The sequence below is a fragment of the Sapajus apella genome, unplaced genomic scaffold (assembly GCF_009761245.1).
Source record: "Sapajus apella isolate SASKATOON/1434 unplaced genomic scaffold, GSC_monkey_1.0 scaffold6, whole genome shotgun sequence".
Taxonomy (NCBI): Eukaryota; Metazoa; Chordata; class Mammalia; order Primates; family Cebidae; genus Sapajus; species Sapajus apella.
In genome coordinates this window covers 8,224,828-8,296,916 of record NW_022436946.1, presented here as the reverse complement: position 1 = coordinate 8,296,916, position 72,089 = coordinate 8,224,828, and the positions used below count along the sequence as shown (strand labels likewise).

The 72,089-nt window shown below is 36.4% G+C and overlaps 1 long non-coding RNA gene across 1 annotated transcript; it reads left to right on the top strand.

The window, feature by feature from the left end:
• The first annotated feature begins 24,745 nt into the window (after positions 1–24,745).
• On the top strand, positions 24,746–53,134 carry LOC116549198. Its single transcript, XR_004267745.1, has 4 exons — positions 24,746–24,757; positions 35,072–35,075; positions 42,528–42,534; positions 53,048–53,134. It is a non-coding gene; the product is annotated as an uncharacterized LOC116549198 (long non-coding RNA).
• Positions 53,135–72,089: the final 18,955 nt, after the last annotated feature.

Here is a 72,089-nt window from a genome sequence, read left to right as displayed (position 1 = left end):
ATATTCCTCCAATGAACAGTCAGCTTCTTTGAGATGCAGGATATAATTAGACCAGTGAACCCCAGGATCATGTGCCCATTTCTGCATATCATTAGCTGTACATTGGATATCTTGTCCTTATCAATGTAATTCAATGTGAAATTCCTAAGTGAGTGGAACAAGTGCACTGAGCACTTGCATAGAAGATGGAACTGCAAACCTATGGGTAGAAAAGGGAAGCCCATATTCAGAATTGTGCCAGTTCCAATCAGAATAAATTGCTGCACCTTTCATGGCAAAAGGGGCCCCAGGGAGGAAACTTGTCAGCAAAAGGCTGGTAAATCTCTTCTAGTGAGATGCTGAATCAGCGATTATGTTTTGGGCTTATTTGCGGGCAAGTAAGTATTGAACCGTGTCAGTATCTATATCAGCTATGGTGGATGGGAGCCTGGCATAGACGCCACCTCTTCCACCATACCTGCCATATTCAGACACCCATTATGTCAGCACAGGGTGGCTGATGCAGGAGCTAGGTTAGGGCCACTAGCAGAATCATTCTGTCTACTGTATTATTTAATGCCTCTTCTGAGATGAATACAACCTGGTAGACAATGAGATGTTGTACACTCCATGCCTTGCCAGCAGATCAGTCCACATGCCTCTACTCCTTACCTCCTTGCCTCTGATTTGCCCCTAGACCAAACAACCAAAGCAATCACTTTTACCCATGAGTGTACCCTCAGCTGTCTGCTCTTCTGCCCAAAATTGACAATCAAATTCACCATCTGTAGTGCCTTTGAGTAGGATTTCCTCCTACTGCTTTTAATACTACCCTAGTAGAACCAAAGTGCAACTTCAATTTTTAGCTTGCACACACATAATGAACTGAACCATCTGTGAATCAAACTCTTTTTAAAATTTCCTTCTGTAGTAGTCAGGGTTCCCTAGAGGGACAAGACAAACAGGATAGCTATACATAAAAGAGAGTTTATTAAGGAGTATTGACTCACACTATCACAAGGTGAAGTCCCACAATAGGCCATCTGCAAGCTGAGGAGGAAGGAAGCCAATCTAAGTTCCAAAACCTCAAAAGTAGGGAAGCTGACAGTGTAGCTTTCAGTCTGTGGCAAAGGCCCAAGAGCCCCTGACAAACTACTGGTATAGGTCTAAGAATCCAAAAGCTGAAGAACTTGGAGTCTGATGTTAGAGGACAGGAAGCATGCAGCATGGGAGAAAGATGAAGGCCAGAAGACTCAGCCAATGTAGTCCTTCCCATGTTTCTCTGCCTGTTTTTATCCTAGCCACATTGGCAGCTAAGTAGATGGTGCCCACCCTGACTGAGGGTGGAGCCACCTCTCCTAGTCCATTAGCTCAAATGTTAATCTCCTTTGGCAACACCTTCACAGACAGACCCAGGAACAATACCTTGCATCCTTCAATCCAATCGAGTTGGCACTCAATATTAACCACCACACCTTCCCTATCAACTCATTATAAGGGATCTGCATCCCATGTGATCATAGACATAAACTGAAGGGTGGATGCTTGGGTCACATGGCAATGCAACTTGTTTATTTCTTCCAGCCACAGGTGTGTCTGAACCAAGATTAACAACTTTTATATTACGATAGTTTGCTGCTGGGCCTCTTAATCTTGTGACTTGTTGAAGTTGGCTGAATCCAGATAAGAATGGGCAATTATGGCCTCATGGTCATATCATGAACCGTGGTCAGGCATTCCAATTCTCCACTGAGGCTCAGTAGCATATCAGGTACTCTTTTACAAAAGGTATATAATTTTCCACTAAAACTGACAAAGCCTTGCTTCAGAATCTGAGTAGTCTACATAGGGCTTGCTATGAAACTACTCCTGCATGTTTCCTCAGATACTGCTAATATTTTAGGGTATTCTTTATGTATTATTTATATGAATCAAGTGGTACTGTTACATAAGCCACAGCCTGAGCCTGATGCAAAGCCTTTCTTGCTCTGGGAACAACTGAAAGCTGATGAATTAAAAGGCATTTCATTTCACTTATTGTATGAGCTGGAACTGTATTTCTGGGCATTGATTAAATTGTCTTCATGACCTAGCAGCATGTCAAGCATTGCATTTTCTTTACCATGTGGTAGAGGAAGAGGCAAAAATCTGTCCTGTACCCTAGAAAAGATGTCATGGTATACCAGGACTACTGGATCCTTAAATACTTAACCAAGTCTTCACAGAGTTCAGCTCTCATTCTGTTAAGAATATATTTTTTACCAAGGCCTTCAACCAACTTGACAATTTCTGCTCATCTGATTTTATTTTATTGAGATCATCAATATATTGGTCTGGTACGATGATACCACTGACATCCACCACGATTTTTCTGGTCTTTGTAGAGACAAGATTGATGAACTAAATGGGGATATAATTGGGACCACACTCCTGGATTTTTAGGTATGGAAGGGTGACACTAAACTCTGTCATTCCTCACAAAGATTGAATATGCTTTTGTTTGCTATCTTAGTCAGAGGGGTAACTATTGAGTAAATGAGTTATTCTACTGATATAATTACAAATATTGGTGCCAATCAAGCCCGAAACTTGATACTACTTTGCCCCACATCTAGTGAGTCATGAGATCTTCTAAACTAACTCTGAAAAATTCCAAACCTCTCCCTTTTTCTCAATCATTATTATTATTGTACTGGTTCAGGTCTTTATGTCTTTTTTCTAGGTTATTATGTAAAACTTTTGTTTATATTTAAGCTTTTTCCAATCCAATTTATCTTAAAGCAATATTCTTTTTTCAAAACCTTACCCATTCTCAAAAGATATTGGCTATTTTTAGTCTATAAAAGCCTAGAGATTGTAAATCCCTCCACAGTTCATATCTGTCATTAAGCCTGGATCTGTTCGCGGAAATGCTTCAATCCTGGGGTTATGGCTGGAGATGTTAGCGGTGGCATGTATCTGAGTTACCAGTGGCAAATCCTTACAAGTTTGCAGCAACCACAATTCTTGCCTCCTCTGAAGAAAGAATTTGACTGAGGAACATAAGACTGAAAAAGAGAGCAAGGTAAGTTTTACAGCAGGAGTGAAAGTTTATTAAAATGCTTTAAAGCAACAATGAAAAGAAAGTAAAGTAACTTGTAAGAGGGCCAGTGGGCATTTTGGAGGCCAAGGGTGGGGTTTGACCTTTTGACTTGGGGTTTATATGTCAGCGTACTTACAGGATCTTCTCGTTTGGTTCCTCCCTTGGGGTGGGTTGTCCACACATGCAATGGTCTGCTAGCACTTGAGAGGGGAGCATGCACAGTGTGTTTAGTGGAGTTGTATGCATGCTCACTTGAGGCATTCTTCCCTTACCAGTGGAATGCCCCTGGAAGGTCATGTACCTGTTAAACTCCACCATTTTTCCTTTTAATGCACATGCTTGAGCTCATCTGCTCAACTCCTGAGATCCTACCCAGAAGCTACTGATCACTAGTTTCAGGTATTTTCTTTCTTTCTTTTTCTTTTCTTTTTTCTGGAGTGCAGTGGTACGATCTCCGCTCACTGCAACCACTGTCTCCCTGGTTCAGGTGATTCTCCTGTCTTGGCCAACCAAGAAGTTGGGATTACAGGCATCTGCCACCATGTCCAGCTAATTTTTGTATTTTAGTAGAGATGGGGTTTCACCATGTTGGCCAGGCTGGTCTTGAACTCCTGACCTCAAGTGATCAGCTCACCTTGGTCTCCCATAGTGCTAGGATTACAGGTGTGAGCAACTACACCTAGCCTGTTTCAGGCATTTTCTACCTATGGGGAAACTGCCTTCCCCTGGTGCTGGCTGCAACCAGTTATTATTTTAGAGAGACAGTTAACCACCAGAGCATCACCTGATGGTCACTTGACATTCCTAGTTGAGGGTAGAGGTCGTCTCTTGCCTGACTACCTACTGTAACAGAGATTGTGTATTGTTCTATGGTGAAGAATGACAGCTAAAGGTAAATTTTATCTTTAGACCAATTTCAGCTCAATTCTAAAAAGATATTTTAGGGTAGTAGAACTAGTTTATTCTAAAAGATATTGCTTAATTACATAGAAGAACTTAAGGACACAGAGTGATACTGTGTATGGAATAACGGGAAGGGTTTTTTCTGCTTTCTGACGGAAGTTGAATTAGATTAACTGGAATATCTTTTTGAATTAAGTATCTGTGAAACTTTTGATAAAATCTTTAAAATTCATATTTTCTATTTTAGAGTTTAAGAAAATAATTAGTTATGCTCTTCATAATGCTTCAGTATGAAGTGTTTTCGTTCTCGACACCCTATGCTGGAGTTACTTAATTCAACAGAAAGAAAAGAAAAGAAAGCCTCAGAATTCATAAGAATGCTTTGATGAGTGTGATAACATATTATCTACAGCCTTTGAGCCCTTTGAAGATAAGCTGTTGAATAATGTCACTACATTATTATTATAGTTAGAATATAAATACAGGTTTAGCATCTTGTCAAGATAATACAACTTTCAAAAGAGTACAAAGTCAGAAATTTACATGTGCAATTTTAAAGAATGAAGCAAGATTCAAAAGATGAAATCAAACAAAAGATAACGTATTTTATCATTCTTTTGTACCCTTTTCATAGAAGCAAGTTATAAAAATATACATAAATAGATAAATCAATTTTAAATTTAAGTCTGGCTTCCCATTAATTTATGTGGGAGAGTATTTTCAGCATTCCAAATGAGCTTAATTGAAATAAAATTGTAACTGATTTATATACATTTAGATCAATATCAGCATTTAAACTGAACATTTCCTTAACATTTGTGGTAAAAGAAAAAAAAAATGTCATTATTATTATATCTGAAGTTTTTAGCTAATTAAATATTGTGATTAATATAAAAAAGAAATGATTTTAGTATTTTAGCATTATTGCCTTTAAAGCAATTTTTTCAAAGTGTATGTCGTTTGATGTAAGTCATTTGGGTTATTCCTCAAAACTAAACAATTGCTTAATTACCCCAAGGAACACAATCTACACTACAATTTTAAAACATCAAAATGAGAAATGTAATTAGTCTCTTGAGTATAATTAATCCATCTCCTAAGAATTGAGCCAAATTGTAGTTTAGTGTTCTCTGGAATTCAGAAGCCAATTTTAATTACACAGAAACACTGTGCTTGAAGCTTGTAGACTTGAGCTCTAAAAGTAAGTTAAATCTTTATATTTACTGTGGACATGAAAAAGCACAGGACATATGGAAAGGAAGGCTTTACTTCCAAAATTAGAAATCTACAGCAAAACTTCAGGATTGTTTATTGTTCCTTTATAAGCTAGATATGGTTTAGGGACTACAGAGTGCTTGATAGGCATTTCATAAAGCAGATGTAGCTTATTTCTACTGCACTTTCATTGATAAATATCAAAACATAGTTACTGGATATTAACATAGAGAAAAACACATAAAGATAATTTTTACAATAAAGAAAGGAGAATATTGTTAGCAGCAGAAATGGAGCACTTCATAAAATACGCATCAAATGACCACTTCAACAAAAGATGTGTTCACTGTATTTATGTAATTTAGTAAAGCAATGTTTTTAAGAATTCATAAATTTCTCACTAATTCACACTCTTTTAATAACTTTTAAAGGTTTCTACAGAGTTTTTAACTCGTATTTGTAGTAGCAGTTTAAGAAATGTATCTGTCAAAAGCTAAGGGCTATAGGAAAGTTTAAATTTCCTTTCAATATATTTGTATTCATAAAAGCCTATTTTTTCACCTTGCCTAAATTTAAGCATCGCTTTGCAGTGTTGAGTCTGTGCTAATATATTTTGAATCGTTTGCAATATAACACTTATGTTATAAGCCATGTATCATTACCAAGATGCCTTCTCCAATTTTTCAGGTAAGAAATCATTCTTTGTTTCCTTACATCTATATCATTCAGTAGTGAAAATATACTTAACTTCATTCATTTCTGAACTATTGCCTATATTCCAAATTTTTAAAGAATTTCTAAACAAAGCCTTCTTTTGCTCTTTTGCATACATGACTAATGTATATAAAATTAGAGATACAAATAATGGTGTAAATTTAATTAATATAATAATCCTTTCTAGGAAAATCCCTAGGAATAAACATAATAAAGATGGCAGGAGATGTATCAAAAACAAGCAAACATTTGCTGAGGCATGTAGAGAAAATACAAACAAATGCAAGCCATATTCCTTTCCTGACTGGGAAGATCAAATGCAAACTTTACTTCTCTCTGTGATAATTGGAACATTTTATGTGAAAAATATCATAAAACCAAGTCAAACTGACTTTGTGGATGAGAGTATTCATAAACTCATGTGTATGGAGGTTCAGAAGAAAAGTGAAATTCAAGGTTGGCTTAATTTATTGACTTAATTATGTCTGAAATCTATTTGTTTTTTAAACTTTTCTTTTCTTCCTGGTATGTTTTTAGCTTTATTCTAAATCTAATACTGACTTTTTTCCTGACTGCAAGTCAATTGGCAAAACTCCCCTAAGCTAGAGTATTCCTCTTTCACATGGTGGGGAATTTGGGGGCAGGGCATGGAGAGAGAAGAAGAGAAAAAAAGAGAGGTATCTCTCTTACAAACTTCAAACAAAAATCCTGAAATACATTCAAATTGCCCAACCTTAAATTATGTGGCCAATTCTTAACTAGTCACTACAATGAAGAAAGTGCCAGATGCTGATTAATTTAAGCCAATAAGCAGCTACCTTTGGAATGGAAACCAAATTTCTCGGCCACTATTTGAGAATAATAATAGAAGTGAGGTTGGAAATAAAAATAAAATGCTCTACACAGTTTTCAAATTAGTTATTATTTACTGTACAGGCATTTAAATTAAGTGATTTGGGGAGAACTTGACAAATTTGTTCTAAAATTCATCTAGAAAAGTATTTCTAAATTCAAATGTTTATAAGGCCCAAGTAGTTAAACTAACAAAATCAAGTCAAATGAAAGGGCATTTAGAATACATAAAGACAACAGGTTAACCTGATTTTTTTTTTCCTAACTTGAACACTATAAGAGTAATTATTAGTCTAGGTAAGAGTTACAACACAGACCATCCCATGAAACTCTGAACATATGTGTATATATATAATTATCCTGTCTCTCAAGAGCAGTCGCTCAGCACATGCCAATTGTTGCCATATAAGAAATAGTATCACTGAATTTTCTGATATTTCAGGACGAAAAAAAATCCAATTATTACATGAAATATCATAATTTTTAAATATTGTTTTAATTAAAAATTAGCTGGAAAAATATTTGTTGTTTTCAACTTCTGTTCTAGGAAGTAAATGGATAAAAGCAGCTTTTATTATTTGAAGAAAAAAGGCACAAAAAACTAAGTATATTGCCAAATATTAAAACACACAAAAACTGTAGTAATTAAGGCAGTGTGGTATTGATTTAAGAATGAGATACATTAACAGAAAAGAATACACAAGTCAGAAACAGAGCTAACAATACGTAAGCATTTCATATGGTCATCATACAAAGTCATTTCTCCAGTACATTTTTTTTCTCTCCATTTCCACAGCCACTAACCTGATCTCAGCCACCATCACTTCTCACCTGGATTTTTTTTTTTTCTTTTTTTTTTTTTTTGAGACGGAGTTTCACTCTTGTTACCCAGGCTGGAGTGCAATGGCGCGATCTCGGCTCACCGCAACCTCCGCCTCCTGGGTTCAGGCAATTTTCCTGCCTCAGCCTCCTGAGTAGCTGGGATTACAGGCACGCACCACCATGCCCAGCTAATTTTTTTGTAGTTTTTTTTTTTTTTTAGTAGAGACGGGGTTTCACCGTGTTGACCAGGATGGTCTCGAGCTCTTGACCTCGTGATCCACCCGCCTCGGCCTCCCAAAGGAGGCCTGGGACTACAGGCGTGAGCCACTGCGCCCGGCCTCTTTTTTTTTTTTTTGAACTGGATTTTTAATAAAGTCTCTAAGCTGCACCTTTACCTACTCACATTACTCTTCAATCTATTCTACATACTATGGCTAGGGTTTTGAAAATTGAAAAGCTGAACTTATTATTTCTTTCTTAAAGTACATCAGTAACTTTTCATTGTTGTAGAACACAGACAAAATTTCTTCATGCCTCTTATGAAATTCACACAGTGGCCCTTACCTGCTCTGATACTTTAACTTGCCTATGCTCCAGCTCTCGTCTTTATGTTTATTTTCAAGCCTGCTAAGTTTGAGATCCTTAATATACATATAAATTGGAGGTATTGAATAAATAATGTTACATGCAAGTTGAGGGTTCAAGATTGTCAAAAAAAAAAAAAAAGAAAGACTGCTAACCTAAATGCATAACCGTGAGAAACATCAGTGTTCTTATGTGCTTAAAGCAGTAAAAATGAGTTTACTTAAAGAATATATATAGATGCAGAAGATTAGAACTCAAATATCTAAAGAAAACATGCTCTATAGCACAATGCAATAATACTATTCAGCCTTTTAAAAGAAGGAAATTCTGTTATTTGTGACAATACAGATGGAACTGGAGAGTATTATGCTAAGTGGAATAAGCCAGGTACAGAAAGACAAATACCACATGTTCTCACTTAAAATTGGGAGCTAAGTGGTGAGAACTCATGGACACATAGAGGAGAACAACAGACCTTGAAGCCCCCTTGAGGGGGGAGGTAGGAAGAGGGAGACGCACAGAGCAACTATTGGGTACTAGGCTAAGTACCTGTGTGATGAAATAATCTGTACAACAAACCCTGTGACCCAAGTTTACGTATATAATAAACCTGCACATGTACTCCCCAAACTAAAATAAATGTTTTTTTAAAAAATGGAAGTAGTCTAAATGTCTGTGAACACACACACAAAAAGATTATACTATATTCATGCAATGGAATCCTATATACCAGATAAAGGAAATGAACTAAAGCTACATTTATCACACAGTCAAGGTAATAAACATATCCATCACCTCCAATTTTTCATTGTTGTGTCTCTGTATTTTTTATGGTGTTTTAATATAATAGAACACTCCAGCAATTGTACTCCTGGGTATTTATTTCAACAAAATAAAAATTTATATTCATACGAACACCTGTACATGAATGTTCATAATGGCTTTATTGGTAATAGCCAAAAGTTGAGAACAACCCTAATGTCCTTCAATGGGTGAATGAGTAAATATAAGTAAATATCTATAATATGGACAACTAGTCAGCAATTAAAAAGAAAGAGCTAGTGATATACTCTACTTCTTGCATGTATTTCAAGGGCATTATGCTGAGTGAGAAAGTCAACCATAAAAAGTTATACACTGCATAATTCCACCTATTTGATATTATCAAAAGGACAAAATTATAGTGATGAATCCAGGGTTAGGAATTTTCTTTGTGTTGATAGAATGGTTCTGTGTCCTGATTGTGGTGATGGTTATATGGATCTATCTATATATATACACACACACACACACATATATATATATATATATATATATATATATATTCACACATACACACACACACACACACACACACACATATATACATGACAAAATTTGTAACATGCTACACACTAAAAACAAAATGAAACAAGTATATGTAACAACTGGTGAAATCTGAAGAAGGTCTATTGTTTACTTAACAGTATAATATCAGTGTAAGTGTCCTGCTTTGGATAATATTCTATGCCCAGTAAGATGTTATTGGAGAGAGTTGAGTAGAAGGTACAAGGATAAGCTCTGTATTACGATTGCAATTGGCTGTGAGTCTTAAACTGTTTTGAGATAAAAAGCAAAAATATTAAACTCTTCTGCTTATTGGTCTGATCATGTAAAAAAAGGCCAAATAAGGTATTCAGAAATCATTCTGTTCCTTCTAAGGAAGCCTGAACATCCTTTTACAAAAACACGTTTAAATACTAGCTGCCTCAATAAATAATTCTCAGTGTACTCATGCAGCAGTCTTTACTGACATAAGACTTTTCCAAATTGCCCCTAACAGAAAATTATTATTAGTGTGACTTTGCCTCCTGAAGGAACTTGAACTCACACACACACACTCACAGCAGGAACAGACTTAAGCCTGCTGGGTTTTCAAGCACTGCAATGTAGCAAAGTGAGAGAAAGGCAGGTTGAAGGAAACCGGGAGGATGTAGAAAGAGCCTCATTCTAATACATCACTGTTTTAATTCTCTTCTCCCATTATGGCATATTTGGCCTGTTATAAATGTTAGGGATTTTTGATGATGGTAAATCTATGCAGAGTAAGCTTCATCTGTATTTGAAAATCCCTAATAAAATATATAAACTCCCTGTATATATTTATTAGCATCCGTTTAAAATGCTCAACACCCCTCTTCCATTCATTAGCTGCTTTGTTGTCTTCACAAAAATCATGAGGAGAAAACATTTAATTAGTATTTCACCCTAAATGAATAGAACGGATAAGAAACCAATTAGTCTTTAGATAATAGAAAGCCTAATTAGCCACCAAGTATTCAACAGAAAATCTTCATTGTTTTCCTTTCCATAACTGAGGTAGCATGCGCTGATCAGATCAGAATCTCAGGAGTGCCTAATCTAATCCTTCTCCTGCCACTAATTTATTGCTAAAAGCATAAACAAATCACTTTATTGAGAGATTAATACATTTAGCAAATATACCTGAGGGTAGCTGTGCTTTGAATGTGTGGGATGTGATTTGAGGACACCACAAAACAAGCTTACTCCTACATAGTCTAATACTTGTCACTAATGTGAAGAACTGGATGACAAGAAGCAAACGCTAAAAGCATTCCACGGAACCTGAAGGTGTGTGTGTTTGTGAGCACATGCTCATTATACACTCGGTTGTGAATGTAGTGAGAGTTCAACCAGGGAAGACTCAACTTTATGGGCAGAAACAGAGAACGCGACTTTTTTTTTTTTTTTTTTTTTTTTGAGATGGAGTCTTGCCCTGTCACCCAGGCTGGAGAGCAATGGCGGGATCTCGGCTAACCGCAACCTCTGGCTCCTGGGTTCAAGGGATTCTCCTGCCTCAGCCTCCTGAGTAGCTGGGATTACAGATGCCCGCCACCACACCCAGGTAATTTTGTATTTTTAATAGAGATGTGGTTTCTCCATGTAGTTCAGGCTGGTGTCAAACTCCTGAACTCAGGTGATCTGCCTGCAGCGACCTCTCAAAGTGGTAGGCTTACAGGCATGAGCCACAACGCCTGGCAAAGAACACGACTATTAACTAAGATTTGAACATTCTGAAATTGATAGTTAAAGCATGTGTGTGGGGGGGTAATCTATTTAAATATGTAGAACCTAAGTGTTTAGCTCCATTCATCATCCCTTCTTGCCTTGTTCTAGATGAATTTGACAATTAGTCCATCTTGTAACAGATGATAGATCATTGCTGCTCTGGTGAGCTTCCACATGACAGTGGAAGAAAAAGGAAACTCCTTAGCCCCATGGGCAGGTGAATCTACAAGTGAGAATATTAGTAAGAATAAAGCAATTCTCACTCTCCACAACAAAATACAGTACAGATAGCCTTCAACTTAACGATGATTGAATATAAGAGTTTTCAACTTCATAATGGTGTGAAAGCAATACACATACAGTGGAAACTGTACTTCAAATACCCAAACAACAATTCTGTTTTCCCTTCAATACAGTATTCAATAAATTACATGAGCTAGTCAACACTTTATTATCAAATAGGCTTTGTGTTACACTATTTTGCTCAACTATTGTCCCTGTTGTTCTGAGCACGTTTAAGGCAGGCTAGACTCAGCTATGATGTTTGGTAGTATGGGTATATTAAATGCAGTTTTGACGTATTTTCAACTTTTTGGGATGTGACCCCATCATATCCTGAGGATGGAGAGCAGCCTCCTGAAGCCTCCCAAGTAAGATATATCTAGAATGGAGGGTGACAGGATAGACTCTCCCCTACACACCAAAATGTAAAGAAATAAAATATAAGCAGCATTGAGACCATTAACATTCTTCAGGCATCACATTTGCAATGGTGAGCTGGTTACCAGATTTTTCCTATTTCAGAATTGAGTGTTTTCATAATAGCTTCCATGAGCCTGGCTTGCATTTAGAAGGCAATAAGATTATAATCTTTAAATCCGATATCCAGTGGCTTAACCTCTTTGAGAATCCATTCTTTATTAGCAAAACAGGAATAATAATAGCACCTTGTAGAATTAGTTGTTATGTGTCTACATTTTATGAGGAATAGTATCCCATTATTAGCAGCCAGGTTCTTAAACAGCGCTGAAGTCATCCAGCTGACAGAATAACAGAAAATGCATGAATCCTGTGGTGCCTAAGACATCTATAGAATATTAAATATCTATGTCTGGACTAAACTGGGAGTGTTTGCAAGCACTTGATAGGAGTCCCCAGCTCAAGGCTTTGCAATTCTGTTCCCTCCTGCTACCATAATAGCTTTTATTTCTTCTAAACTTAAATAAAGAGGAATGAAGGAAATCTTTGAGTTTTTTTCTTCAGAGGACAGGTATATGCCACTCTATAGCACACACTAACCACTGACTACAGACTTGCTGTGACTCTATTCCCTACGTAAATATGAGATGTGAGAAGTATGCTCCTCATCTTTCTTCTATGCAGGTTTTTGGTCACAATCACAAATTTCAGAGAATAATGCCATCTGACTCTCCAATTATCAGTTGAATAGACTAGTCATTACTTTTTTTTAAAAGAGCTTTGAGAAAGCAGAATGAAATGCTGAAGGAGGCTGAGAGAAGAATCAAGAGTTCTAAGCCTTGATTTAACTCAATTTCTGATTGAATATAAGCATAGTGAGTATTCAATTCCTAATATTAATATGTAAAATAATATTGATATGTTCCAGAACTTAGGGGTAGTAGTGATCAATAAATAATATTTTATGTGTATATATGTGTGTACATGTGGGTGTGCATATATGCACTCACACTCATACATACATACATACAAATTATCAGTAAAATTAAATATAAATTTCAGTGTTACTTCGGGATAGACACCCAAGGATCAAAAATTGCCAAGTATGTGCCCTATTATGATATTCAAAGTTCTGTGGTTAGTACACAATTTTTCATACTCTAGTTTCATGACATCAAATTTCACAATCTCCCAGTTGTTTTCAGGAGGTAGACAATCTAGAATTTCTTCTATCATGTTCAAAAAATTGTCTCTAAAGTCATGTCACATATAAAAGTCTTTCAACCTATGAGATAATAATGTTTTTAATTTTCTACAGACAAGGTAAGGTTTCAACAATTATTCACCCATTCTTTTTTTTAGTGCTTTAGAGTTTCCTTAGGATTATATCCAAAATCATTCCCTCTTGTCCACAGAAGTTCTTCCCTTCTCAGTTCTTGCAGCGATTCAGTATCAGTGCTATTATTATCATACATTATTAAAAAAAATTAACCTGCAGCATCACATGGACATTTTTGTGGGATTTTTACACATATCTTTCAGGCCAAAGAAGGCTATGAGTATTTTTTTCATTAAATCATATCTCTAGGAAATATTTATGCCTTACCCATATATTCAGAAAACTGCAGAGACATATTCTGAATTCAATTATTAAAAGCATGCAAGTCACCTACACATATATTTACTAAATTATGGATAACACTAATCTATTCCATCCAGAAAACTATGAACTTTTAGCAGTCTCTTAAATGGGATTACTCATAGCCCAAGTTGATTTATTCTGCTGAATATTCTATGTTTTGGTAGCTTAAATTTCAGCATGTTGCCTGTATTTGTCTGTACTCACACTGCTAATAAAGACATACCCCAAGCCTGGGTAATTTATAAGGAAAAAGAGGCTTAATAGACTTACAGTTCCACATGGCTAAGAAGGCCTCACAATCATGACAGAAGCCCAAGGAGGAGCAAAGCCATGTCTTACAAGGCAGCAGGAAACAGAGTGCGTCCAGGGGAACTGACTTTTATAAAACCATCAAATCTTGTGAGACTTATTCACCATCATGAGGACAGCAAGGAAAAGACTTACTCCCATGATTCCATTACCTCACACTGGGTCCCTCCCACTACACATGGGGATTATAGGAGCTACAATTCAAGATGAGATTTGGGTGGGAACACAACCAAACCATATATTGCCATACATGAGAAACTCCTAAAGACAAGTTAACAAAATTACATTATTTTCTTTTTCTCAAATTCTTCTTTTTCTTTCAAAATCACTTATAATTTCCTTTGGGAAAAACAAAAATAATTATTATTTAACATAAATGAAGCAAAATCATACTTTAAAAGCATATTATCAAGAAGAGGGAATAGTTTTTGGACTATGAGCCTTCAATTCATAAATATGTGAATTTGAATCCCAATTTGTTTCATTCCCTAGCTGAATAAATAGGAGCAAATAACTAAACTTTCTTAACCTTAATTTCTTCATCTCTAAAATGGAGATGAAGAGAACATTTTAAAATATGTAAACAAGTCTTGAAATCTTGAAAAATTCTTGTAACACATTATTAGAACATATTAAGGAATTACTTTCACTACTACTGTTGAAACCAACCCAATTGTCTCACAGACAGGGTTTTTGGATAAACATAGAAATTGACCCTTCTGGTTTAAAGGGTCATATTTGTTTTATCTGAGTTTATTCTTCAGGTTAGGACCCCCTAGTCTCTCAAAGATATCAAAGAGCCAAAACTGACCATATCATCACATCCAGACAATGAGATGCCAGTCACTTCACTCACCATGATTCCTTACCCCTCCCAAGTTCCTGTTTTTCTATACATTACTGTATTTCTTCCCTGCTAAACAAGCCCCTAATTTCAGTGAGTCAGACAGATGGAATTGAGACCGTTTTTTCCAGCTCCTCAGCTGCAGCACCCAATTAAAGCCTTCTTCCTTGGTAATAATCGTCTCAGTGATTGTCTTTGCGGGCAGCAAGCAGCTGGATCTAGACCAAACCCCTGGTATTTTGATAAAACTATTGGTATTGATCAGTAATTCTTATTACACTCTGTGATTAGTAAATGTTCCTAATGTTCCTCAGTCAAACTTAATTTTTCACTTGGCAATATATTACAAAGATCATTCCATTTCTTGGGGTAGAGACAGTCATCAATTCCTTTTTTCACCTGCATAGTTTTCATTGCATTATGTAGATTTACTATAGTTATTTCATCTAATCCCTCCTGAAAGGCATTCATGTTATTTCCAATATTCTGTGAATACAAACATTGACACAATGAGAAATTCACACATATTTTAATTAATTTTTGTAACCCTTTTTTGATAACTTCATAGGATTGCTCATTGTCAGTATAAATGTATATATATGATTTTCTTAAATATTCTAAATTTGCTCTCCTCTTGGGTTGATATTGTTGCATTCCTACAAGCATTGTACAAGAGTGACGGGGTCTCCAAAGCCTTACCACAAGGTATGTTGTCAAATGTCTGAAGTTGTATCAATCTGATTGTGGAGAAATCCTATCTGAAGTTTATTTAACTTGCACTTATTTATTTAATTGCCTAATTTCTTATTATGTAGGATGTATGCACCTTTCATTTTATGTCCTGCTCATATTTTCCTGTAAAATACATGTTTCAATATTTTGTCATTTTTCTGTCATGGTATTACATTTTCTGTCTCAATTTTTAGAATCTTTTCATATGTAAGGGCAGTTATAGCTATTGCAAATATTTTTCCTCATTTTCCATTTTATTCTGGTGATGTTTATTTTCATGTTATTATTTTAAACATTTATGTAGTAAAAATTATCCATTTAGAATGCCACAGGATTTTTTTTTTTTTTTTACTTTTAGATTTTGATTCATGGTTAAGAACATCTTTCCTAATAACAGTTAAAAAGAAATTTATCTTTCTGTTATTATTGTTTCACTTGTTACTTTTGTACAACTTCATCTGTTTATTGAGATCCCTGATCTTTTGAAAATTTATTTTAATGTGTGACATGAAGAAATGATCCAGATCCATATTATTTCTTTTTCCAAATTACTTTCACATTAACCAAATATTATTTATTTAAAAGTATTTTGTTCTTTTTGAGAAAGTATCTTTATCATATACTAAATTTACATATGCACTTAATTGCGGAATTTTCTATTCTGTTCTCTTTCTATAGTTTATTTCTGTAAAAATATCACACTGTTTTAATTAGAGAGACTTGTAATATGTTTTAATAAGTTTTACGACTATTTAAAAATACATTTTTAAATAGTCATAAAACAGCTATTTAAAATGTATTTTTAAATAGTCACCTTATTTTTAGGGTTTTTTTTTTGTTTGTTTGTTTGTTTTTTTTTTGAGACAGAGTTTCGCTCTTGTTACCCAGGCTGGAGTGCAATGGCGCGATCTCGGCTCACCGCAACCTCCGCCTCCTGGGTTCAGGCAATTCTCCTGCCTCAGCATCCTGAGTAGCCGGGACTACAGACACGCGCCACCATGCCCAGCTAATTTTTTGTATTTTTAGTAGAGACGGGGTTTCACCATGTTGACCAGGATGGTCTCGATCTCTTGACCTCGTGATCCACCCGCCTCGGCCTCCCAAAGTGCTGGGATTACAGGCGTGAGCCACCGCGCCTGGCCTAGGGTGTTTTTAGGATCATTCTTGCTTATTTACTTTTCCTATATCCTCTTATTTTAAAATCAGCTTGCCTAGATCTAGAAAAAGAAAAAAAAAACTTGTTTATTTAAAATCTTGGATAATCCTGCCATATTTCTTGTAAATTTTATGCCTAGCTATATTATCACATTTTTGATATTGAAACTGTGATTATTTACACATCTAAAATCATTAGCTAATGTTACCATAATTCTTATAATTTTTATGCCTAGGCATGTTATCAGTTTGTTGATACTGTAAATGTGTTCTTTTCCTCCATGATAACTGTGATATGGCTACTTTAACATAAAGTTTATAATTTTATTTATTTATTATTTTGAGACAGAATCTCCCTCTGTCACCCAGGCTGGAGTGCAATGGTGTGATCTCCGCTCACTGCAACCTCCCCCTTCCTGGGTTCAAGCAATTATCTGCCTCAGCCTCCCTATTAGCTGGAATTACAGGCAGCTGTCACCATGCCTTTTTTTTTTTTTTTTTTTTTTTTTGTATTTTTAGTAGAGATGGGGTTTCACCATCTTGGCCAAGCTGGTTTTGAACTCCTGACCTCGTGATCCACCCACCTTGGCCTCCCAAAGTGCTGGAATTACAAGCATAAGCCACCGTGCCCAGCCTGTTTATAATTTTTATATATTAATTCTCCAAATTGACTAAAGTCTCTTATGTTTTCAGTTGTATTTTTTCAGATAAACATAATATCATCTGTAATAATTTTACATTTTCCTTTCATATTCTTATGCCTCTTGTCCAATTACTGTGATTAAACCCCCCATCATAATGCTACAAAGTGGTAATTGTAGGCATATTTTTCTTCCCTGCTCTAACAGGAATACCTGTGGTCACTTCTCCATTATGTAGGATAGCATTCTGGCTGGAGTGTGTCTGTGTGTGTAAAATGCTTTTTTTATATCTATGGGAAGAACTATATAATATTTGCTTTCTAGTTCTGTTTTGTTTTTTTTTTTTTTTAAGATCTATAAACATGTTGAATTATCTTAGAGTCAGTATTAGTCAGGGTTCTCTAGAAAAAAGAATATGAGGCAAAAATTAAAATGCTAGCACTTTACTTGAAAGCTGAAAACCCAAAAGGTGCTAATGGTGTGATGGAAAAAAAAAATGAGGTAAGCGAGACAGGATGCAATGCAATTGGATTTGGTGTATTGCAACATAAGCAACTGCTCCAGAAGTATCAAGAGCAAAAGTATAAACTGCAGGTCCTCTATCAGGTCCATTTACTGGGCACAGGGGATATCTGTGGAAAGCCTGAAAAGAAAACTCTCACCTCTGTGTAGCCCACAGATGGGATCATTTATCCAATCAGTTCCTTCTTTCATCAAGTATCTCACTGGTTAAGGTCTCCCCATTAGGAGGCTTACTATCCCACATTGCAGGTTGTATAATCCATTTCTAAGAGGCTGGTCAGAAGCCAGATCCTGTTCTCTGCAATGGATAATTTTATCCAAGTCTGGATGTGTCAGGATAACTCAGCTTAAACAGGGCTGAGTGTTTTGAGGTTGAGGGACATGCAGGAGCTAGACTTCATTTTAGACTCCATCTAGCTAGAAGGGCTCCATAAGGATGCTGAAAATGTCAGTGGTTATGCATGGGAAGCATTAGAATTCTCAGAATGAACAAGTTGCTGAGGAAATTCTGAGGAAGCACACAAAGTTGGATTCCTGTGTTGCATTAGTCTGTTTTCACAGTGCTATGAAGAGATACCAGAGACTGGGTAATTTAGTAAGAAAAGAGGTTTAATAACACACAGTTCTGCATGTCTGGGAGACCTCAGGAAACATACAATCATGGCAGAAGGTGAAACAGGCATATCTTACATGGCAGCCAGTGAGAGAAGTGAGTGAGAGCAAGAGAAATGCCAGACACTTGTAAAACCATCAGATCTCAGGAGAACTCACTCACTATTATGAGAATAGCATGGGGGAAACTGCTCCCAATATCCAATCACCTCCCCTCAGGTTCCTCTCTTAACACGTGGGGGTTATAATTCAAGATGAGGTTTGGGTGGGGACACAAAGCTAAACTATATCATATGTATAGTTAACTTTTGAACAATACTGTGGTTAGAAGCACCAAGCCATGCCCAACCAAAATTCGTGTGTAATGTTTGACTCCCCAAAATCTTAACTACTAATAGCCTGCATAAAATAGATATAGATATCAGTCTATTTCATTATTTACTACCATAAAATATATACATATCTATTATTAAAGTTAAAATTCATCAACACAATCACATGTACACAATGTGTACACAGCCTTTCTGCAATTAACCAGAAGGTTTACAAATAACATAGTCCAAATATGTGTATATTTTGTACATTATATGTATTATATACAGTATTTTTACACTAAGTTAGAGAAAAAATGTTATTAAGAAAATCATAGGAAGATAAAATATATTTACAGTATTATATTGTATTCACTGATATCATAAGTTTACATCCTCTGCTTACAAGATGAATTAACTCTCCGAAATGGCAGTCAACTGCAGCTACAGACATCAATCTATACCAAGAAATGCAACTCTTTTTTATAATGTTAAGATTTTTCTCTGCTTCTCAGGAGCACTTCCAGCAACATTAGTGGCACCTCCTATATGTCCCATGGTGTTACTCAAGGTTTAAACTATTGCATTAAACATTATGTAAAATACATGAGAAATACAAGAGATCCCTTTTTACTGAGATGTACAATTTACCAAAGAAATAAACCACTCACGCAGAGATGATTAACATCATATAGCATTTTAAGAAGATACTTGCAAACACTTGACCTCACTGCAACAGTAACAGGAGGTGGCTATGACATTATTACAGTAGAATGGTATGTAATACAGGTAATTTTATAGTTATTTAATAATGCATTTTTATATTCATTTACATGTATCTTAAACATGAATGACACCATGTATGGTCTGCAAGTGTACATGCGATTGTGCTGATGAATTTTAACTTTAATAATAGATATGTATATATTTTATGGTAGTAAATAATAAAATAGACTGATATCTATATCCATTTTATGCATTCATGACACAATTTTTTTTCAATATTTTTAGGGTATGTGGTTCATCTGCAAGGTTTTCAAATTGTTGCAAATCTCCAAAAAATTTTTAATATATTTATTGAACAAAATCTGTATATATGTGGAGCCATGAGTTCGAACTCATGTTGTTCAAAGGTCAATTCTAATTTATTTCTTGTTCTTCTCAGCTACATTTGTACACTCCTGTTAATTATATCTGGTTTCTATAGCAAAATATTGTAAACCTAAAATAATAAAAAGGTTCAAAATATGGCTGGGAGTGGTAGCTTATGCCTGTAATTCCAGCACTTTGGGAGGCAGTGCTTTGGGATGGATCACGAGGTCAGGAGTTCGAGACCAGCCTGGCCAAGATGGTGAAACCCTGTCTCTACTAAAAACACAAAAATTAGCTGGGCACATTGGCGAACACCTGTAATCCCAGCTATTCAGGAGATTGAGGTAGGAGAATCGTTTGAACCTGGGAGGCGGAGGTTGCAGTGAGCCAACACCGCACCATTGTACTCTAGCCTGTGCAACAGAGCAAGACTCCATCACAAAGAATAAAAAAACGTTCAAAATATAGTTAAAAGAGTTTATTCAAGTGCAAAACATGAGGGTGGCTCTCTGGGAAATATGGTCACCAAAGAATGCTAACCATTGCTCCTAGTAAAACTGGTTTATATATGCAAAAACAGAGGTGCTGAACAGGATTATGACATTCTCCATTCAAAGGCTAACATACAGATATAAGATTTGATTGGCTTCTATTGAGTACACGCTAAAGAGATTGCTTGACGTACTATTGTAAAGTGGTAACAATGAGAAGGGTCTCTACTTCCAACATAATTTAGTCTAGGCTTGGATGAAGAATAAGGAGTACAGTTAATGTACAACATCTGAACACAAAGGTCAGGAAGCAATGGACATGAACCAGAGAAGATTAACACCCATGTGATATTACTCAGTTTTCAGGGCTTAATTTTTCCCCTTGGCATAATAAATTTGGAAAGTCCTGAAATTTTATTTTCTTTTCACAATATGATAATCTGTTTTATTCCTTCATGAGAATAAACACAAACTCACACCTTCCCTAGAATGAAAGAGACTAGTCCAATCAGTCACAGTGTGTATTTAGGGGAGTGGCCAGCAATGAAATCACTGAACCAAAAGTTTTAATAAAGTAATACGGTATAGCTGCCTTGAATATACTTGCAGCAGAAATCCAACCTTACAGGCAAAAATGAACAGAGGACCACACTACAGTGCTCTGATATCCATGGCTGCATTTGCAACAAAACCAAGCTTCCTACATGCTGACCCTAACCAGTAATTGAACCCCAGAGGAACGGTAAGTAAGGTGCACATATTACTGGGAAACATGGGCCTCTTTTGAGAGACAGCATTAGCTTAAGGGCTCCATGATAGACTTACCAAACATTCTTTAGACTACAAGGCAATCTAGGGGTCTTTCACCAAACTTTCCTCCCTCTCCTTCTCTCAGTGCTAGACTTTTACTAAGTCTGGTGCTTCTGTCAAAGAAAAATGTCACTGGAAATAGTTAAATGGTCAAAGAAGACTTTTTTTTTTCAAGACTACTGCAATGGGAGAGAGAGATTGAATTCAACTCCCCTGAAACAAAAACTGGGAGAGTTATTTAGCCCTTGGGTGAGCTAGTGGAAAAGTGCTGGAGGACATTAGGAAGAGTTTGTTCAATGTGATTAGGCATCTGTATTTGCTAATTGGCCCTTATTATAGTCAGGCTTCTACTCTACCTAGAACAGACACTGGGAGAGATAGAAACACTTTCTTTCTGATGATTATATTTCAAAGAGCTGGTTCCCAGGTATTTGAGAAAGACATTACTGGGTTTCAGAACTGGCAAGAAGCAGGAGATTTACATCACAATAGATAGAGTAAGAAGCTACAATTTTAAGTTTTCCAAAGTAAATTTTTAAGAAAATGGGGGACAGGAACCTGTGTTCAGGAAGAAACATATTTAAAATTTAGTGAAGCTGAGGGGAATATTTAGGTTGTCTTACTCATTTCTTCCAGCCTTCTTTGGTTAATTCCCTATTTTCTCTCACAGAAACATTTCCCCTAAAAAAATCTTTACCTGTTTTGGTGTCTACATCAAAGAAGACCAAGACTAGCACCACTGATACCAGGAGTAGCCCAAGAATGCAAATGGTAATTTGGGGATGGCTCACATCCTTCCCTGACACAGAAGACGATGCCATTCTGGCACAAGTTGATGACTCATTGTTACAGCTTTTGACGGTGTGAAATGGAAAAATGTCCAGGGGCAGGAAATGCTGCAGCAGGTGCAAAAATTCAGGTACTTGGAAAATACAGGGAGAGAAGGAATGCCTAAAAAGACAGCAACATTGGCTGGTTACTACTAAATCGTACTAACACTCTGAGAGGCATGGTGAAATATTGAGTGTTCTTAACAAGCATTTAATAATTACATGTGAGCTTAGGTGGTAGGTAAAAAAAATATATTTCATCCTGTTTTTGGACTTAATTATGGTACATTTTTATCTTGTTGGAATGTATTCAGTTCATGTTCCTATAACTTTTTCCTTATAATATCTATATTTTGAGTTCTCTATCCCAGCTGTACATTAGACTGGTTTTCCTAAACCCTTTGCAGGTGGGTCATTTGTAGGAGGTGAAGATCAGTAATAGCTGTTTTTCCAATTTCATGACTCCATAAATCTCTGCTCTGCCAAAGTTGCTATATTTTCAAAATATGCCACTTGTTTAGGTAATTCCCTGTCTTTCAGAAATAGAATGTCATGAAAACTTTGTCTTTACTCCTAAATTGTCAATGCTTTAAAGGTCTTACATCCCAAAATAGTGCCATCTTAAAAAGAAATTGTATGTATATTCTGCTAGCCTTTAAAACCAAAATCTGCCTTTTAAAGACATATGTCCATTCCACTCAGTGTTGGAACTCTTTTGTTTTAGTCTCTGAGATTCTCAGTTTTTACACTTTTCCCAATCATACTGGTTTTCTAGAATTTTTTTCTTTCTTTTTTATCCAGGTCAAAGTTCTAAAAGATACTTTTAAAGGTACATCTAAAGGGTTAAGTATTTCTGAGGCTCTAACAAGTATAGGCTGTTTCAAAACTGTTTAAATTTTCTCATGGGCCTCTTAATGAACGACTGAAGTCTGGTAGCACTTATTCCACTTACACTGGAATGTAAAAGGGTTTCTCAGAGTTTCCTAGTTTACCACTTAAGTTCTCATTCATCAAGCGGCACTGCTTTTGCTAGTGAGAACTCTCAGTAATTTCTGCATTTCTCTGCTGATAGGACTCTCCACGCTTCTTTGTACCACTATTGTTACATAGCCAATAGTCCTGATGCCAATGGATGCATTGGGTTTTGTTGTTGTTTATTTTTGTTTGTGTCTTTGTAATTTTCTTCTCAGTTTATCTCTATTAATTTGATAGATGGTTTGTAGAGATTCACAAAAATGTATAGTGATTACATATTCTTGACACCAGAATTTCCTTATTTGGAATTGAAGTGATTTAATTCAAAAATATGCTAAAATGTAATTAGTTAATAGTATTATTTTGGAATTTGCCTATTTAGAAAGTGGGCTGCCATCAGAAAAGAGCCTAAGAGCTCATGCATGATGCACAACGAACTAAAATAACAATGATTTTTCTTTCTGAATGTATTTCTTGTAAGTGACAGAATATAGATTTTTCTTTCTGAATGTATTTCTTGTAAATGACAGAATATAACTACGGGTTACTTTAATAAAGAACAATAATTCAAATGATAGTTAACAGCAAGAATGAAGCCAAAAGAATAAAATTTTATGCTCAAGGTGTTGAAACCAAATAACCATTAAAAAATTATAAATTTTTGGAAGGTAGGTCTTCAAAAGTAAAGGTAAAAAGTAAAATGATCCAGCATGATTTTCTTCCTACATAGAAAACTCTATACAAGAACAGCAGAATACCTACTCTTTTCCAAGTATCCATGGTATATTGATATAATAGGTCATATCTTAGGTCATAAAACCAATTTAACTAATTTAAAAAGTTAAAATCATATGGAGCATGTTATCTGATTATAATGAAACGAAAACTAGAAATTAGTAATAGAAAGATAGTAAAATCTCTGAACATGTGGAAATTAAGTAACAAACTTCTAAATAACTTATGGGTCAAAGAGAAAAGTTCAAAGGAAACTTTTAAAAAACAGATCTAAATGGAAATGAAAACATAGCATATCAAACAATGTTGGATGGGGCTAAAGAAGTGCTGAAGGGGAAATTTATAGCACTAAATGCTTACATGAGAAAAAAGAAAAAGTCTCAAATAAATGGTGTAAGTTGTTACTTCAAAAAAACAAGAAAAATACCAAGATAAACTCAAAACCTTAAAGAGTAGACATCAGAACAGAAAATAACAATATTGAAAATAGAAAAGCGATAGAGAAAAATCAATGTAAAAACTTCTCCTTTGGAATAATCTTTTTAAAATAATGCCAAGGAAGACATTAACAATTGATTGTAAGCTTTATAAGATACACAAAATATATACTAAGAATAGGCTAAGAGAAAAAGCAAAATGGAAGTATATATTAGTAGATTCTTGAACTATACGTAAAATGGTTTGATCTAGTTTGGAGGTAGATTTTGATAAGTTAAATATGAGTATTGTGAACATCAGATCAATCACCTAAAACCAAAATAAGTTAATATAGATACTAAGCAAAGAATGGAGATGAAAATGGAAATATTTTTGAAAAATTTAATTTGTTCAAAAGAAGGCAAGGCAAGAGAGAAAAATCAAGATGCAGAAAGAACAAATAGAAATAAAATTAGTACCTTCATTTTTATATGAAAAGTAAATGGTTTAATCTTAAAAAGCAAATATTAGAGACAATAAAAAGCAAGACTGAACAATATGAAATCTACAAGAAACTCAGTTTACATATAATTACAGATGCTTCTCAACTTATAATAGGATTACATCCCAATAAACTTATTATAGTTTAAAAACATCCTGTCAAAAATGCATTTAATACATCTAACCTACAACATAACTTAGCCTAGTCTACCTTAAATGTGCTAACAGTTACCTTTGCCTACAGTTAGACAAAATTACATAACACATAGCCTATTTTATAATAAAGTGTTGACTATCTTGTGGAACTTATTGAATACCATGAAGTGAAAAGCAGAATTGGTGTATGGTTACTGGAAATATGGTTTCTACTCAATGTGTATAGCTTCTGTACCATTGTAAAGTTGAGAAATCATAAATTATATATTATACGTTGGGGGATGTCTGTACATGGATAAGCTAAAAGTACAAGGATGAGAAAACACAGACTATGCTCACACAGTAGCCACTAGCCAAACATGGCTGTTGAACACTTGAAATCCTCATTAGGAAAAATACAGATGTCCTAGCAGTATAAAACACACTGGGGGTATAAGATTTAGAAAGAAAAAATTATGCAAATAAATTGGTAAAACTAAAATTAAATTACAAAGGAAATTTATCAAATATTGGAAAAATTAGATGATGTAAAAATCAGTCAACTATGGGTAAAATAAGAAATTATAAGGCAAACTTAAAAGTATTTTGGGCATTGACCTAGATGCAAAATTTATGACTAAGACTTCAAAAGCAAATGCAACAAAAACAAACAAAAATTGTGTTAATTAAACCAAACAGTTTCTGTACAGTAAAAGAAGCTATCAACAGAATAAACAGACAACCTGCAGAACTGTGGAAAGTATTTACAAACTATGTATCTGACAAAGGACTCATATCCAGAATCTATAAGGAACTCACATCAGTAAGAAAAACACACATAACTTTGTTAAAAAGTAGGCGAAGGACATGAACAGACATTTCCCCAAAGAAGCCATACAAGTGGCCAACAAACATGAAAAAAAATGCTCAACATAACTAATCATCAGAAAAATACAAATCAAAGTCACAATTAAATATTGTCACATGCCAGTAGAATGCCTACTATTAAAAAGGCAAAATATAACAGAGGTTGATGAAGATGCTGAGAAAAGGGAATGCATGCCAGTGAGAATGTAAATTAGTTCAATCCCTGTGGAAAGCAGTTTGGAGAGCTATCAGATAACTAAAACTAGAACTACCATTCTACCTCGCAATTCCACTGCTGGATATCTACCAAAAGGAAAAGAAATTATTATATCAAAAGGACACTTGTGCTCGTGTGTTTATTGTATAACAGCACTATTCGCAATAGCAAAGTCATGGAATCAACCTAAGTATCCACCAACAGTTGTTTGGATAAAGGAAATATTCTATGCATACACTTGGAATACTACTCCGTCATTAAAAAAAATGAAGTTATGCCCTTCACAGCATCGTGGCTGGGGCTGAGGCCATCATCCTAAGTGAAATAACTAAGAAACAGAAATTCAGATATTGGGCTGGGCATGGTGGTTTATGCCTGTAATCTCAGCACTTTGGGAGGCCAAGGTGAGTGGATCACCTTAGGTCAAGAGGTTGAGGTCAGCCTGACTAACATGGTTGTATTAGTCCATTTTCACATTACTGATAAAGACATACCTGAAACTGGGCAATTTACAAAAGAAAGTGGTTTACTGGACTTACAGTTCCACGTGTCTGGGGAGGCCTCACAATCATGGTAGAAAGTTAATAATGTTCACAATTTGGGTGATGAGTTTACTGGAAGCCCAAACCTCACAATTATGCAATGTATCCATGTAACAAACCTGCCCTTGAACCCCAAAGTCTAAAATAAAATTTACAAACAAATAATAAAAGTATTTTGAACAGAATAAATGACAAAGTATAAAAATATGTATATGTTTTAGTTTCCTGGTACTATTTTGACAAAGTACCACAGACTGGGTGGCTTCAATCAATAGAAATTTATGGTCTGGCAAGTCTGGAGACAGAATCTTTCAATGATGCCCCTGTGAAAACTAAGATGCAGTCTACAGAATAGGAGAAAATATTTGCAAAACCTATGTCTGAACAACTTGTGTAAAAAATATATAATAAACACTTAAAATTCACGTTTATAAAGACAATTTTTTATAAATGGATAAAATATTTAAATATACATCATACCTAAGAAGCTATACCAATTGCAAACATGCACCTAAAAAGATGCTCAGCAGCATTCATTCATCATTTGAAAAAAGAAAGCTTTTTCATAATATTATTTGATTGAATACATGCCAGAATGGCTAAAAGTAAAATGACTGGCAATACTTAGTGTTAATGAGGCTATAGAAGAACTTGAGATTTTATACATTTCTGAAAAGAATTAACTTGTTTTAAAACAATTAGAATGTACCATTTAAAGTTAACCGTACACTTACCATATGACCTATCATTCCCACTCTTATTTATATATATGTCCAAATATTTGTGTTTAAATGTTCAATGCAATTTTATTTAGCAAAATAGGAATAACACAAATGATTATTATGGCTTAGATTGTTTTCCCTCAAAATAGATATGTAGAAACCCTAACCCTCAGTATCTCAAGAATAAGATCTTATTTAGAAATAGGGTCTTTGCATATGTAGTCAAATAAAGATATGGACATTAGAATGGGCTTTAATTCCACATGACTGATGTCCTTATAAAAACGGAAAATTTGGAGACAGATATGCACACTGAGAGAATGTCATGGGAACATAAAAATAGAGATTGGGATGATATATCTGCAAGCCAAGGAAAGTTAAAGATTACCAGAAAACAACTGGAAGCAAGGAGAGAGGCTTGAAACATTATACCTCACAGAATTCAGAAGAAATCAACCCTGCCTGGATCTCATACTTCTAGCCTCCAGAACTGTAAAACAATAAATGCATTGCTGAAACACACATACATGGGAGGATCTCACCTCCCTACCCCATACCACTGTTGCTGGTGTGAATGTACCTCTCAATAAGCTGCCATTGCCAGCATAAATGTGTGCATGAAGGCCAGCAGCCCCATGTCAGGCAGAACCTTGCCATCATGCTGACATTGCCAAGGTGTGTACAGATACATGAGTGCCAGTGGCCCCACCCCCAACTCCACACCATCAATGTGGCTGGTGCAAATGCACAGAAGTTGGTAGCTGCATGCCCAAGAGTGCCCTGCCCCCATGCCAATATCACTGCCAATACAAACATGCACAAGATGCCAGTGGTCCTGCCCTCTGCCCCACACTATAACCACTGCCACTTCAAACAAATGCACAGACACCAGCAGTCCCACGTCTGCCAGCACCCTACCTAACAATAACACACTCTACCATGCTGCCATGGCTGCTGGCATGTGTGAACAAGCATGGATCCCATTGCCGCCGCCCTGATGAGGTGATTTGGCCAGCACCACCAATTGGAGTGTTGTAGACAGTGGTTCAAGAACACTTCACTTCTCCAGTGCAGCAGGTTCCTAACCTTAAGGGACCAACAAACAAAGCCAGAGTCCCAATATCAATCCTCCAGAATTAAAGCATGCCGCCCAAGATAGTTAAGCTGAGTCTTAGTCCCCTAAAATCTTCCAAGAATGAACCCAGTTGGCTGAACCCATATTATACCACAATCAAACTCAAGGGTATCAAAGAAGATAAAGACACGCACAAAAAAATCCCATTCAAAGGACAGCAACTTCAAAGACTGAAGGAACATCAGCTCACTCAGATGAGAAAAAAAAAAAAAAAAAAAACAGAACAGAACTCTTACAACTCAAAAAGCCAGAATATTCTTATCCCCAAACAGCCACACTATTTCTCTAGCAACAGTTCTTAACCACAATGAAGTCGTTTAAATGAGAGAAATAAAATTCAGAATATGAACAGGAATGAAGATCATCAAAATTCAAGAAAAAGTCAAAACCCAATCCAAGAATTCTAAGGAATATAATAAAATGATATGGAAGATGAAAGAAAAAAATGGCCATCTTAAGAAAAAACCAAAGTGATCTGATAAAAAAAAAACCTCACATCAAGAATTTCAGAATAAAATCACAATATTAACAGCAGAATCAACAAAGCTGAGGAAAGAATTTCAGAGCTTAATAACTCAGTCAGCTCAGAAAAGAAAGAAGTTTAAAGAAGAATGAACAAACCTCTATGATATATGGGATTATGCAAAAAGACCAAATCTATGACTTACTGTTATCCCTAAAGACAAGGAGAGAAAGCAAGCAACTTAGAACACATATTTCAAGATACGATCCATTAAAAGTACCCCAACTTCACTAGAGAAATGCTGAGGACCTCTGCAAAATACTACACAAGGAGAGTGTCCTCAAGACACATAGTTATCAGATTCTCCAAAGTTGAAATGAAAGTATGTTAAAGGCAGCTAGAGAGAAGGGTTAGATATCCTACAATGGGAACCCCATCAGGCTAAAAGCCAATGTTTCAGCAGAAACCCTATAAGCCAAAAGAGACTGGATACCTACATCCAGCATTCTTAAAGAAAAGAAATTTCAACCAAGAATTTCATATCCAGCCAAACTAAACTTCATACATGAAGAAGAAATAAGATCATTTTTGTACAAAGCAAATGCTAAGGGAATTTGTTGCCACCAGACCTGCCTTACAAGATGTTTTGAAGGGTGCACTAAATATGAAAAGGAAAGACCATTACCAGCAACTACAAAACAACACTTAACCACACAGACCATTGACACTATAAAGCAACCACGCAAACAAGTCTGCATAATAATCAGCTAACAACATGATGACAGGATCAATCTGCATATATCAATATTAACCTTGAATGTAAATAGGCTAAATACCACAATTAAAAGGCACAGGGTGATGATCTGGATAAAGAAACAAGACCCATGCATGATATGCTGTCTTCAAAAGATTCATCTCACATGCAATAAAACACGTAAGTCCAAAGTAAAGGGATGGAGGAAAATCTACTAAGCAAGTGGAAAACAGGGATTGTTATTCTAATTTCAGACAAAACAAACTTTAACCAACAAAGAAGGACACTACATAAAGGATCCAATTCAACAAGAAGACCTAACTGTCCTAAATATATATGCATCCAACACAGGAATGCTCAGATCTATAAAGCAAGTTCTAGAGACCTACAAGAAAACCACACAATAGCGAGGGACTTCAACAGCCTACTTGACAGTATTAGACAGATCATCAAGGCAGAAAATCAATAAAGGTATTCAGGACCTGAGTGCAATATTTGACAAATAGACCAAGGAATTGAAGGGAATCTTCAGCTCTTCTGGACATGGCACATACTCTAAAATTGACCACATGATTGGCCGTAAAACAATCCTTAGCAAATTTTAAAAATTTTACAAAATTATACCAACTACACTCTCAGGCCACAACACAATAAAAATAGAAATCAACCCTAAGAAAACATTCAAAACCATACAATTACAAGAAAATTAAACAATCTGCTACTGAATGACTTTTGAGTTAATGAAACAGAGGCAGAAATTTTTAAATTCTTTGAAATTAATACGAACAAAGACACAACATACAATGGTCTCTGGTACACAGCCAAACTGGTACTAAGAAGGAAGATTATAGTACTAAATACCCACATTGAAAAGTTAGAAAGATCTCAAATTAACAAGAAAAATCAAGAGAAAACCAACCCCAAAGCTAGCAGAAGGCAAGAAATAACCATACTCAGAGCTAAACTGAAGGAAATTGTGACAGGAAAAAATTGTTATTCTAATTTCAGACAAAACAAACTTTAACCAACAATAAAGGGCCCTACGTAATGGTAAAGGATCCAATTCAACTAGAAGACCTAACCGTCCTAAGCATATATGCATCTAACACAGGAACACCCAGCTCTATAAAGCAAGTTCTAGAGACCTACAAAGAAACTTAAATAACCACACAACAATAGTGGGGTACGTCAACAAAAAACAAACAAAAGATCACCAAATCTAGAAGGTGATTATTTGAAAGAATACATGAGATAGGTAGACCACTCGGTAGACTAATAAACAAAAACAAGAAAAAAGATCCAAATAAACACAATAAAAAATGATGAAGGGGACTTTACCACTGAGAGCTGGGCAGATGTCAAGACTACCACCTACACAGAGGAGCTACTTACTCCAGGGTCTTCTGTCTGCTGAGAGCCGAACACTCTCGGGACACCCTGCCTGCAGAGAGAATCTACCCAATGCAAGTATCCTCTCAGCTGTTTGGTGGCTCAATAAAGCTTCTCTTCACCTTGTTCACCCTCCAGTAGTCCATGTACTTCGTTCTTCCTGGATGCAGGGCAAGAACTCAGGACCTGCCAAATGGTGGGGCTTAAGGAACTGTAACACAAAAAGGGCTGAAACATGCACCTTGCTCACCACATTTCAGGTGACAAAAAGGAGAGAAGAAATAAGGAGAGAAAAGCTGTGGCTTCTGGGGAGCCCAGACCTGAGTCTTCTGATCCAGGGGTGTGACACCCTTTTTGGGCTCTGCAGTTCCTGGCATCTCCAAGCTTCCAGGTATCACTGCATTCCCTGGTGCCAGCCGTGGAACCTGCTTGGGGTACAACTGCTCCAACTGCAGCTTCACAGGGAGCCAGTGCCAGGGCCAGTGCCTGGAGCTGCCCACTTCACTGCAGCCAGCATGCCTGGCTGTGCACAATGGCTGAACCCCACACTCACTTGCTCACACAACCCTTGCCCCCCTGCTCACCATTGGCAGGCACAGGATCCAGACCAGTAGCATGAACTGAGTGCAGCCTGTCAGACCAAGTGGGCAGAACAATGTCAGCAGGCCCAAGCAAAACTTGGCTAAAGGTGCCACTGGCCATAGATGTTTCCAGCCAGAAAAGCAATACCCCAAGGATCCCGTGACAGTATGTCGAAGACTCAAGCTGGACCCCTTCCTTACACCATATACAAAAATTAACTAAAGATGGATTGAAAACTTAAATGCCAAACTTAAAACTATAAAAATCCTGGAAGATAATCTAGGAAATACCATTCTGGACACAAGACCTGGAAAAATTTTCATGATGAAGATGCCAAAAGCAATTACAACAAAAACAGGAACTGAAAAATGGTTCTAATTTAACTAAAGAGCTTCTGCACAGCAAAAGAAATTGTCAACAGAGTAAACAGACAACCTACAAATGGGAGAAAGTATTTCCAAACTATAAATCCAACAAAATTTTAATACCCAGAATCTATAAGAAACATAAATTATCAAGCAAAAAACAACTCCACAGAAAAGTGAGCAAAGGACACAAACAGACATTTTTTAAAAGAAGACATACAGGTGACCAATAAGCATATGAAAAAATTGTCAACATCACTAATTATTTGAGAAATGCAAATCAAAGTTACAATGAGATACCATCTCACATTGGTCAGAATGACTATTATTAAGGTAAAAAAAAATAACATATACTGGCAAGGTTGTGAAAAAAAGGGAATGTTTATACACTGCTGGTGGAAATGTAAGTCAGTTCAGCCATTATGGAATGCAGTTGGGTGATTTCTCAAAGAATTTACAGCAGAATTACAATTCAACCCAGCTACTCCATTATTAAGTATGTACCCAAAGAAATATAAATCATTTTATCATAAAGACACATGCATGTGTATGTTTACTGCAGCACTATTCACAATAGCAAAGACATAGAATCAGCCCAAATGCTCATCAATGGTAACTGGATAAATAAAATATTATATGTACATATACAGCATGGAATACTATGCAGCCATAAGAAAGAATGATGTCATGTTCTTTGCAGCAGCATTATTCTAAGTGAACTGGAGGCCATTATTCTAAGTGAACAGAAAACCAAATACTGATTGTTCCCACTTGAAAGTGGGAACTACACATTGAGTACATATGGACATAAAGAAGAAAACTACAGACTACAGAGCCTACTTGAGGGTGGAGTGTGGGAAGATGGTGAAGATCAAACACTATCTATTGAATATAAAATAATCTGTGCGCCAAACCCCTAAGATGTGCAATTTACCTATATAAAAAACCTGCACATGTACCCCTGAACCTAAAAGTTGAAAAAAGCAGACATTTTTTTTCAAGAAGACATAAAAATCACCAACAGAGATAATAAAAAGTGTTCAACTCACCAATCATGAGATAAATACAAATCAAAATCACAACAGTTAGAATGGCTGTGACTGAACAGACAAAAAATAATATATATTGGCAAGGATACAGAGGAAAGAGAGCTTTTATAGTGCTGCTGGCAGGAATGTAAGTTAGTAGAATCCCTATGGAAAATAGTATAAAGATTTCTCAAAGAACTAAAAATACAACTAGCATGAGATCCAAACGTTCCCTCTATGGGTTACCTATCCAAAGGATAAGAAATATTTATATCAAATGATGCCTGCACTTGCATGTTTGTTGCAGCACCATTCACAGTAGCAAAGGTATGTAATCAACCTAAGTGTACACTAGTGGATAATTGGATAGGGAAAATGTGGTAAATGTAGACACCGTGTAATAGTATTCAGCCATAAAAATTAAATCAAGTCTTTTGCAGCAATATGGTTGGAACTTGAAGCCACTGTTTTAAGTGGAACAGGTCAGACACAAAGAGCAATAGTTCATAGCCCCATTTATAAGTAGCAGCTAAATAATGTGGGTACATGGATGTAGCATGGAATGATAGACAATGGTGTCTCAGTTGAAATGACACCAATAGACTGACAAATTTCTGAAAATATTCATTGAGGTAGATAAGGGGAGATGAAAGAGAGGAGGAGGAAGAGAAGGAAAAAGGAGGAAAGGAATTCATACACACATTAATGGAAGGAAAGGCAGGAAATAGCTATAAACGCTATAGAGATTTAAAAGAGCAAGAGAACATTATGAATATCCTTATGCCAAAAAATTTAAAAATTTTGGTAATATGGAAAAATTTCTAGAAGAAAATATTAAATAACAAAACTAACACAAGGAGAAAAAGGAAATCTGAATATACCTGTAGCATTGAAGGAAACTGAATTGGTAATTATAAATATTCTTAAAAATAAAGTACCAGGGACCACAAGTTAATTTGAAATAAGAATTTAACTTAAGTAAGGAATAATTTGGGTTGGCCTGTAATACCAGCACTATGGGAGGTCGAGGCAGGTGGATCACATGAGGCCAAGAGTTTGAGACCAGCCTGGCCAAGAAACCCTGTCTACGAAAAATATAAAAGTCAGCCAGCATGGTGGCACATAGTTGTAGTCCCAGCTACTCAGGAGGCTAAAACAGATAATCACCTGAACCCAGGAGGTAGAGGTTGCAATGAGAAGAGATAGTGCCACTGTACTCTAGCCTGGGTGACAAAGGGAGACCCTATCTCAATAAATAAATAAGTAGGGGATTATTAAAAAAAAAAAAAGAATAAAATTACCAGTTAAAATTGTGGTTGAGATTTCTCTGATAACATGTAAGTAGAAGATAAGTATTGTACATTGAAGAAAACTTCCCCAAAACAAAGATTCTAAGTAAAAAACATAAATACTGTGAAGGCAAAAACAAAAAAAAAGAGGAGAGAGAGCCAGTCTCTCCTTAGAGTAGCTATTGCATCAATGACAACAAATGCAGTGTGTAATAAACCTTAATAACATGAGCAGCAACCTCATTAAGTAAGGGAAATAGGAAGGAGAAGACAGATGAGCAGGTGGAGGCCTGGGAAGAAAAGCGGGAAAAGAAATTACAGCAGGAGAAATAGCAGCAAAAAGAGGGAAGCAACAGTAGACATTAACCTAAATGTAAGAACATAGAATGTCTAAAGAAATTTGATTTACAAAGAAAAGCATTAAAAGCAGCCCAACAAGTGTGTGATTTTTTTTTCATATTAAAACATGGGAAATTCCAACAATACTAAGGAAGTCAAATTATTACCTACCTAGCTTTAAGATTCTCTGTTGCCCAAAATTTCAGCAGGCAATTCACTGAGTTTGAGAATGTGATTTATTTGTTTTTTATGTTACTAACTTATATGATCCATACTGTTTTAAGAGTACTGCTTTCCAATAGAAACTATTTTGATGCTTATTAGAACACTATTATTTTCACATTGATGTTCATCAGGGATATTGGATTGAAATTTTCTTTTCTTGTTGTGTCTCTGCCAGGTTTTGTTACCAGGATAATGCTGGCCTCATAAAATGAGTTAGAGAGGATTCCTTCTTATTCCATTGTTTGGAAGAGTTTCAGAAGAAATGATACCAGCTCTTCTTTGTACTTCTGGTAGAATTCAGCTGTGAAACCATCTGGTCCTGGACTTGTTTTGTTTGGTAGGCTATTAATTGCTGTCTCAACTTTAGACCTTGTTATTGGTCTATTCAGGGATTTGACTTCTTCCTGATTTAGTCTTGGCAGAGTGTATGTGTCTAGGAATTTATCCATTTCTTCTAGATTTGCTAGTTAATTTGTGTAGAGGTGTTTATTTTATTCTCTGATGGTAGTTTGTATTTCTATGGGATCGAGGTGATATCACCTTTATCATTTTTTATTGCATCTATTTGATTCTTCTCTCTTTTTTATTAGTCTGGGTAGTGGGCTATCTATTTTGTTGATCTTTTCAAAAAATCGGCTCCTGGATTCATTGATTTTTTGACGGGTTTTTTGTGTCTGTAGCTCCTTCAGTTCTGCTCTGATCTCAGTTATTTCTTGTCTTCTGCTAGCTTTTGAATTTGTTTGCTTTTGCTTCTCTAGTTCATTTAATTGTCACATTATGGTGCCGATTTTAGATCACGCTTTCTCCTGTGGGCATTTAGTGCTATAAATTTCCTTCTACACACTGCTTTAAATGTGTCCCAGAGATTCTGGTGTGTTGTGTCTTCATTCTCATTGGTTTCAAAGAACAGCTTTATTTCTGCCTTCATTTTGTTATTTAGTAGTCACTTTGGAGCAGGTTGTTCAGTTTCCATGTAGTTGTGCATTTTTGAGTGAGTTTCTTAATCCTGAGTTCTAATTTGATTAAACTGTGGTCTGAGAGACCGTTTGTTATTTCCATTCTTTTGCATTTGCTGAAGAGTGTTTTACTTCCAATTACATTGTCAATTTTAGAATAGGTGTGATATGGTGCTGAAAAGAATGTATGTTCTGTGGATTTGTGGTGGAGAGTTCTGCAGACGTCAATTATGTCTGCATGGTCCATAGCTGAGTTCAAGTCCTGAATATCCTTGTTAATTTTCTGTTAAATTTCTGTTAATTTCGTTGATCTAATATTGACAGTGGGTGTTAAAGTCTCCTGCTATTACTGTGTGGGAGCCTTAAGTCTGTTTGCAGGTCTCTAAGAACTTGCTTTATGGATCTGGGTGCTTCTACATTGGATGCATACATATTTAGGATAGTTAGCTTTTCTTGTTTCATTGACTCCTTTACCATTATATGATGCCCTTGTTGCTTTCGATCTTTGTTGGTTTAAAGTCTGTTTAATTAGAGACTAGGATTGCAACCCCTGCTTTTTTTTTTTTTTTTTTTGTTTTCCTTTTTTTTTGGTAAGTATTCCTCGATACCTTTATTTTGAACCTATGTGTGTCTTTGCATGTAAAATGGGTCTCCTGAATACAGCACACCAATGGTTCTTGACTTTTCATGTAATTTCCCAGTGTGTCTTTTAGACCATTTATATTTAAGTTTAATATTGTTATGTGTGAATTCGATCCTGCCATGATGATGCTAGCTATTTTGCCTGTTAATTGATGCAGTTTCTTCCTAGCATCGATGGTCTTTACAAGTTGTATGTTTTTTAAGTGGCTGGTACCAGTTTTTCTTTTCACATTTTTTGCTTCCTTCAGGAGCTCTTGTAAGGCAGGGCTGGTGGTGACAAAATCTCTACATTTGCTTGTTCATAAAGGATATTATTTTTCCTTTGCTTATGAAGCTTAGTTTGGCTAGATATGAAGTTCTGGTTTGAACATTCTTTTCTTTAATAATGTTGAATATTGGCCCCACTCTCTCCTGGCTTTTAGGCTTTCTGCCAAGAGACCTGCTGTTAGTCTCATGGGCTTCCCTTTGTGGGTAACCCGACCTTTCTCTCTGGCTGCCCTTAGCATTTTTTCCTTCATTTCAATCTTGATGAATCTGGCGATTATGTGTCTTGGGGTTGCTCTTCTCAAGGAGTATCTTTGTGGTGTTCTCTGTTTTTCCTGAATTTGAATGTTGGCCTGTTTTGCTAGGTTGGTAAAGTTCTCCCGAATAATATCCTGAAGAGTGTTTTCCAACTTGGAAGCTGTGCTGCTTTAGTACCTGAGGTATGGAATAACCAATACACTTTGGACTTTTTCTAAACATCCCACTTCTACAAATGTAACATAAGATCATCTTGGCACTACTGACAACACATTTACACTATTCACACAAATGAAGCCTGAAATAAATCAAGCATTCCTGTATCTTGTTCTTTCCCATATTAAACTAAGATACGTTTTTCTGAATTTGTATTAAGCTCTGAACATGGTATTTCATATTTGATTCTCTTATAGTTCATTTTATTTTGTGTCAGACAACATTCTGTTCTGAAAATTATTCTGTAATCAAATAGTATGTATTTTTCCAAGGAGAATTTTAAAATAATATTTCAACCTAGCACAATACGAAATGCACATTATGCAAATTTAAGAATATAATAACAAGGCCAGGCACGATGGCTCACACCTGAAATCCCAGCACTTTGGGAGGCCAAGGTGGGTGGAGCACCTGAGGTCACAAATTTGAGACCAGCCTAGCCAACATGGTGAAACTCCATCTCTACTAAATACCAAAAATTTGCCAGGTGTGGTGGTGCATGCCTGTAATCCCAGCTACTTGGGAGGCTAAGGCAGGAGAATCACTTGGAACCCAGGAGGTGGAGGTTGCAGTGAGCTGAGATTGCACCATTACACTCCAGCCTGAGTGACAGAGTGAGACTCCACCTCAAAAAAAAAAAAAAAGTAATAACATTTAAAGAGCCATTCAGAAAGACTCTCACACCATAAATAGTGTTATCAAAAAGAAAGAATTAGAAACTAAGGTAAGCTCCTTTCTAGTTAAGCAGTGTTGCATGTATCTTCTGGGTCACATATTGAATAGAGAGAAGAAGAGTTCACTCCAGAGGATAAATGCACAAGTAAAAGGCCCCAGGTCATACACTCACATTTACCCAAGGATTTAATGAGAAATTAGCAATGAAAGGAAATTGTCTATTTCTTTAAAACTAAATATGTCAAAGGGTCTTTCTATGCCAATTGTTCCTGATAATATTAAAATAATAAGCATACATGTAGAGTCATGTATGATACAAATGTAAAATTTTATTATTATATTATGGAGTGCCTGCTCTTAATTACTAAAAGTTTATAACTGAATATGAAGTAAAGAAGCCTCGATAATATCTTAACCTTGTTACATTACTGGAATGAATCTACTTTTGGCATAAAACAAATCATCTTTTCTAGTGATAAACTACATAATTTTTATTAACAGAGGCAAATTAACAAAACAGCATTTTATTTTTATTTTACAAAATTCACTAGCATCTTTGTGCCCATACTAATTCATAGGTGGCTTTTTAGCCTGTTGACATCACTAAATAAATTAATTAATGCATGTAAATAAATAAACAATCTCAATTTTATGCAACTTTTCTTAAATCTTTCAACAAGTAGTTTTTCTTTAGTATCTACTGTATGCCCACCCATCCATGTTTACGGCACTTAAGCAATTTAGAAAACAAGTGGATCCCTTGTATTAAATTATTTACAACCATCCACAAGTCAGTTGCTGAATATATTTCTGAAGCCAACCTAACCAACTAGTGGATTCTGCTGAGCCCAAAAAAGAGCAAAGTCCTCCATTCAAACAGAATTAACTTATGCACTGTCGCTATACAATTCAGTCAAAAAGTCTTGATATATATTTTCCCAACCAGAAAACATGTGAAAATTACTTTGACTCCTTTCCCATAACATTATGCATATTTGAAAGGAAATGCAGTTATCTTTCATGTCATATTGATTATTTTTGGCTCTCACTGACTCTAACAAGGTAGACCAATGTGGGATTTTACACCTTGCTAGAAACAGCTTCAGCAAAACATGTTATTATTAGCTTCATCTGCAATTATAATTTCAACACCACATTTTGCCAGAATAGAAAGAGAGGCCAAGAAAAACAGAAACCATAAATGAGAAACAGCTTGGTCATGGATTAAGGTGCCAGCATTTTATTCAGTTTATTGGGTTCAGGTTGTGTCTCTGCTCTGTGAATAATTTAATTTTACTTAAATACCCTTTATAAATCAACTGTTTAAAAAAAATTTAATTTTGGGAAATTCCTTTTTTAGCCACTAATTAACAGATTTTGAGTACTCATTACTATGTAAAATATTGTTTATATTTTTCTCATTTTTATTCTAATCCCCTCTGTAAATATGTAATTACTATTGGTATCCCCCAATTATAACATTGAGAAAATTCCTTAATGCTTTTGTGCCTAGTGACCCTTAGTCAGTTGGTAATGAATTGTCAGTCTGTATGAAATCCCTATTAAACACTTTGTACACAACAACACAGGATCTGTAGTCCACAACAAGAATTTTTCCTTCAGGTTAATTCAGTATTTGGAATTGGTGGGACAAGCTCTAGTAATTGTTATTATTTATGATATATATTAACACAATTAAATTCTCTATTTTTTTTGCCTTGCAAGTAAAAAAGGGAGATATATAACACAGTTAAAATATGTGAATTTGATCACAGTAAGGTAATAAGGGATATTCCTCAAAGAATAATTTATATTAGATTTCTTTCCCCTCCAATGAGTGAGTAACCACTCACTCATCTACCTGACGGGTAGCTCTATTATGAGAGAAACAATACTTACAATATGCTTAGCATAAATAAATGGTAACAGTAACAGCTTTAGCAGATTTTCTTATCAATGCAGTTGTGTTATTCGAACATTTTTGAACATGTATTTTATTTAACTTGTTAACTAATCAAAAACAGTAAATTATCAGAACTGGTTCCTGTTCCAACTATTTTTAATTGGAAGACTGGCCATCTTTGAAAGAGTTTCACCATCTTCCCATTTCTACCACTGGATTTAAAGCCTTGGCTGATTCTTAACCTATTTTTTATTCTTTTCCTTTTTTTTTTTTTTTTTTTTTTTTTTTGCAAGGGCCTAGGAGGGGGAACTCTGTTCCCATAATCCATATGATTCTTACTAAATCATAAAATTCTTCTCTACTTAATTTTGAGTGTTTCATCCCTGAGAAATTTGACTACTGTATCTCAAATACAGGCTTTTTATAGTTCAATTGCCACACAGAAGAACAGGATATTATTCTTCAGTGGACTCTATAATTTAGACTCCCACTAGCCATCTCACTCAAGGAACAGCCAGTCACCTGTATAAGTGACACAGGGAAGGCAAACCCCAAAATTGGGGCTTTGCCTGGGAAGGTTCTTGGCTTCACCCAGGAAATAATTCAATGGCAAGCTGGTGGTGTCACTTTTATTGAAGCGGCCGTGTACAGTAGCAGCAACAGAGGTACTGTTCTTGCAGAAGAGGCCTACCTAATTGGCAATGTGCCCAAAGTAGCAGCTGAAAGGCAGTTCTGCTGTCATATTTTTACCCACTTTTAGTTGCATGCTAACTAAGGGACAGATTATGCAGAAATTTCTAGGAAAAGGGTGGTAACTTCTGGGTTGCCTGGTTGTTGCCATGGAAAGGGGCAGTTACTTCCAGGTGTTGCCATGGCAAAGATAAACTGACATGGCACACTAATGGGCATGACTTATGGAAAGCTGCTTCCACTCTATCCTTGTTTTAGCTAGTCCTCAATTTGGTCTGGTGTTTGGGCCCTGACTTCAGAGATGTGTCCCATCTTTACCTCCTAAGGTTTTTTAGGTCCAGTCTTAATAAGTTCTGCTTCTCTGTTTCCACACCAGTGTTTTATTGAGATTCTGGTATACTCATGATAGACTCATGAGTACAATGATAAAGAAGGAACAGCAGGCAAGCTGACTGTTCTGAGTTACTTGTTCTTCTGGGGTTTTATTCAGGAGTTATATACATACAGTTTGTTAATAAGCCACAATCTAAATGCCTTCCCATGCTTATAATAAAAGAAAGATACATACAAGCTTATACATGAACATAAATCTTTGTCATCTTTATCCAACCAACCCACAGAAATTGAACAGAACTCCTGATTTAGGTTAACTAAAAACTGGGCAGTGTAAATTTCTTCTCATATTTCAGAATTAAATCAATTTAATTGTAAATAAAAGAAATAAAGCTCCAGAGCAAAATTAGGTGGTCACTGTATTACCAGCAACAAAAAAAAAAAAAAAAAAAAAGAAAATGAAAGTACAGTGGAAGCAAGTGGGACACAGATCTTCCTTGTTAACGTATTTGTCTACTGACACCTCCCTTGTTGTGTCTATTAAGATGGATCCAGGGACAACTGGATAGCCATGAAAAGTGTTCTTAAGTTCCTCAAAAGCGTCACCAGATTTTCCATCTCAGAGTCTTTGCATGAAATGTTCCTTCCCCAACTCTTCACCTAGCAAAATTATACTTTGGATCTCTGCCTAAATGTGATCTCTTCAGAGGCCTTGTCTAATGCCCATTCTAGATTCCCTCATCAAATCTAGTTTTGCTTTCTTTTGGTTTCATAATGTTTATCAGTTTTTATCTCTGCATAAATTTGGGTGTCTTTCCTTTAGTGTTTATCCCAGTGAACTGAACTTGCTTAACAGTGAGAAAACACCGTAGCTCACTTGAGAGCAAATCTATACAGGTAGGTCAGACTTCAAGGCTGTTTGATTCAGTGATAAATTGGATTGTACAATGGCTGCCAGTAACTTTATATCTCCTTGCTCATATTTAGCTGCAGGGAGATACCTGGGTTCAGTGACTTAAGGCCTGAGCAAAACATTCGTAAAAGCAAAACTAATCTCACGTTTCACTGGACAGCACTGGATCACAGGCTTTTACTTGAGCTGATCACTGACCAGGCAAATGCAGTTTCCAAGGTTCTGACCCATCCTGGAAGCTGAGTTTGTGAAGATTTCTCTGAGGCATAGATGGTGTGAGAGAGAGATAGACACATAAACCAAGTTAGCATTCTGTTACAAAGAATAAGGAGGAAATCAATGCTGGGTAAACAATTGCAATAACACCATATTACTATGTACACAGAACTTGTTTATCTTGTTTGAACTGTGTAATGTTATCTTCAGCTTTGTTTTTAATGTTTTTAAATTCCGTGATTCTATTATTTACTGTTCAAGTTAAATTAACAAATGTCATTTCTACTACTTTGCAGGACGAGAATTTAGATGAATTTAGATGCACATTTATATGTAGCCGGAAGCATATTTTCCATCAAAATTGACTACAAAACTCATTTTCTAAATCTATGTCCTTCCTAGGAAGGTTAAACATAAATAATGCCTGATGCTATCCATCTTTGACAGGTCAGGCCACTATAACAAAAATACCATATTCTTGCTGGATTAAACAAGAGACATTTATTTCTCACAGATATGGAAGCAGGGAAGTCCCAGGTCTAGGCTCCAGAAGAGTCTATGTCTAGTGAGGGCCTCCTTCCTGGCTTGTAGACAGCATCCTTTTCAGTGTATACTCACATGGCCAAGACAGAAATAATTTCTCTCATATTTCTTTGTGTAAGGATACTAATCCTATTCATGAAGGTGCCGCTCTCATGACCGAATCACCTCCCACAGGCTCCACCTCTTAATACTGTCACAATGGGGATTAGGCCACAACACGTGAACCTGAGGAGGGGGAAGATACAAACAAGCAGTCTATGGCACCATCTATTAAGAAAGCTACTTTAATTCTTCACTCTGAAAATTTTCAGTTTACCAAGTAGTTAGGAACATTGTAAATAAATTCTAAAAGATCAAATTGGAAAGCATAATGCCAAATCATGTAATATCTCACTTAAAACACCCTTAATTCTACATAGGATTTATGTAGTCACATTGTGCCTAAGACAGTTAACTACAGAGCAGTAAGAACATGTGGATTTGAGGTAGAGAGGTGCAAGATAAAAGAAAACTTTTGGCTGTACCTCTCCAGGTGCGTTGCAAGGTCATAGAAGCACAAGAGTCAAACTGCATGTGAGGATCCATTCACAAGAGTCAATACAGCACTGCAGAGAGATCTGCAGGAGGTTGGCTTGTAACAAAACATTTAAAGCTCAAAGCATGCTCTCAAGGTCAGCGCAATTCCAGGAGCCTGAGCTGTCTTTGTAGCTCAGATTGTAGTGAGAGAGGAGAAGCTATCCTAGAGTGATAATTAAAACTAAATTGAAATAGTTTGTGAGTTCTTCTTTAAAAGAACTTTATTAAAACCTCTGTTACTAATGTAGAATACATTTGTATTTGAAGAAGTTAGTAGAGATGGGTCAAAGTTTCTATTCTACATGTATTTTACATCAGCAAGTTCAATGAAAGACAGCTAATCAAGTTTGTAAGCAGACATACACACATGCATGCAAAGATACACATGCATAGATACACACACACATATATACACACACAGACACATACTTGAACTTAGACTTATTGCAGGAAAAATGGAAAATAATTTATAATCAGCATATCAGTTCTTATTTCTAGAAATAAGCATTAAATCATAGCCTAATGTAATCCAGAGTCATTTTAGTTGTTACCATTTCTGTTGTGTGTCTACTCTACACCTGGCATTTACATTATCCAAAGGCTTCCACACTAAGATTGTGCAGTTTCTGCACTGTCCACAAGTGACTAGCCACAAAGGTAGGGAAACCTACACACTCTAGCTAGGGTTATGCTCTTTACAGCAGAATGCATCTACCCCAAAGTGGTACCTTTCTCTAATTCATCCACCAAAAGAGGATGCTTTTTTCTAATCTAAACAAAATTGCAGCATGTGCTAACAGTTGTGTTGGCATTATCTATTATTCTTGGCAACAAATCCTACAATGTAGATGTTATGAATTCCATGTAATCTGAAGCCTTCTGACATGGATTATTCTTTAAGTCATCAAGTAAGACAATAGGAGCCTATCCCATCTTCCTAACTGAGAAAACTCAAGAGGCTTCAACATATATTTAGATTCCAGTATTCAGCTGATGTGATAGTCTCTAGTTGGAATTTTGTGTATTTCTTTAGCTGTCTCTCTACCAGTCCTGTGACTACTGTCATCTTACAACATCATGTTGCTCCGTAGGAAATCATGACTTCTTTATGTGAGTTACCTAGGGCAGTAAATCACACACAAGCTATTAGTAACAAACTCATCAAGGTCTCTGGATAAGAAAGAGAAATTACAACACAAATCAGCAACTATTTAAAATCAAATATCACATATCAGTTATTATTTTTATTACTTCCATAGGGAGTTTATAGCTGGCTGTGAGGTTCTTCAGCCCTAGTCTGACACCAAAATTCCAGGACTCCATTTCTTTTAGCCAAATCTCTTTCTGAGCCTCCCCATAACAACTTTACTGGGAACTAACATATTGCTCACAATCTCTTAGTTCTTTATTATACAGAATTAAATTCTTTGTTTCTCCACTTTTTTCCCTAAGACTACAAAGAGCTAATCTTTCATAATCCCTTTATTTTAGATTAAATTCTTAATCATCCATGAAATGTAGATGTGGCTTCAATTGTTATTTCTTCTCTAGAAAGCAATCTTTTCTGATTCGTTGTTTCTACAAATGGGAAAACAGACTTGTGCAACTTACATAAGATTACTTAGACTCCAAAGCCTACTCTCTTTTCATTAAACACCAATTTGAAAATAATTTAACATATAAGAAGAAGAAATTCTGGACCTGAACAGAATCTTTATGCTAATATCCAGGGGGAAATTATCATATGAACTCCATACATTTATCATAATAAATATCATTGAGCACCAACAGCGTAAAAGGGGCAGATCCCTACAATACTGAATTTATGTTATACTAAAAGATACAACCATTGAACAAACATACACACAAATAAATATGTGTATTGTAATTAGTACTAATTATTATGAAGGGAAAGAATGGGATGCTATGAGCTAGTAAAAGAGAAGACATTTTAAAGTGCAGCTAATCCTTTCTATGCTTTTTGAAACAAGGTAAAATTCTTTCCTAAATATTCTGAATACCCTGTATAATTTTTTAAATCTCAGAAACTATATGAGCCCAATAGACATACTTAACTGCTACAATAATTTCCTAATTAAGTTGTTCCTCTTTTCTGAATCTGTCTCAAAACAAAATGCAGCGTTTAGGAACAAGCAAACAAACCCACAAGTAACAACTCTGTAGAAATCATCTACTTTCTCTCATCTCTACTCACCAAGCTGGACACCACAAGAACAAATCACATAACAGTGTATCAATTTGAGATCATGTTTAGTGCATAACTGCATGTACTTGAAAGCAGTTTTCCTATGAAGTTAATATGTTTCCTTGATTAAACCCTTCTCTCACCATTGAATCTGTAACACTTAACACTTGGTTGAAGCCCAGGCCTTCTCCTCCATAAAGGAAGACTGGAATTATCAGATGGGAAATCCTACTCTTTCTACCTTTAAACCTCATTGTTTCTGCACCCAATTTCTCCTGCATTTTTAGCTGTTACAAAACACACATTTTCCGACATAAAGCCAAGTACTCATTGCTCTGAATCTCATCCCCTTCAGCCTCCTCAGAAAACATATCCTATTTATTGTCCTCACTCTCTTTTGCTATCTTTATCTCATGCTTCCTATTAGAAAAAATAAACAAACAGAACAAAGATCCTACCTTCAATCTACATTTCCCAACAGTTGCTTTTTCTCACTGTACACCTTCTCAGACAAACTTGTCATAAGGTAAGTCGCTAACTTCACTTCCTGACCCACCATTCCCTCCAACTCTGCCCAACTGAGTTTCTACTTCTCTATTATGCAGCTTGTTACAGAAGGAAAGTTTGTGTCTCCCCAAAATTCCTACATGGAAGCTCTAATCCCCAGTGTGGCTATGTTTTGAGACAGTGTTCCTGAAGAAGTAATTAAGGTAAATAAAGTCATAAGAGCAGAACCCTAATATAATAAGTTTCATGTTATTAGAAGAGACACAGGAGGGCTCCCTCTCTTACTCTGAACCCACAAACATGGAAGAAATGCCATGTAAAGACACAATAAAAAGGTGGCTATCTGCCTGCTCAGAATAAGGCCATGCCAGAAATTGAACCTGCTGGCATCTTGATCTGAGATTTCAATGGCCAAAATTATGAGAATATTAATTTCTGTTGTTTAAGCCACATAGCCTGTGGTATTTTTATTATCGCAGTCAGAGCAGACTAGTGCACAGTTCTTGAAGATGTCACTGAAACCACGATATTGCTAAATTTAATGGACATGGTCCAATTCTCATAATAAACTGTTTAATTAACATTAACTGAACAAATACTTGTGAGTACCTACCAGTGTGCTAGGCGCTAAGAAACCAGAAGTAAACAGAAGCAGCAAGTGCCTGTTCTCATGGAGCTTACCTTCTAGTAGGTGGGAGACTGACAATAAACATCAATCAAATGGACAAAAATAATGTCAGATAGGGATAAGTGTGTGGTGATGATACCGGTGTTAGTGAGTTTCCTCCCTTAGAACATTCTCTTTCTAGCTGTACTTCTGCATCTCTGAACATGTTTTTCTTAGGCCATGTGCCAGCCTATGTTCCCCTAGACACAATATAGATATTGAAAATTCTCCAATCTTGATCTTGGGCATTATGCATCTTCAAATAAGATATCATATTTATTTACTATATTACAAATAACTCCCAATGTTATATCTTCAGCTGATACTCTTCCTTGGAGATATATGTATATCTTCCCTTGAATGTCTTAAATACATCTCAATCTGGTTTTCTTTCCCCCAAGAAAACCCTAAAGCGTCCTAGAAAAAATATCTCAGCCACTGTGATCAATTAATTAACAGTTTAAATACTAAATATCTTTCAAAACATCTTTTCTCTTCAACCTTGTTTTCTGACTAACACTGCTAAAAATTCTCCTAGTCAGTTTCTGCCTCCTTACTTATAACCCCACTTAAGTGTGTGCCAGGGCTTTCCTTCAAATGAAAATATGATTATGGAGTTATCCTATAAGTGATATATTTCCACTGGTTTAAATATAATGAGTAAAACCATGAGAATATTCTAAGGCTTGATAAAAGCCGTTAGAATCTTCTAAAATATGCTCTCAGTTTTTGACCTCCTCACTCCCTAAGCACCACACATGTCTTTCATTTTCTCAAATGCACATACTCTGCCACCTCCAAGCTTTTCAGCAGGCTTTTTCTTCTGCTTAAGAAAAGATTTTTCCAACCTCCTTATATAATAAGCTATCGACTAAACTAAATTTTCAACTCACATTTGCTTCTCTAAGAAAGTCTTCTCTATCCCAATGTAGTAATTATAGACTAAAACCATTATACTCATTAAACTCACATGTTGAAAATGAAAAACAGAATAACAAATCAAATAAATAGAATATCAGCAATCCAGCCATTTTACTCCAGAACACACATAATAAACAGAAATATGTAATATCAAATACACATGTGGTAGTGTTTATATCAATATATAATATAAAATATCAAAAAACATACAGTAGTGTTGATAGCAATATTATTGGCTCCACACTGGAAAAATACCAAATGCTCATTATAATGGATACATTGTAGTGAATTTATACAATGGAATGTCATGTAACAATGAAATTGAACAACTGCATCAACAGCAATGAATCTCACAGGTATAATATTTAAGACAAAAATAGGAAAACACAAATTTTATGTCTTATTTCACTTATATAGAGTTTAAAGATAAACAAAACCAAGTCTATAGTATTAGAAATCAGGATAGGGGTTACCATTGGCTGGCACAGCAGTGACTAAAAGGGGATAATTAAGATTTTGGGGTCATAATTATATTCTGTTAATTGTTCTGGTGCTGATTATAAGGGTTGGTTTACTTTGGTGTATGCATTGAACTGTATATTTGTAGTTTGTGACTGTCTTATGTATACTCTACTCCAAAAATGCTATTTAAAAATGTATAATACGTCATGCTGATTAAATGGAAAGAAATGAAGCTAAAAATAAAGACCAAAATGCTATAGGAGGAAGAAGGTTTGGCAGTATGGTAACTTTTTTAAATAAGGTAATCAATGAATGTCTCACTGAGAAGATGACTTTTTAAGCAAAAATATTAAAATGAAGGAAAATGCCATGTGGATATCTGGGAGAGAGTGTTCTAAAAAAAAGAGAAAACCACAGTGCAAAATTCCTTGAGTCAACCCAGCATTTTCAAGGAACAATAAGGAGGCCAGTATGGCTGAACGTAATGATCAAGGGAGGAAAGGCATAGAATCAAGACAGAAGTAATGGCTAAGTGTTGAAACCAACCCGAAAGTCCCATAGACAGTTTGGTGAGTTTTTTTTTCCCCTCAATAAACATAAATTGACGCTTCTTGTCTTAAGGCTTGAAATTCACCTTTGTTTTATCTTAGCTTCTTCCTTAGGAAAAGACCATCAGACCACTCAAAAAGTATTAAAGAAATGAAACTCACCAGATCATTGCATCTAGACAATGAGACAACAGGCCCCTCATTCATCATTATTTCCTCCTTACCCCTCCCAAATTTCTTCCCTGCTATACAAATTCCTAATTTTTACTCTGTCAGGTAGATGGATTTGAGACTGATCTCCCACCTCCTTGGCTGCAGCACCTGCTTAAAGCCTTCTTCCTTGGAAATATTCATTGTCTCAGTTATTGGCTTTCTGTGTGGTATGCAGCAGGACCTAGCCAGAACCCCTGGTGTTTCAGTAACAGCAAAACCAAAAATTTCAAGACCTTTCCATCATTTAAAAGGTTTTGAATTTGTAGAAGTTAGTTCCAAAGGGAACCATCTTTCCAAGTAATCACATTTTTGTGAAGCTCCCTTCTGTATTGAACCTAGCCTGGCCCTGTGTAACTAGTAGTGTGTCATGCATTACTTTGTTATAAAAAGTACTGCTTCTACCTGTGTCTCTTGGAATGCTTACTCTTGGGGAAGCTAACCACATGTAAGAGGTCTATCTTGAGATTTTCATGTTATTGAGAAAGTCCAAGTAAGGCAATAGGAAGTCCACATGTTTAGAAAGAACATAGCCAGCGCTCAGCTGCTTCAGCCATCACAGCTAAGTCACGAGATCTGTGAATGACGAAGTCATCTTGGATGTCCAGTTACATGAACTGTTCAAGCCTTATGAATCCAGCCCTAGCAGCATTTGACTGCAATCACATGAAAGAGCTAAAGCAAGACCCATACATCTGAATGCAGCCAATCACAGAACCCTAGAGGTAAAAAATTGTTATTTTAAGCCACTAAGTTTTGGTGTGGTTTGTTACTCTGCAACACCTAATCAAAATAGGAATTTTCCATAAGTGAGACAGAAAGCTATTGGAAGATTCTGAACAGAGCTATGACATATTTTCAAAGGATCACACATGTGTGGTGTGGTGTGAAAAGACCATAAGAATTATTAGAGGGCAATGGCAGAAGTGAAAAGATTGCTTAAAAGTCTGTTGCTCTCTTTGCAGTTCTTATAACACTTTCACAGTTTTAATTAAATAATTTATGTTGTAACTTTTTAATATACTTCTTTTTGCTAGACTATAGCTTTACGAAAGGAGAGAGCATGTAGATTTTGTTCACTGGTGAATCTTCAGTGTCTGGGAGATGCCCAATAAGTATTTATTGAAAGAATATATGGTATATGAATGGATGAATGAATGAATGCTTTAGATGTCTAACTAAAGAAAGATTTCATTCCTGGATGTCTTCATGGTTTTGGGCTTCTCTTTTCCTTTAATGCGCTAATTTCCATTTTCCATTTCTTTCAACTTAATGTCTGGTTTTAAAAATAATTTTCAATATGCACAAATAATGCATGAAAATGAGAATTCTCTCATCAGTTACTGAAGAATTTGAATATAGAATAATTTTATTTTAAAATCCAAATGCAGACATAACAGGAAATGAAACAAAACCATGACTGCATTGAATATGTATTTCTTTCTTACGAACCATTCTAAAGCCTACTGAATATGAACACCTTTTCTTTACTACTTCACAGAGTGAAATAGTCTAAAAAATCAAATGAACCATCTCTTTGGAAAATTGCATAAGATCAACAATTGGTTTATTCTAACATTGCAAATAAAGAGAACACTACCAAAAGGACGTAGACTATAATTTTTTTAAAAAATTACATGTCCATATATCCAACTCCATTAGTTTCAAGAATTATTCACTTAACCATGATTTATTTAGTCTTGCCTTATTTCAAATTATTTGTAAATGAATTATTTTATTATGTATGATTGTATATTTCAGCATCTCCACATTTTTACCATGGGTCATTGTTTTATCCAAGCTTCAAGAAGTGATCCCACCAATGTATGAAGACCAGATCCAGGTATCAATGATACGCTATTAAATCATGAGGTATGTGAGAGTGGCTTTATAGAAAAAAACAAACAAACAAACAAACAAACAAAAAAACACTTTCTAGTATCCACTTTTATATTCTGCCCTTCCATTTCCATATCCCCAAGATCTGTTTCCAGATACATTCTCCAGTGTCCTTCCAGAAAATGTTACTTTTAGCAAAAAATGTTAATTTTAGTTAATTTTTAGTGAATTTCCTGTTTCTTCCCATAGGAGATACTGTACTTTCCCAGTTGGTCTGTATGACATTCTGCAAAACATCACGTTGGTTCATGACACAAATGACATCACATTAATCAGAAGTGTAAGCAGAAACTTTCATGTATTGTTTACATCATGGTAAGCCACATGTATAGCAGAGAGTGGGAAATAAATCCTAAAAGCATTCAGGTGCCTGTCACATTGTTGAAGTATTTAGCAATCCTGTGCTATGAGACATGCTAAGATATTCTGTTCCAATTATCCATTGCTGCATATAGAACTACTTTTTAACTTAGAAAAACAACCATCATTTATTTTGTTCATGAATATTAAACTCAGGCAGGAAATGGCCAGAACAGCTCATCTCTGCTCAATGTAGCATCATCTTGGGGTGGAAGTGCATTCACATGGCTATCAAGTTGAGGCTGCTGATTGGCCGTGAACTCAGCTGAAATTGTCGGCTGTAGATTTTGGTTGCTTTTCACATGGAGCTCTCCTTGGGGCTTCTTGGGATTTCTCCTAACATGTCAACTAGATTCCAATAGGGATTGTCTCAAGAGGCCTGAGACAAAAGCTACAACCTACTTATCACTGGCTTCAAAAGCCCCATCTTTCAGCTACATTACATTGATTAAATAAGTAACTAGAGCAAGCCCAAATTCAAAAGAAAGATAATTTGATTTAATCTCTAAATGAAAGGCACAGCAAAAAAATTGCAGCTTTTTAAAAGCTACTATATCATCCATGGGAAATTGAAATAATTGCATTTTGAAACACATACAACTGAAAAAAGCAATAGAGCATTTAGTAGACCTCTTAGACTTTGGAAACTGCACATTCAACACTTTGAAATACTGCTCCATCTCATTTATTGGATGACATGAATGGATATAAGTTTTGAGTCAATCCCAGAGCAAAAAGAATCTCTCCAACATGTTCAAAATGCAATACAAGCATACCTGTCCCTGATACATGTAATGCAGTAGACCTCCTGGTTCTAAAGTTATTTATGGTAGATAAGAACTCATGTGGCCGGGCGCGGTGGCTCACGCCTGTAATCCCAGTACTTTGGGAGGCCGAGGCGGGTGGATCACGAGGTCAAGAGATCAAGACCATCCTGGTCAACACGGTGAAACCCCGTCTCTACTAAAAATACAAAAAATCAGCTGGGCATGGTGGCGCATGCCTGTAATCCCAGCTACTCAGGAGGCTGAGGCAGGAGAATTGCCTGAACCCAGGACGCAGAGGTTGCGGTGAGCCGAGATTGCGCCATTGCACTCCAGCCTGGGTAACAAGAGTGAAACTCCGTCTCAAAAAAAAAAAAGAACTCATGTACAATTTCTGACAAGCCCTATATAGAAAGTTGCAGCATAGATCTCCAAGATCCTGGAGCAAAGCTGTCTGCAACAGAGATCTACTCACCATTAGTAAAGAAACTGCTGCATGTTCTATGTCCCTAGCAAAGGCTGGTGTCCTGACCATAAAAGACATTAAGTGATAATGTAACTAGCACCACTTTTAATAAGCTGGTTACTGTCAGATCAACCAAATTATATAATGGAAATGACATCTTCAAAGTAGGGCATGAGATGTTCTAAGGGTGCAAGACTGCCTTCTTACCTCTGTTATGTCAGCACCTGTCTTAGCTTACACCCATATTTTAAGGAAGTTCCTCATAATCAGCTAGTAGAGGAAAAAAAAAAAAAACCTTAAGCTTTGTTCATGGATGAGTCACAATAGTTGTAGTGAGTAAAATATGGACTGCTTTCACATTACATTTCTCTCAGGTTGGCCCTTGACAGACAATGGTGAGGAGAAATCTTCCATATTGGCAGAACTTTTAACAGGACACCTGGACAGTTTCCTCAATGAGTAATATACAGTGGACAGTGGTAAATGACTCTGCTGGTTGGTAAGAGCAACTAGCCATATTGGAAGATTAGAGAAAAAGAATTCTAGATGGCTCATCAAGGGAAGCTCTGCCAGCCTCTGTCCTCATACACCCCAGTGCTTGAGCACTGAACTCAAAAATAAATAAGCCATGGTGTCAAAATACACATGAGCCAAATACCATGGGCTCCCTTGTGCTAATCAGTATTAGGTAATGCTGATACTGAATGTCAGATCTGTCAAAAGCAGAGATCGATGTTGAGTCCTTGATGGATGATGGTACCATCCATCAAAGAGACCAACTAGCCACTTGGAGGCAGGTTGAAAACATCAGACCACTTACCTACTAAAGGGAGTAGTAATTTGGCCTGACTTGAATTATTCTTGGCATAGAACTGTCTGTCTTTCCCACAGCACCTTGCACTGCACCACCACTCATGGGTTTATAAAATCTTGAAAAACATCTCCTAGGACCGAGGGTCCTAGGAGGAGGTTTTAGAAGGAGAGGTGACAATGATGAATAACCAAGGAATGTACTGTTCCTACCATACATCATGTGGTCTCCTGAGGGCAGAGCTAAGCACCAACTTGGAAGTGACATATCAGAGATTGGGACATTGTCCTTCTAGGAAAAGTATAGTATTTAACTAATGGCCATTATTGTATAAGACTGTAAGTGATATGGCCATTCTAATTCTGTGAAATCAAGTTCATGTGTAATAAAGCTTGCCCATACCCACTGTGTACTTTTCTGAATAAACACTCAACATTTAAAAGAAAAGAGGGGAGCTATGGTGGCTCTGGCCAGTTGTCCTGGCGCTTGAGGAGGCGAGGCTACACGTTCGAGACCAGCCTGGGCAACATGAGAACCTCTCATTCATAAAAAAAAAAAAAAAAAAAAAAAAAAACAGCTAGAAAACATGAGTCTGGGGCTGAAATGGTGAAATTAGGATTAGTACTTCTAATTATAATTTGCATTTATCTATGTGGGATAATTAGTGATTTCATTACTACAACTTTAGGCTTTTCTGGACTAACGGTCCTCGTTCCTGGAGTAGGGATGAGGAAAGCTATTCTAACCAGCATCCTTGTTAAGGGTTCTACCAAATCCAAAACTGAGCAGCTGTGTGGTCATTTGAGTCTTCATGCTGGTAGACTGGCAGACAAAGAAAGGAATTACTATAATGGCAGGAACCCCAGTGTTCATGATGCTATAATGTGCTGCTACATAATGAAGACAGAAGGGATGCATCCTTTGTTCCTTCCGGAAATTTAGGGGATTCACTGGAACATATCATATTGCTTCTAAATAGTGACCAGCCAAGAGGGAAAAGCAACTTTACTATTATACTATTCCTTTGTGTAAAATATTTCAAAGAATGTACATTGCTCTTATCATTATAATTCAAAAACATATTTTACAGATGTTTAATGATAATGGTGTATATTAAACTTAATTTGTATGTTTTTCTAGATATAAAAATTTCTTTTACTACATCTATTAAAAGTTTATTCATTTTATTAACCACAAGGTTTGATTATTTTTACCAATACTGCTGTAACTATCACAGCAGATAATATGAAATGTAATCTAACATAATCTGTTCATTATTTCACCACTTCTAAGAATCACGTCTTATTTGAAGTTCTCAACCATGATTTAATACACAGTAACTTATTGGGAGCCTCACCTGATTTCCTGTTGCCTATTAATAATTAAAATGAATTAAAATAAAGTCTGAGTTTGTTTTCATCTAATGTTGTGTAATTATTTAATAGAAAACAAACAGGAAAGCCAAGGAAAAAAAATGACTCACCGGCAATTAATTATGTAGTCCATTGTGATACCTTTTGTACAGTTATTTAAAGCTAGTGAGTTACATCCAAATCCCAGCTCTGATATATAATAGCTATATGATTTTGGTGAGTTACTTATCTTTTTCTGAGATTTAATTTCCCCATTTGTAAAAATGACAACATGAAACCTGGTGACTATTTTAAGGAGTAAATGTAGTAATGTGTGTAAAAGCATTTAACATACTGTCTAAGGATAGGCCTTCAATAAATATCTAGTTATTTCCTTCCTATTTAACTGCATTTATGTCACTCTTCTTTCTTATTTTTCCAATTTTCTTTTGTGCAATTTAAATTTTGTGTTAATTATGGACTTAAATACATAAGTGATAGATGATATAACAAATTAACATCATTATCTAGATATATCATATATGACATATATAACTATATTTATATACACATATGCAAAATGAGGTTAAATATGTATATGAATATTTCCAAACTTGACATTATCTTGATATTTTGTCTTTTTCCCTGTGAAGGCAATTGACAAACACATATTCTGTTTCTTTTAATAGCATGCTACATGCTACACAGAACATAAATGTTCTGCATCTGTATCTGGGGCACCAAATCTTGAAGAAAAAAAAATATATTACTACAAAAATATGCTTTTATTTTTAGTTAACCCTTGTGTTTATTTGCTAGGACTGCCATGATAATGTACCACAGACTGGCTGGTTTAAATAGCAAACTTGAGTTTTTTCACAGTTTTGCAGACTAGAAGTTCAAAATTAAAATCAGCAGGGTTGGTTTCATCTGAAGGCCATGAGGGAGAATTTATTTCGTTTCCCTTCTTGGCTTACAGATGGCTGTCTACTCCCTGTGTCTTCACATCATCTTCCCTCTCTAGGTATGCATACTGTTACATATGTATCTGCATACAAGTTTCCTCTTCTTATAAAAACACTAGTCATATTGGGTTAGGGCCCACTCTAACGACCTCATTTTAACTTAATCATCTTTGTAAATATCCTTATCTCCGGATCAGTCACATTCTATGGTACTGAAGGGTTACTACTTTCACCTGAAATTTTCAGATGTGAACAAAAGTTCTCTGAAAAGGAATTTGGAGGAAAGAGACATTTTTTCACAGTGAAGAGTTTGCAAAACAGCCTTTAGTGTAAAAGGAAGGTGTATTCCACAGAACAAAGAGAGGGTTTAGGTTTTACAGCAAAAGTTCTTTCCCAGGTTCCCAATCAGGTCTTTTTATGCACATAAAGAATACAAGTGCTTAGTTCTAATTGGTAAATGCAGCTGACTTCTGATTGGTTGATGCAGCTGAGTCCTGATTGGCCAAAGCCAGTGGACTCTAAAAGTTCCAGGGATAAAATGGTGTGGGATTTGTGGGAGCTCAGAGTATGTTTGTAACCTTTACTCAGCACATGAGCATTTAGCTCTGTTTTTTTTTTTTTTTTTTTTGGGAAAGGGGTTTCGCTCTTGTTACCCAGGCTGGAGTGCAATGGCACGGTCTCGGCTCACTGCAACCTCCGGCTCCTGGGTTCAGGCAATTCTCCTGCCTCAGCCTCCCGAGTAGCTGGGACTACAGGCGTGCGCCACCATGCCCAGCTAGCTTTTGTATTTTTAGTAGAGACGGGGTTTCACCATGTTGACCAGGATGGTCTCGATCTCTTGACCTCGTGATCCACCCGCCTCGGCCTCCCAAAGTGCTGGGATTACAGGCGTGAGCCACCGCGCCCGGCCTAGATCTATTTTAAATTTAGGCCTAGTTACCACTCAGGATCCATTGTGAAGGATTGGCTCTTTCAGGTTCACATTTGTTCACACAAGAAACACTATTCTGCTCAAAGCAACTCAGAGGCCTCCAGCAACCTTTTCTATCTCATTTACCAACTTCTTATCTGATCTCTATAATAACAATTGCAACCATTGTCAATATCCAAAAACTAACAGAAAACAGCTAGACTATCAGAAGTTAACTTCTTCGGCATTTATACCTACAAACTAATCTAAAGCTGAATTCACTCTTCCTTATTTCTCCTGTTCTCAAAAAAGTCACCTTTCCAAGGAACGTTCATTCCTCCTCCTATACTAATTATCTGACTTTTCACACTGTCATGTCAAGACATGCTCCACTGGTACTCCTGTTCTTGCTTTTGTAACTTCTTCCCTCTTACGGGCTCCTTGTGATCACCTGTCTATGTACAATAACAAAATAGACTCTTTGGACCCTTTGATCCTGCCTATCTTCTGATCCAAGAAAGAACCTTGAAAGAACAGTTTACATATAAGACTACTCTCTGTCTCCCCAGACCACAATCACCTTTTAGTGCACTATGGAACTTCTGCCGCAATGTCACCACTGATACATCCCTGGCAAAGTTTATCATGGACACCTAATTACTAAGTTTAATGAGTCGTTTAATGACTTCATGTACTTTTTTAACCTCAGGCATATGACAATATTGATAACTCTTTTTCTCCGTAGTGTCCTTTGCTCACTCCTTTCCTTCAAGATTCTTAAGTGTTATATTTTCTATGAAGAATTTCTAACCTGTACATACCTTGCCTTCGTGTCTAGGGAAGACTGTACCAGTTCTTTTGTAGCACTATTCATCTTTTTCAAATCTCACCCCTAACTCTGGCACACATATTGTTCATCCACTAACCTGCACAATCCTTGAGGTGAGCGATCATGCATTACTTAGTAATTATGACTTTGTTTTACGGTGCTGGTCACCTAACACATAATCAATGAATATTTGTTGATTATATTGAATTAAAATACTCTTGTGGCCATTAATTCCAACATCTGTGTAATGAAAGTCTCTTTTCTACATTGTCCCATGGAGATGATGATTTATCCAATGTTTGAAGACTTTGTCTTATATATCTCATTTCTTTCCATTTGATTTCAATAGGTTGAAATATTACTCTCACCACACTCTTAGGTGGGGAATTCACAACTAGGGTATCATTACTAAGTCAAAATAAAAATTGTTGTAAAAGGAATATTGAAAAATAAGAGTTCCAAAAAAGGGTTATTAGAATTAGGAAGAGAGTTAATACAATATATGATAGAAATATAAGAAATATAACATATACACATTTAGCTTATGTATTAATTTATCTTCCCCAAAGACATGATTTCACTCACTTATTTAATCTTTACAAGAAACAAACATAGGTAGTTTAAGCTTATAGGACTTTGATATTAAAATATTTAGAAGTAAACCCTGTGGGCAATTAGGAACACTTTAGAATTTTCCATTCATTCCTCATTCACCACTATGCATTTGAACATAGGAAAAATGGCTTGAATGCCCAGACATCTGTGTATAAACTTCACTTTTGTTGTTTTTGTCATGGGTCTTCAATTTAATATCTCACACACTAAGAGATGTGTGCATGTTGTAAGAATAAATTAAAGAATTTTCAAGAGTAATTTTATCTAATTTAACTAGGCTCACTTCCAACCTCTTGTGAAATATAGAATCTAAACCACCAGGTAACATGTTACATGAGAAACTCTTGAGAAGACTGGGAGAGTTAAGACTAAAGAAAAGATGAATATGAGAAGAAAACAATGAGCACACTAAAATATCTAAGACATATCAAATCATACTCTGGAGATTAGGAATCAGAATTGGAATAAATATGTGAAAGTTACAAGGACACATAAACATCTCAACTTTACAAGAAGAAAGACAGTCAACAGGGTAAAACCTAACGTCGTTATAGTGGTGGAACTGAGCTAGATATATCTAGGTATGTGTGTGTGTGTATATATATATGTGTGTGTATATATATATATGTGTGTATATATATATATATATATATATACGCGCGCACACACACACACACGTATATACATATACACACACATACATATTTTTTTCTTCATGTCCCACCTTCCTCTATCTCTCTCAATGCCCTGGAGAAAATTCTAAATGGCTGAAAGCAGCAAAAGCTTCTTTGCCCACTGAATTTCTGGGTTCTGGCAATTAGGATATGAGCAAGAAAACAGGTGGAAGGAGAAAGAGATCAGAATATTTATACTCTGCTCCTCACCTTGTGGGGAGATAAGATATCATTGTGGGATCTCTCATCTGAAGGTCACAGCTGCATCCTTCAGATTGCAGGTAGCCCTCTCTGCACAGGCCTCTGTGTCTAATTCTGGGTGCTTCCTTTCCTTGTGACTTCCAGACTTGGGGGATTAGTGCCTTATTTTGTATGATCCCAAAGATACTGTGCTATTCAACATGATTTCCCTACACGCTCTCCACACCTTATAAATAGTCCCCTATTTATAGCTGCTCAAATTATCCCAAATTGCGTATGCCACATGTTTCCTCTGTGACATTGATTGATATAGTAACTCTTTAAACTTTTACTTATGTCAAGACCTTCACTTCAAAAAGAAAACTTTAAAAAATAACACAAATTCACAACTCTTTACTCATGGATCTAGCCAAGATGATGCATTCATAAATATACAGAAGATTTAGATAGCATTTTGCAGCTTTAAACAGAAAAATCTTTTGTCCAGTTGATCTTATCAAACAAGGAAATTAATATGAACTCAGATAATATCAACTAATCTAAGAGTCACACAAAACACAGCCTTTTTCTGAATATCTGATGGATGAATCATTGTTCACATGAAAGGCAAAAAATAAAATGTAATTCTCTCAAGTCTTTTGACCTTGGCTGATATTTCTGAACTTTCCAGCTACTAAATGACTTCTGTTATACTTAGAAAGCTCTTTTCCAATGGCTTCTCAAAAACCACTTAGAACCTTTTGACAAGTGTAAATTTGATTCAATGGATTTTACTCTAATAAAAAGACAATCTTACTTTTTTGCTTGTATTTTTAGATACATATTCATTACTTGATATTATCTCCTCATAGCCATGCAGGAGATATAATGCCAAAAGCAACACAATGAGTGAGCAGAGGCTTGAGATGAACCTGGCACTAGTAGAATTCAGGAGAACATTTTGAGACAGCATCAGAATGGAGGGCGGCCTTGCCTTGCCACTCACAGTGATTGCAAAAGGGATGTGCTATTGTTAACACAGATCCCATGAGAGGAAAAGCAGCTTTAGTGTCATTATGAGATATGGTCTCTTCTCAAGAAGAAAGAATAAATGCTAAGACAGGAAAGCTAATGACAAATGACTTATATTTTTCCAAGCCAGGCCGGCAATAGGATTGTGAAGTAGGTGAACTTTATATTTTACTTCTTGCCACATCTCCTATGAAGATCTCAGATTCTTTGTTGAGCCTTTTCTAATGCCTCCATTTAACTAATGTTTGCTTGCTTGTGCTACACTTTCAAAGCTAATTTCTTTAGCATTTAAACTTATCCCTTGGGTTTCAGCTGGGAAAGAATGAATGAGTATATTTACATTTTGATAGAGACTATTAAGAAAAACATCTTTGACACACCCACAAAAAATTCATTATTCGTAAAAGAATTAAAAAATATATTTTATAGAGTAGTGTGTACTACCAACGTTGTGCAAGGCCACACATTTCTATAAAGAACTCCATACATTTCTATTTAGAACTGTAATCCTATAGTTCGATGGAATATTAGAAAGTTTTCTCAGAATCCCTCATTCATCTAACTTCATTACACATATCAAGATAACTTTAGTAACATTTAATGAAACATATTTCAAAAGCTACAACAACGATTTAAAAGAAAAATTTTACCAACAATACTAAACATTAAAAAGTAAAAGCCACATTTTAGCAAAGCAAGGAAAACAATTTTGCAAGCTGTCTCCATCCTACAGAAGAATATTAGGTAGCAACACTTGACTAATTCTATCCTGTGATTGTGCAAAATTTACACAATTATGCTGTCAAATTTCTGCTTCTTCCTAGACAATCTTATGAAGTTAAGGCTCTGAAGAAAGGAATTTGATAAAGTTTGTATTATTCTTTATTTTTAATAATTTTTCAATATGCAAATATGTTTTAACCAGTGAGTAAGGTATTACAGGCCAAAAGAGTTTGCATTCTGCAAGAATGTAGAAAGAGCTATAAATACCTTTAGAGTAATGTAATTTGTTACAAGTGCTTCAAGATTGTACAAAGTGCTATAAGATTTCAAAAGAAGTGAATGAACATTCAAAGAAAAGAGATAAATACATAACTACATTTTTCTCTTCATTAAATACCCTCTAATTATGTACAACACTTCAAAGCAAGAAAAACATACTAAATTCTAATAAAGTTAGTCATTTATCATTATTGTGATTTTCACAAGTCTGATTTTCTCCATATTATCACTTAGATTTAATTAGTAAAAATGATTTACTTCTGTCTGCTGGACAATCACCAGGGAATTAATTTATCTCATGATGCTATGGTTTGGCTGTGTCACCACCCAAATCTCATCTTGAATTGTAGCTCCCATAATTTCCATGTGTCCTGGGAGGGACACGGTGGAAGGTAATTAAGTCATGAGGGGGGGTGTTTTCCATGCTGTTCTCTTGATAGTGAATAAGTATCACAAGATCTGATGGTTTTATAAAGGGGAGTTCCCCTGCACATGCTCTCTCTCCTGCCTGCCGCCATGCAAGACATGACTGCTCTTCCTTTGTCTTCTAACATGATCATGAGGCCTCCCCAGCCATGTGGAAATGTGAGTCAATTAAACCTCTTCCTTTATAAATTGCCCAGGCTCAGATGTGTCTTCATTAGCACCATGAGAACAGATTGATGCAGTAAATTGGTACCAGTGGACTGGAATGCTGTTGAAAAGATACTGAAAATGTGGAAAACACTTTGGATGGAATGCTTTAAAGGACACAGAAGAAAATAGGAAAATGTGGGAAAGTTTGGAATTTTCTACAGATTTGGAGGGTTCAGAAGACAGGAAAATGTGGTAAAATTTGGAACTTCCTAGAGGCTTGTTGAATGGCTTTGACCAAAATGCTGATAGTGATATGGACAATAAGATTCAGGTTGAGGTGGTCTCAGATGGTGATGAGGAATTTGGTGAGAACTGGAGTAAAGTTCACTCTTGCTATATAAAGAGACTGTTGGCATTTTACCCCTGCCCTAGAGATCTCTGGAACTTTGAGCTTGAGACAGGTGATTTAGGGTATCTAATGGAAGATATTTCTAAGCAGCAAAGCATTCAGGAGGTGACAGAGCATAAAAGTATAAAAAATCTGGGGCCTCACAATGTAGTAGAAAAGAAAACCCCACTTTCTGGGGAGAACTTCAAGCTGGCTGCAGACATTTGCATAAGTAATAAGGAGCCAAATGTTAACCACTAAGACAATAGGCAAAATGTCTTCAGGGCATGTCAGAGACATTTGCAACAGCCCCTTTCATCACAGGCCAAAGGCCCAGGAGGAAAAACTGGTTTCCTGGACCAGGCCCAGGACCCCCACTTGCCCTGTACAACCTTGTACATGTGCTCTGTATCCAAGCCATGCCTTAGATGTGCTCTGCATTCAAGCCATGCCTAAAAGGGGCCAGTGTACAGTTTGGGCATTGCTTCAGAGGGCACAAGGCCCCAGCCTTGGTGGCTTGCCTGGGGTCTTGCTTCTGCAAGTACACAGATGTCAAGAACTGAGGTTTGGGAACCTCCACCTAGATTTCCAAGGATGTATGAAAACTCCTGGATATCCAGCCAGAGGTGTGCTGCCGGGGTGCAACTTTCATGGAGAACCTCTGTTAGGGCAGTGCAGAAGGGAAACTTTTGGGACAAGCCCCCACAGAGTCCCAACTGGGATACTGCCTCGCAGAGCTATGAGAAGAGGACCACCATCCTCCAGACCCTAGAATGGTAGATCCACTGACAGCTTGCACTGTATGCCTGAAAAGCTGCAGACGCTCAATACCAGCCTGTGAAAGAGCCAGAAGAGGGGCTCTAACCTGCAAAGCCATAGGGATAGACTTACCCTAGACCATGGGAACCCACCTCTTATCTCAGCATGGCCTGGATGTGATACATGGAGTCAAAAGAGATCATTTATGAACTTTAAGATTTAAAGGCTGCCCTATAGGATTTTGAACTTGTATGGGACCTGCAGCCCTTTTGTTTTGGACAATTTCTCCCATTAGGAATGGCTGTATTTACCCAATGCCAGTACCCTCATTGTACCTGGGAAATAACTAACTTACTTTTGATTTTACAGGCTGATAAGTAGAAGGGACTTATCTTGTCTCAGATAAGACTTTGGACTATGGGCTTTCAAGTTAATGCTGAAATGAGTTAAGACTTTGGGAGACTATTGGGAAAGCATGATTGGTTTTGAAATGCGAGGACATAAGATTTTGGAGGGGCCAGAGATAGAATGTTATGGTTTGGTTGTGTCTGCAACCAAATAACATCTTGAATTATAACTTCCATAATTCCTGTGTGTTGTGGGAGGTACCTGCTGGGAGGTAATGGAATCATGAAGGCAAGTCTTTCCCATTCTGTTCTTGTGATCGCCAATAAGTCGCACAAGATCTGATGGTTTCATAAAGGGAGTTTATGAAATGCATATGCTCTCTCTCTCTCTCACCTGCCTCCATGCAAGAAATGACTTTGCTCCTCCTTTGCCTGCCTCCATGATTGTAAGGCAACCCCAGCCATGTAATGTCCTTTATATATTGGCCAGTCTTGGGTATGTCTTTAGCAGCAGAGTGAGCACACACCAATACACATGATTCATAAGAATTCCTAAAATAGCAGTGTACCACCAAGTAAATTACTAAATTCACATCGGTGCTAAAATGTTAGTAGTCAAATCCTAAGTTTGGAGATAAAATGAAAATATTATTTTATTCTGGTTCTTCTATCTAACATTATTATCTCAATTCAATCTAAATAAAGCTCCTTCTATCTATGAAAATAAAACATTTGTATCCCAGAATCGCTACTTGAATTTTATTTTCAAGATGCTTTCATGGTGCTACATACTTGTTTACTGATTAGTTTTTGTTCACTTTCTTCAGACAGTAGGTTAAGATACTGAGACAGTGGGGGAAGGAGGGGATGCAGATGGAGGGGGTCAGCTCACTTGCTTCTGCTGTAGTTCTCGGGGGAATGATTTAGTCATGTTCAAAATATCTACCTGTCAAATATGATAGTGAAAAAAGACATACTAATGGGCAGAGCATGAAGAGATTGCTAAGTTATTGACTCACTCTTCCCCACAATAGTATCCCACCAAGACAAATCCTTGAATATTCCTGTACATTGGTTTCAGCATTTGTATGTGGGCATGAAAGTACCATCTCTCTATCTCACTGGCTTGCTTTGATGATAATGTGCTTGTGGGAAATGCTGTATAAGAAGTCTGCATGAGACAATGTCAAGGAGGATATGTAAGTGGTGTTATTATTGCTTCCCAGAAATAAGTGTTTGCTTTATTCAGCAGTTAAGAAATAGGCAATGCTCATATAAACATAAAAACAAATCTTAAAAAAATATAGCATGACTAGAAATGTTTCTAAGGCAGTGCTAAAAAATTAGCCCAGCGATTTCAAACAGGAATTTATAGAAGTCTAAGAATTTTTATGACTATAAGAAAACAAAGACTTACTTAAATAGGATGACCCCCAGAACTGAGTAAATATCCCTAGAAATCCCTACTCAGGGAAAATGGAGACTGGGCTTAAACCCTGGAGAGATCAATTTCTATTCCAAAGTGTAGGGCAAGGACTCAGTTTCAATATGTATCTAAGAAAAAAGGTAAGGGGAAAATTTTTCTCTGCCCTTGATACATGAATAGAAATCATTTTCATTTACCTTTATACCTTACAAATTGAGAAACTGAATCATCCACCTTCCAGGGCCCTTTGCCCTTCCCCGGGGCTCTTCTTCCTGATCCCCTGATATTTCTCATAATGTATTACTTATAACAAGAGTTTGCTATTTTGGATGACCTTAGATACTTAAGAGGGCATGGATCTATATGTTTGATAATAAAATTAATCATAATTCAATTATATATTGAAAAATTGAGTCAGTAATTCTTTTTCTTATTGCTGATTTTAGCGACAGAGCAGCCAACCTAAAACAAAACACAGTTGAAACTAAGTCAAATGTAAAAGATACAAATTTCAACAAGGAGAAATTTTCTAGGAGATCAGAAAATCATGGTTCAAGAAAGCTAGTACAAAATCATTGCCTTGGATTTGCATAATTGATGTAGGTCCCAATAAAATACCATCTGCCTTTACTAAGACTTCTGATTTAGACAGCTTTAGCCTACATCCTGACACTGTGACTGTCAGGAGTGTACAATCTTGGACAGCTTTCTTAACATCAATTGCTTCTATCTTCTAGAAATGTTTAAATATAAAATAAAAGAATATGAGCACCATACTTATCATAATGTCTGGAACTTCACAATGATGGAATTAGGGGCTATATTTTAAAATTTCAATTGGACTTAATTGACTAGAAAAGAAGGAGGATATAGCAGGTGAAATGAATCAAATCAGAAAGACTATATAATGTCCGTTTCATGTTGGAACACCTATGACAGTGGTTTTTAAATATGTAGAATATTAGAATCACCAAAGTATCTTTTTGTTTAAAGATTTGTATTTGTGAGTTCCACTCTCAATGCTTTTGGTTCAGTAGCTATGGAATGCGACCTAGGATTCAATCTTCAGCAGCATGGGTATTCTGAACAACAGCTACATTTGAGAACCACTGAAATAAGGCCTGTGTAAAGATATAGTGAAAGATATACTTGAAAAATTGGGAGGCATGGTGAGAAAACCAGAAGGATTAAATACCAAGTAAAAGGGTGTGGACTCCACTTAATAAAGCATGGTTCACCATGACACATATTTTTAAATGGCAATGCCTTGGTAAACGCTTTGCTTTACTAAGATAAATTTGACAATAATAAGAAATAGATTAGGACAAGAGTAGACTTGAGAAAGACTACTCGGTATTCTACTTGGTTGGCTAGTTGGGCTAGTCTATGGGACTAATCCAAAAGAAAATTAGGAATGAGTAGGCTTCAGGAACTGACATTGAGCTTCATGCAAGATGGGAGCTAAGGATAAATGAGATGCATTTAGTTAAAATAGTCAAAACACACAGGGATGGAATGAGGGTCAAGAAACCCCTCTATTAAAAAAAAGGTATATTATTTAAAATAAACACAAAGCTTACAATTTAAATAATATTAATAAATTACTATAAATCAAAATAACTTGTGGTTTGAACCAAAATAGAATATAAAGTTAGTTAAATGGCTTCTTATTGGAAAGAGTATTGGGAGAGTGTGTTGCTCCTTGATTATGTTCATACACCACTTCTCCTTAAGTTTTATGCCTGGAATCCATTTCCTGGTGCCAGATGGGGATAGGAAGCATAAGCTGAGGATGGCAATCTTCATAGATTGAGAAGAAAGAGATTGGAATTAGGGATTTGGAGATGCTGAGGTGCTGGAATTTGTGTAGCAGAGGATTAGAAGGGTGCTACCCAGAGGGAGAACTCCAGAGCAGGGTGATCTCCTGGAATTCTTGGCTGAGTACTGACCTGTACATGCATGGGGTACAATTCCATATGACTTCAGAAAAAAGTCATCAAAAATCCAAATTCTGAACAATTCCAAGAGCTCACACAGAGCTGGGAAAAGTTCTTAATCACACCAGCCAAGAGTATGTTGACCTTGCAGAAAACAGCATTTGAACAGTCCTCAGAAGGTGTCAAAGACATGCAAAACAAGGCAAGGACAAGGGCCTACTAATTCTGCCAATAAAATAGAACAAGCCACATTTGGATTCATATAGTTTATTACTTACATGAAGAGTGAAATGGGGAGTAGCCAAGTGCCAGTTCTTCATAATTCCTGCCCCACTGACAAAAAAAAAGCTACAATGAAATAAAAGGGGCTTTGTAACAGTAATACGTGCTGTGTGATATCCCATGGCTGAGTAGCCAACTCTAGACTATAGCCAAGAGATTTCATAGTCTGCAGCTGCAGTCTAAGATGTCCAAGGCAGAAAGCCTCATGACCCATCAGAGCTTAGGAGACAATGAGAAACCTTCTCTCAAGACAGACATCCAGAGGAGATAGGAAGGGGAGTGGGTACTGGTGCTGAGGAGAAACTCATAAGCCTCCCATCATCACATTTGCTAGAGAATCATAAGGCATTCTGCAAAATTTCAAATGAGCTGAAGTTCCAGCCTTTGCCTGCCTGGTCTATGGGGAGATGTGTGAAGTTGTCAGGGTGTCAGAGGAAAGTCACTCCTCTACAGAAGACTCATACTTTGTTAGTGGTATTAAATTAGTCCTTGACAAACAATTTTCAGAATATACCATATTCAATATCAAAAGCAAGCCTTGAAACTGCCAACAGATTCCAAAGTAACTTTATTTTGTGCCAAAACACAAAATTGTTTTTAAAGAAACACAACAAAATCAATCAATCAACCATATAAAATTACAATATTTTGCATACTGTCAAAAATTACCAGGAAATAAGTAAAAAGCAGAAAAATTAATACCTAGGAGCTACATGAGACCCAGAAATGACAAACATGATGTAATTAGTATGAAAAGATCTTAAAACATGTAATATCAATCTTACAAAAATGTTCATGTAAAGAAAGAACATATGAAGGAAATAGGAAGAGAAATAGAAGATGTTAAAAAAGCAAATACCTAAATGGGACTGATGTGTCTCCACTCAAATCTCATCTTGAATTCTCATGTGTTGTGAAAGGGACCAGGTGGGAGGTAATTGAATCATAGGGACAAGTCTTTCCCACACTCTTCTTATCATAGTGAATAAATCTCACGCGATCTAATGATTTTAAAAAGAGGAGTTTCCCCCTGCATAAGTTCTCTTTGCCTTCTGCCATCTATGTAAGATGTGTCTTGCTCCTTCTTGCCTTCCACCATGATTGTGAGGCTTCCTCAGCCACATAGCACTGTATGCCCAATTAAACCTCTTTCTTTGGTAAATTGCCAAGCCTCAGGTATGTCTTTATTAGCAGCGGGAAAATGGACTAATGCAGGAGCTTATAGTAATGAGCAATAAAAAAGAAAATTTTGTTAGTAGGAATTAAGAACAAAGTGGGCCAAAATAAGAACAGCTCTGGTCTGCAGCTCCCAGTGAGATCAACACAGAAAGGGAGTGATTTCTGTATTTCCAACTGAGGTACCCGGCTCATCTCATTGGGACTGGTTAGACAGTAGGTACAGCCCACGGAGGGCAAGCCAAAGCAGGGTGGGGCATCATCTCACCTGGGAAGTGAAAGAGGTTGGCGAACTCCCTTCCCTAGCCAAGGTAGCTGTGAGGCACTGTGCCATGAGGAACGATGTACTCTGGCCCAGATACTACACTTTTCCCACAGTCTTCATAACCCACAGGCCAGGTTGTTCCCTTGGGTGCCTATGCTATCAGGGTCCTGGGTTTCAAGCACAAAACTGGATGGCCATTTTGGCAGACACCAAGCTCACTGCAAGAGTTTTTTTTGTTTTGTTTTTGTTTTAATACTCCAGTGGCGGCACCTGAAATGTCAAAAAGACAGAACTTTTCACTCCCTTGGAAAGGGGGCTGAAGCCAGAAAGCCAAGTGATCTAGCTCAGCAGATCCCACCCTCATGGATCCCAGCAAGCTGAGATAGACTGGCTTTAAATTCTCAGTGCCAGCATAGCATTCTGAAGTCAACCTGGGAAGCTCAAGCTTGGTAGGGGTAGAGGCGTCAGCCATTACTGAGGCTTGAGTAGGTGGATTTCCCCTCACGGTGTAAAAAAAGCTGCTGAGAAGTTTGAACTAGGTGGAACCCATTGCACTTCAGCAAAGACATGGTAGCCAGACTGCCTCTCTAGATCCCTTCTCTCTAGGCAGGGCATCTCTGAAAGAAAGGCAGCAGCTCCAGTCAGGGGCTTATAGATAAAGCTCCCATGTCCCTTGGGAACAGAGCACCAGAGGGAAGGTACAACTGTGGGCACAGCTACAGCAGACTTAAACATTCCTGCCTGCCAGCTCTGAAGAGAGCAGCAGATCTCTGAGCACAGCATTTGAGGTCTGCTAAGGGACAGACTGCCTGCTCAAGTAGGTCCCTGACCCCCAAGCCTGCTGACTGGGAGACACCTCCCAGCAGGAGTCGACAGACATCTCATACTGGAGAGCCCCAGCTGGCATCTGTCAGGTGCCCCTCTGGGACAAAGCTTTCAGAAGAAGAAACAGGCAGCAATCTTTACTGCTCTGTAGCCTCTGCTGGTGATACAGGCAAACAGGGTCTGGAGTGGACCTCCAGCAAACTCCAGCAGATCTGCAGCAGAGGGGCTTGGCTGTTAGAAGGAAAACTAACAAACAGAAAGAAATAGCATCTAAAGGTCACCAATATCAAAGACGAAAGGTAGATAAATCCACAAACATGAGGAAAAACCAGTGCAAAAAGGCTGAAAATTCCAAAGTACCAGAACTCCTTTTCTCCACCAAAAAATCACAACTCCTTATCAGCAAGGGAACAAAACTGGATGGAGAATGAGTTTGACAAAATGACAGAAGCTTTCACAAGGTGGGTAATGACAAACTCTTCTGACATGAAGGACCATGTTCTAACCCAATGCAAAAAAGCTAAAATCTTTGAAAAATGTAGGAGGAATGCCTAACTAGAATAACCAGTTTAAAGAAGAACATAAATGACCTGATAGAGCTGAAAAACACAGCACAAGAACTTTGGGAAGCATACAGAAATATCAATAGCCAAATCAATCAAGTAGAAGAAAGGATATCAGAGATTGAAGATCAACATAATGAAATAAAACATGAAGACAAGATTAGAGAGAAAATAAATAAAAAGAAACAAACAAAGCCTTCAAAAAATATGGGACTATGGGAAAAGACCAAGTCTACGTTTGATCAGTGTGCCTGAAAGTGATGGGGAGAATGAAACCAAGTTGGAAAACACTCTTGAGGATATTATTCAGGAGAACTTCCCCAACCAACCTAGCAAGACAGGCCAACATTCAAATTCAGAAAATACAGATAACACCACAAACATACTCAAGAAGAGCAATTCCAAGACACATTATCATCAGAGTCACCAAGGTTGAAATGAAGGAACAAACAGTAACAGTAGCCAGAGAGAAAGGATGGGTTACTCACAAAGGGAAGCCCATAAAACTAACATCGGATCTCTCTGCAGAAACCCTACAAGGCATAAGAGAGTGGGGGCCAGTATTAAACATTCTTAAAGAAAAGAATGTATAACCCAGAATTTCATATCCAGCCAAACTAAGCTTCATAAGTGAAGGAGAAATAAAATCCTTTACAGACAAGCAAATGCTGAGAGATTTTGTCACCAATCATCCCTGCCTTACAAAAGCTCCTGAAGGAAGGACTAAACATGGAAAGGAACATGGAAAGGAGGTAATTGAATCATGGAAGTGAGTCTTTCCCACACTGTTCTCATGATAGTGAATAAATCTCATGAGATCTGATGATTTTAAAAAGAGGAGTTTCCCTCTGCCTAAGTTCTCTCTTTTTGCCTGCTGCCATCTATGTAAGATGTGTCTTGCTCCTTCTTGCCTTCCACCATGATTGTGAGGCTTCCCCAGCCACATAGCACACAGCGCCAGTTACTGAAAAAACATACCAAATTGTAAAGACCATCAAGACCATGAAAAAATTGTGCCACCTAACAGGCAAAATAACCAGTTAGCATCATAATGACAGGATCAAATTCACGCATAACAATATTAACCTTAAATGTAGATGAACTTAATGCCCCAAGTAAAAGACAAAGATTGGAAAATTAGATAAAAAGTCAAGACCCATCCATGTCCTATACTGAGGAGACCCATCTCATGTGCAAAGGCACATATAGGCTCAAAATAAAAGATGGAGGAATATTTGCCAAGCAAATAGAAAGCAAAAAGAAAGCAGGGATTGCAATCTTAGTCTCTGATAAAACAGACTTTAAACCAACAAAGATCAAAAAAGACAAAGAAGGGCATCACAAAATGGTAAAGGGATCATCAATGCAACAAAAAGAGCTAACAATCTTAAATATACAAAGAAACTTAAGACTCCCACACAATAATAGTAAGAGGTTTTAACACCCCATCGTCAATATTAGACAAACCAGCGAGACAGAAAATTAAAAAGGATATTCAGGACTTGAACTCAGCTCTGGACCAAGCGGACCTAATAGACATCTACAGAACTCTCCAACCCAATCAAGAGAATATACGTTCTTCTCAGCACCACATCACACTTATTCTAAAATTGACCACATGATTGGAAGTAAAACACTCCTCAGCAAATGCAAAAGAATGGAAATCATAACAGTCTCTCAGACCACAGTGCAATCAAATAGAACTCAGTATTAAGAAACTTACTCAAAACTGCACAACTACCTGGAAACTGAACAACCTGTGCCTGAATGACTATTGGGTAAATATTGAAATTAAGACAGAAATAAATAAGTTCTTTGAAACCAATGATAAAAAAAGACACAACATATCAGATTCTTTGGGACACAATTAAAACAATGTTTAGAGGGGAAACTGTAGCACTAAATGCTCACAGGAAAAAGCAGAAAATATCTACAATAGACACCCTAACATCACAATTAAAAGAGCTAGAGAAGCAAGAACAAATAAATTCAAAAGCTAGCAGAAAAGAAAAAATAACTAAGATAAGAGCAGAACTGAAGGAGATAAAGGCACGAAAACCCCTTCAAAAAAATCAATGAACACAGAGGTTTTTTTTTTTTTTAAAGATTAACAAAATATATAGACCACTGCTAGTCAGACTAATAAAGAAGAAAAAAGAGAAGAATCAAATAGACACAATAAAAATTGATAAAGGGGATATCACCACTGTTCTCACAGTAATACCAACTACCATTATAGAATACTATAAACACCTTTAACCAAATAAACTAGAAAATCTAGAAGAAATGAATAAATTCCTGGTCACATATACCCTCCAAGACTAAACCAGAAAGAAGGCAAACCCCTGAATAGACCAATAACAAGTTCTGAAATTGAGGCAGTAATTAATAGGCTACCAACCAAAATAAAAGCCCAGGACCAGAAAGATTAACAGCTGAATTCTACCAGAGGTACAAGGAAAAGTTGGTACCATTCCACCTGAAATTATTCCAAACAACAGAAAAAGATGACCTTCTCCCTAACACCTTTAAGAGGACAGCATCATCCTGATACCAAAACCTGGCAGAAACACAACAAAAAAGAAAATTTCAGGTCAATATCCCTGATGAACATCAATGCGAAAATCCTCAATAAAATACTGGCAAACCAACTCCAATAGCACATCAAAAAGTTTATCCACTATGATCAAGTTGGCTTCATCCCTGGGATGCAAGGCTGGTTGAAAATACACAAATCAATAAATGTAATCCATCACATAAACAGAACCAATGACAAAAACTACATGATTATCTCAATCGATACAGAAAAGGCCTTTGATAAAATTCAGCAACGCTTCTTGCTAAAAACTCTCAATAAACTAGGTATTGATGGACATATCTTGAAATAATAAGAGCTATTTATGACAAACCCACAGCCAAATCATGCCAAAGGGCAAAAGCTGGAAGCATTCCCTTTGAAAAATGAGACACAACAAGGATGCCCCCTCTCACCATTACTATTTAACATATTTATGAAAGTTCTGGCCAGGAATATCAGGCAAGAGAAAGAAATAAATTGTATTCCAATAGAAAGAAAGGAATTTAAATTGTCTCTGTTTGCAGATAACATGATTGTTTAGAAAACCCATCATCTCAGCTTCAAATCTCCTTAAGCTGATGAGTAACTTCAGCAAAGTCTCAGGGTAGAAAATCAATGTGCAAAAATCACAAGCATTCCTATACACCAATAAGAGACAAGCAGAGAGCCAAATCATGAGTGAACTCCCATTCACAATTGCTACAAAAAAAAATACCTAGGAATACAACTTGCAGGAAATGTGAAGAACCTCCTCAAGAAGAACTACAAACCACTGCTCAAGGAAATAAAAGAGGACAAAGCAAATAAAAAA